The 60,948-nt window shown below is 40.4% G+C and overlaps 1 protein-coding gene across 3 annotated transcripts; it reads left to right on the top strand.

Annotated features, from left to right (window-relative positions):
• The first annotated feature begins 6,614 nt into the window (after nucleotides 1-6,614).
• On the top strand, nucleotides 6,615-56,166 carry ASPG (asparaginase). 3 transcript variants are annotated; one of them, XM_075029720.1, is made up of 16 exons: nucleotides 6,615-6,843; nucleotides 14,134-14,263; nucleotides 17,841-17,952; nucleotides 20,733-20,858; nucleotides 22,327-22,410; nucleotides 23,484-23,610; nucleotides 30,333-30,445; nucleotides 31,911-32,096; nucleotides 35,050-35,163; nucleotides 38,207-38,326; nucleotides 39,462-39,557; nucleotides 40,465-40,628; nucleotides 47,019-47,105; nucleotides 53,590-53,689; nucleotides 54,012-54,070; nucleotides 55,742-56,166. In XM_075029720.1, the coding sequence occupies exons 2-15, from the start codon at nucleotides 14,178-14,180 to the stop codon at nucleotides 54,063-54,065; spliced, it is 1,569 nt and encodes a 522-aa protein (XP_074885821.1). In that variant the 5' UTR covers nucleotides 6,615-6,843; nucleotides 14,134-14,177; the 3' UTR covers nucleotides 54,066-54,070; nucleotides 55,742-56,166. The 3 variants fall into 3 exon arrangements, with proteins under 3 accessions (XP_074885821.1, XP_074885819.1, XP_074885820.1); XM_075029718.1 differs by lacking the exon at nucleotides 6,615-6,843 and adding an exon at nucleotides 7,408-7,595; XM_075029719.1 differs by lacking the exons at nucleotides 6,615-6,843; nucleotides 54,012-54,070; nucleotides 55,742-56,166 and adding an exon at nucleotides 7,408-7,595 and having other exon boundaries at nucleotides 47,019-47,119; nucleotides 53,590-53,674.
• Nucleotides 56,167-60,948: the final 4,782 nt, after the last annotated feature.

Raw genomic sequence — 60,948 nt, 5'->3', positions numbered from 1 at the left:
ATTACTGTCACGGGCAAAACAGACTCAGCTTAGGGAAAATTAACTCAATTTATTACAAATCAGCCAGAGTAAGGTAATGAGAAATAAAACGAAATCTCAGAACACCTTCCCACCACCCCTCCCTTCTTCCCGGGCACAACTTCACTCCCGGATTTCTCCACCAAACCCCCCCCCAGCGGCACAAGGGGGACAGGGATGGGGTTTACGGTCATCACACGTTATTTTGTGCCGCTTCACCTCCTCAGGGTGAGGGCTGATCACACTCTTCCCCCGCTCCAGCGTGGGGTCCCACCCACGGGGTCAGTCCTCCACGAACTTCTCCAACGTGGGCCATTCCCACGGGCTGCAGTTCTTCACGAACTGCTCCAGCATGGGTCCTTTCCACGGTGTGCAGTCCTTCAGGAGCACACTGCTCCAGCGCGGGTCCCCCACGGGGTCACAAGTCCTGCCAGAAAACCTGCTCCACGGGCTCCTCTCTCCGCAGATCCGCAGGTCCTGGCAGGAACCTGCTCCAGCGCGGGGTTCCCACGGGGTCACAGCCTCCTTCGGGAACCCACCTGCTCCGGTGTGGGGTCCTCCACGGGCTGCAGGTGGAGATCTGCTCCACCGTGGACCTCCCTGGACTGCAGGGGGACAGCCTGCCTCACCAGGGTCTTCACCACGGGCTGCAGGGGAATCTCCGCTCCGGCGCCTGGAGCATCTCCTCCCCCTCCTTCTTCACTGACCTTGGTGTCCGCAGGCTTGTTTCTCTTACATGTTCTCACTCCTCTCTCCCGCGGCTGTTTCTCACTCTCCCAACTTTTTTTCCTTCTTAAAAATGTTATCACAGAGGCGTTACCACTATCACTGATTGGCTCGGCCTTGGCCGGCGGCGGGTCCGTCTCAGAGCCGACTGGTATGGGCTCGCTCTCTCTCGAACACAGGGGAAGCTTCCAGCAGCTTCTTACAGAAGCCACCCCTGTAACCCCCCCCGCTACCAAAACCTTGCCACATAAAACCAATACAGAAGTTTTGAAATTCTGACCAACTCTAGTAATCCTACTCAAATTGAACTTCAGTTTTGTTACACTGAAGATATATTGTCTTCTTGCCTTCTAAGTCAGAGCTTTAAATTCTTTGAATTGGGTCTCTTTAGTCAGAGATGTGAAAGAAAATATTACATGACATATACAACTTACTATTGACAATTTTATGGTTCCTTTTGCTTTAGATCTGATCGTCTACCAGACAGGCAGAAGCATATTCACCAGAAAGTCCTAAGTTCTTTCTGGAAGGAGTCCTGCAGAACCTAAAATGATCTTTCTGGAGAATTTAATGATTCCTTTCATGTGATTTTCATTGTTGTTTTTACTCGGAGTAGCATTGCAAAGGGAGAAAATACAACAATTAAGAATGCTTTGAGATCTGTGCTAGAAAAAAACGAATGAAGTGGAATGTGTTTCTTTGTGACCATGATACATAATAAGAATTCACAGTACATTTTTCATTCTTTTCCTGCAGCAGAACCAAAATGTTTGTTTGTTTATTTAGAAAGTTTTGCAGTGGATGTGTCATGTCAATACACATAGTTAAACAGCAGCAGCTGAAGTTACTACATAGTTCATTTCTGCCTTCAGACATTGCTGGGTTTTGTTCAGTAGTCTACAGTTTATATAAAACTTGGCAAACAACCTGCTAGCTGGGCAGTTTCTTTTCAGCACTGACACAGGTGAGTGAACATTGAAAAATTACAAGATTTTGTGTCTTGATAAATGTCTTTATAAAGGTGAGGAGAAACAGCTTTATTCCATTATACTGTATTAGGGAGGAGGAAAAAAATACTTCTGCCTTCCAGAGATACCTTCTGTTTCCCTTTTTCCCCAGTCAGGTTCCTCCCAGGATTTGGGATTGAGGCCACAGTTCTATGGGCATCTCACTCAGCGTAGAAGTTGATTTAAGACCTTTCCACCCTCAGCCTTTTGATTCCATCTCTATTCTTGCCACTCTTGATTTTCCAATATAACAATCAGTGGGCCTTTGCACTAAGCTGGAACAGAAAACTAGCCCAGGTTGAAAACACTCTGCACTTCAACCTTTTTTCCCCAGGATTATTTTTTAACTCCCACTGATTTTGATTACCATTCAGTATTCGGCCATCTGGACAGCTGCACATTAAGTGGGATGTGAATGAAGAGACTAGAGTAAAGTGGGAGGTCCAAAACCTGCTTAATCAAGCACTGCTTCCAAGGGAACCATGACTTAAGGGACAAAATGTGAATAACTAAGGATAGAGACCTGAGGGGAAAGTTCAGCTATTTGTTTCACCTAATCCAATCCAGATAAATGACTAGTCTTTTTAATGAGATAGATGCTGTTGACCCTTTTTGCAAGACCCTGTTTCTGAATTATTAGGAATTCTGTGGATCCCTATCCAGTGAAAAAGGCAATTATCTTATGCTAGCACTACCCTCTTGTTTCCTGTCACTTGAGCACAAGCTAAATTTCAGATATCCTCATAATACTCTTAATTATGGTCTTGTAAATTGTTCATGCTAAAGCCCATTGAGAGCTCTGAGAGACATGACTTGGAATGTATTGGTGGAATGTACTCATTTAAATACATAAAACATCTGGGAAATACATGTTTCATGTGAACTGGTTTCTAAAGAGCTCTGTATACTGAAATTAATTGCAAATATACTGTCACAAAGCCATCTATTTGCAATTGTGTTAATCTTCACTGATTTATCACTTCTGAAAATTCAGTTTCAGTATGATCGCAGCAATACCCAGAGGGAACTGAGCCCCCAGTTTACACTTGCAGACATATTTTATGCTATGCATTGCATTAAACCACTTTTTTTTGTCTTAGAAAAAAATAATCTCAAATTGCTTTGTTTCTTAGGAGTAGCAATAGTGATGGGAGCCCAGGTGACATTTTCCTTAATCTTCCCGGGCAAAGAGAAAAGACCTGGGCTGGGGCATACATGTTCTGCAGATTAACACCCTTCTGCATGGCAGGTGTTGTTGGCAGGACTGGAGCTTCTAGAAAGCCATCTTTGGGGAACAAGGACTACCAGAGATGGGTTCCATGTGACATCTTTGTCAATGGGCTTGCAAAATTATTGAGGGAGTCTTTAAGTTAGGTCCATCAGTGGGTGGAAGCATACACTGGACAGGGCAAGAGGGGAGGTTCTCTCCCATCCAAGGAAGTTGGACAACCAAGGGCCTGCCTCAAGTGCATGTATACTAATGTATGCAGCTTGGGAAACCAACAGGAGAAACTAGACGTCTGTGTGCAGTTGAAGAGTTGTGATGATACGGGAATTAGAGACATGATGGGAGAGTTCATGTGAACGAAGTATGGCAATGCATAGATAGAGGTGCTCTTTCAGAAAGGCAAGGAAGGTGAGGGCTGAGGCTGGTTTTGTGCTCTATGTAAAGGGTGCTACAGATGAAGGTTTACAGGCCTTTGGAGAGCTTTCTTGTCAGGATCACACTGAGGGCTGCAATGGCAACATCATGATCGGTGCCTGCTCTAGGCCACCTCATCAAGGACAGGAGGTGGGTGAAGCCCCCTTCAACCAGGGAGAAGTCATCTCTTGATTGCAGGTCCTGGTTCTCATGGGGACTCGACAATCCCAACATCTGAGAGGGTGATGTGGAGGAAGGACAAGCAATCCAAGAGATTTTATGGGCATCAGGGACAATTTTTTTGGCAAAGGTGCTGGACAGGCTGAATACAGGAGATGCTCTCCTGGATCTGCTGCTCCCAAACCAGAAGGAGCTGGTCAGGGAATGACAGTCAATGGCAGCCTTGGCTGTGGTGTCTGAGATAGCAGTGCTTAGGATCCTCACGAAAAAGGTGCAGCTGTTATTACTGGGGAAGCAGGGACTGCCATGACAGAGATTTTTCTGAGACAGCAGGTGAGTCTCAAATAAACAAGCATTGATTTATGCTGCAGCTACAAAGTAATCCATCTGTTACTAACTGAAAATTAAGCATTAATCAAACATTAGTCAAGCCTTATTAGGTATATGATCCCATGAGTCTGATGCTGAGTTGTTGGCTACAATCGCTGCTATCTTCAGTTCTTGGTCTTCTTGCAACTAAGGAAAGCAAACAGGTATTACAAAATATTTCCTTTCAATCAAGCAGTTCTGTGGTATATCTGGGTGCAAGGCAAACAGGATGTGTTTCACAAAGAGGCCTTCATATTATAGAAGTGAGGAAAAGATGGAGTATACTAAATGCTATGACTTTAGGGGAGCAGACTTTGGCTTCTTCAGCAATCCAATAGGCAAGACATCTTGGGAGGCTGTCCTGAAGTGCAAAGGAGCCCAGGAAAGCTGGTGGATCTTTAGGGACAAATAAAAGCAGAATAATAGTCCACCCTGAAATGCAAGGTGGGACCTCAACAGGCTGGAGGAATGGGCTGACATGAACCTCATAAAATTCAGCAAAGCCGAATGCACAGTCCTGCACCTGAGATGGAGTAACTGCATAAATCAGTACAGGCTGGAGACTGAAAAATTAGGTAGCAGCTGTGCAAAAAGGGCTTGGGGGTTCTATGGACTAGTCAGGTATGAGTCAGCAAAGGCCTTTTGCAGCAATGAAAGCTAACAGTATGCTGGGCTGCATTAGCAAGACAATTACGGCCAGCAGATCAAGGGGAATGATTACTCCCCTCTGGCACTTGTGAGGCCATATCTGGAATTCTGTGCCAAGTTTTGGGCCACCCAGTATAAGAGAGAGTTTGACAACTTGGAGAGAGTGCATGAAATTTATTTTGTTGGACTAGTAAGTCATAGAAATTGGAAGTGGAAGAAATTGCTCGGACCATCCCGTAATATATTTTTACCTTGAAATTAAGTTATATTTTGTTCAAAAGTTGCAGTACAAGGTACAAATTAAGTTCACGCAACCTGGAGCCAAAAACCCTCACCACTTTCATGGAGGAAGCATGTTCTTCCTTTGGCTTACTGAGTAACTCAGGCACTTAAGCTACATGTTTTGCCTCACGGTACTTGTGTGGCAGCTCGTTTTGAGCTCATGCAGACTGTGCTTTTCAGCAGTTACTGTCCCCAGTAACTAGTTTATTGATTTTTAGCCAGTAACTCTGCTCATTTTGCTTTATAGTTGGCCAGTAATAACAACTCTCATGACAACAGACCTCAAGACTTACCCAATTTCCTTGAAACCAACTTCAACCTCCTTATACTTGATCTCACACCTGATCCTCAAACTACCATATACCTTCCAAACATGATTCTTAGAAGTAAAACCAGTATCTGAGCTACACACCAATACAGGGCTTAACACAAGTAATCTTGGTTTATGCCAGCGCTTAATCTGCCCCCCTTCCCACAATTAACCTCTTCGAGTTCCAGAGTCTGTAAGGTACACATCTCTAGCTTTTTCTGCAAAATACCTGTAACATCACCTTTTTTATCACACCTCACTACTTCCTTCACCTGCAAAATTGCCCTCTAATCCAGATGTATCAACTGTTTTTACCTAGACACTAAACCCTAAATTTATATTTAGTTTTGAAGCTTAACGCTTCTATCTTGAAGCATTTGAGTTGAAGAAAGGCTTGTATGTCTGAAAGGTTAGGAAGACCATTACAGGACGACAGGAAAATTTGAGAAATGCCTAGCACATCGTTGGTAACAAACAGGTGAAATATAAACTGGAGCTCAGATAAGCCTACAATCTAGAATAAGATGGAGATGAGTTTTCTGTTCCCTAAACTGGTAATTCACCACTCTTTCTGTTATGATAGTTACTACAAATAACAGCTCTTTTCTCACCAGTTCACCTTTGTAGGTACTAAGGACTGGAGGAACTACTGGTATTGTAAGACCAGAAGACATCACTGTTTTCCATAGCCATATAAATTTCAGCATTACTCCATCTATTTTGATGACACTAGCAATTCTACTACAGCATTACCATCACCAGGGCTATAGGCAGTAATACTGCTACCATTTCTCATGGAGCACTGAAACATGTAGATATGTATACCTTGTCACTGTTTCCTAAACCTGTTTCTTCTATGTTCTTCTCTGCACCAGCAAAGACTCTAAAGTATCCCTACTGCATGGAAAAAGTCCATTTCAGGATCATGGAATTCAGCTCCTGGCAATAACCAGCCTTTTGCAGACATGGCCAATGACAGCAGAGATGATCATCAGGATAAACCAGACAAATATTCAGAGTTTCTGAGGTTGAAGTAATAAGCTTCCCCCTCCTCTTTATTCTCATTTCTTTTTCAAAGGTCCCAGCTACATGATAGAGATGGTAGTGTCATATGCAAAACTGGGCATCTCTGCTGACCATTAGCTTGTTTTTCCCTCAGCACTTTTGGCAAGACTGTTGAGAAGAAAGAAGCCATCTTTCATAACTGCATGTTGGATCTGGCTGTATCAAGAACCACTTTGTGGTCACAGGTTTCCAGTCGATACCCGTCCTTGAGAGTGAGTGTCCTCAAAGGGACAGAAGAGCTCAAATACAGGTGTTTGTGGGCTAATGCTACCATACAGTCTACACGAGAGGACTGTATATGGCTGCTTGATTTAACTGAGATCAGTCTGGATAGGTTGTGGTTTTGCAGGCTGCTGACTGTTACTTATTCCACAGCTTTCATCTTTGCCCAAGGAGACCTTTCCGGCACAACGCTTATTCTCCGTATTACAGTTATTAGCAGGCACCGCTGTACCAAACTGTGCCCGTTTGGCCCAGGGCCCGATGCGCAGCCTGAAGGTGGAAGCTCTTTCCTCTCTCGTGAGAAAACCTGGATGAAAACCGAGGGTCCGGATTAGGAAGGTGAAATTGCGGGAACGAGTCGCCTCAGAGGCCAGGTAAGCAGAGGAAGCTCCCGCCTTCTTCCCCAAGAGCTTTCTGGAAAAAAGAGGGGACGACGCAGGTCTTCCCGCCGGGCCTGACCCCGCGCCCCGTTTACCCCCTCCTCCCCTGCGGGCCTAAACCGCGCCGCTCGCTCTTGGCTTCTCCTTCAAGTATGAAGGACCTTGACGTTTCGCCCCGGGCCATGGCGCTGCCCCGCGGCCGCAGCGGCACAAAGTACAAGGGGTGGTGCCGCAAGCTGGCGGCGGTGCCGGGGCTCGGCCCGGCGCGGCCCCTCTCCCTCACCAGCCCCCCCCGGGGCTCGGGGCCCCGCCGCCCCGCCGCCGCGGCCTCCGCCTCACGGCCGCCCGCCGCCCTCGAAGTCCCGCCGCCGCCTCCTCACGGCCCGCTCCGCGGGGCGGGCATGGCGGCTCTCCCCGCCTCCGGGGGGCAGCGCCGCGGCCCGGGCAGGCCCCACCCCGCCGCCTGCCCGGCCGGCGGGGCGGGAAGGGGCGGCTCCGCAGCCGCCCTATAAGTCCCCTTTCGCCGTAGGCGGGCGGGAGGTAGCGGTTCCTCAGGAGCGGGATGGAGGCGGCAGCGGCGGGACAGCACCCGGCGGGGCCGCGCTCTCTGGGCAGAGCCCTGGCCGGCACCCACCCCCGGGAGCGCCCCGGCTGCCCCTCAGCCTCCGCCGGGGGCTCGAAGGGCGAGGCGAGGGTGCTGGTCATCAACACGGGCGGCACCATCGGCATGGTGCAGGACGTCAAGGGTGAGGGGGCCCCGGGCGGCGGGGGCGGGGGGGAGCGGGGCGGCGGAGGCGGGCTCTCCCCTCAGGGTACGGTGCGGGCAGGGCGCTGGGCTGGGGGACGCGCCGCTGGGCGAGCGGAGGCTGAGGCAGAGGCTGCCGCTGCTTCGTTAGCGAACAGCCTCGCTTTGTGAGCGCTCTCCCTGGCGCGGTGTGCGGTTCAGCATCCCCGGCTTTCCCGTAACTGGTACGGGCAACGCCAGAAGGGTGTGTGCTGTCTTCTGATCCTCTGTTCCGAACAGCTGGTTGTTTCGGCAGCTTAGCTGGCAGGTATCCTTTTGACAAGAGAGCCTCACAGCTAGTTAGAGCAGGCTTTTGGCAGAGGACAACGTGCTTCCTGAAGTGTGAGTCCTTTTTCCCCTCCTTCGCGCGCTGAAAATGAAACCAGCTTAATCGTACCAGTCGTGCAGTCTTTTTTTTAGCCCCAAAAGAGTCACCGTCCTGGGCTACCTGGAGAGCATGTGCCTCGCATTCCCACTGGGAAGAGCGTGGGCTGTTGGGGGTGGTGGCCGTGTCAAGGATTTTCAAGTGGTGACCTGACAGACGCAGCTGATGCAAGTGTGGCAGCATACGTGCTGCCAAGTGGCATAACGAGCGAGATCAGATGCAACATCTGTGCTCGTCTGCCTCTAGGCAGACTTCTGCTGCTCTCCTACCAGGTCTTGACTACTTTCAAGAAATCATTGAAGAGTTCTGCTTTACCTCACCAAAGGAGGGTGAGACTTACCTTGACGAAAAGGCTAGGTATGCCAAACCCCCTTCTACACAGCAGAAAAATGTTTAAATCCAAAATTGAACTCAGATGTCTCAGTATACTGCCTGCATTTCACCTGAAAGTTTCTTAGGTACCTACAGGTAGATGCTATGTGTTTTCAGGTGCCCATAATGTCAGCAGGTAGAAGCCTAAACTCACCTAACACCCCCCACTACCCCCCTCCCCAGGCCCCCAATCCAGAAGCTGGCTGGAGTGGCACCTGAGCACCACTAGACCCTCACTCAGTTGGCACAGATCCAAGGGATGCCAGAAGCATCAGCCAGCTAACGTGACCAGGGAAAAGAACGGATTTCAGCCAGGTCTGACTTGCTGCAGGGATGTGCATTTACCAGCATTGGTATAAAGGGAAAGAGGGTAGCATATAGGGCTGGGGGGAGAGGGCAGCAGGCCAGTTTTGATGAACATCTATTCAGTTTCCTTCCTCATCCACTTGGGAGGCAGTGGAGCATGCCAGGGCTTCCAGAGCCTGTGTCTCTCTAGATTCAGAAGCATGAGTACTTGTGTTCCCTACTACAGAATTTCAAGTCCCTGCCTGAAACACCATCTCAGCTACTCATTTGTAGCATTAAAACACTTGGAGCTTCACCTCAGAGCTTTCTAGACTAGATTTTTTTTTCTAATACATATCCTTCCTTCTCAGAAGGTGGTGGCTGGCTGATCCTTATTATTGTAGGGAAGATGCTTTAAGGGGTTTTCTGTTTTGTTTTTTTCTGGCTGTCATGTTTGTGTTTAATGTAAGTTGTAAAAAACCCAAAAAAACCCACCCCCCCCTCGCCACACCCCCCCCCTCCAAAAAAACACAAACAAACAAAAAACCCCCAAATTTATATTTCAAATGACAGGTGGTGACTTTCCTCTCTCTGTCTGCATTGTTTATACTAAAATAATTTCCTACTTCTATTGTCTCAGCTTCTGAAATACCTCTTTAAAGCAAATAAATTAAAATCACATCTCATTCTTTTATAAATGAACTCTATAACCTTTTCTCATCTTGTATGCCTTTTTTTTACTTTTGCTTAAGAAGTGTCAATCATTAAAGCATGTGCAAACAATCTAACAGTTATGATCCAATGACGCTGACTTGCTATATCCTGGTGAGGGTTCCAACGTGCTTTTCATACAACAGCTCTAGCAGCAGAGCAGCCAGAGTACTGATTTCAGAATATTTGGCAGTCTTTAGTGTTCAGACAGAAGTTGGTGAAAAGGTATGGGAAAGGCAGCATGCTTCAAAGGAAAAAGCAATAGATGCTCTTTTCTTTTTTTCATCAATGTATAGAAAGTGCCTGTTTACAACCATACCTAGAACTAAAAGTGTTTTATTTCAAGCAAGGCAAATAGAAGTAGCTTCCCTGAGCTGCACAAAACCTTTCATAGCAGCAACTGCTCAAAGTGAAGGGATCAAGCTAGGTTTCTACCTAACTAATTTCTGTCTAGGCTTACAAGCTTTTCTGTGGCATTTCCAGTTGCTGGGAGGAGATGTTTTAATTTTTAAATTCAGATATTTTTGGTAGGCCTGATGTGTTCTGCAAGGAATGCGTTCCTGTGTAAAACTGCCCCCATGTACAAGACTGATACAATCATGTTCCCTGGGCTCATTGTGCATGTATGGAGTGATTATTTATCATCATGATATCTGATTGTAAACCTCCTGCAGAGGTTCCGCAGTTGACCTGTGCACGTGTGACAACTCCAGCATGTCTTGGACTTCTTGGACTTTCTGCATGCCTACAGTTTACCTGAGCAGGACTAATTTTCAGAGGATGGATAGTCTGTTTTTGTGTGAGTTGGGTGACAGCCAGACTCAGTTGCAGATTCTCACCGTGTTCATGTTTTTGCTGTCAAATAAGCCATTTCAGTGCATTTTTAAAATTTCTTCCTTCTACTGCCTCCTACTTGTTTCCTCCTACAACAGCCTCTTTTGGCTTATTGGTAGCTCATTTCAGAAAGAGAATCTTACTGCACTTTTCAGTGAGGTTACTGTGATACTAATCTTTGCATCAAGTTTGTGTTCGTGTACCTCCTGGCTGGTGCCTTTGGGAAGATCTTTTCCTTGGACTTGTGGGCTGGATCTTTTTCCTAGCTTTTACCTGAAATACTAAGAAAAAAACCCCACCCAACAAATACAAGTAGAACTAAGCTAAATCCCCTTAGAAAGATTACTTATCTTGGAATAGAGTCTGCCTGCATAACTTGGTTTTTTCTAGATGTACTAGACTGCCGAAAGACTGGCTGCTGTAGTCCAACCCTTTTTCTGTTTGAGACCTGTGCACCTCACTTCTGAATGCTTCAAGTGCTACAGCTGCAGAAATTAATATTTTGGAGAACACTTTCTGTTTTTCTGCCTTTGCAAAATGTAGCTGTTACTTTTGGGATCTGGCACTGTAGATGCGTGTGCCATTTGTATTGATATTCCTATAGATAAAAACTGGTTTGTTGACGTCCTTTGTATTCCTCAGCATGGAGAGTTTATTAGGATTGGGGATGATGACTTCAGCATGCTGATGTACAGTATGCTCCTTCTCCCCAGCACCTGTGGTTTCTTAGGTGCAGAGCCCCACTGACACAGCTGCATCAGACTTTTTCAGCTCCTTGTTCTCTGCTGCAGCACAGGTTATAGGATATCTTGATTGGCAAGTAGCTATAACTGTTATCTACAGCACTAGAGTGAAAAGCAGAGTCCTCAACTGTAGATGAGACAGAACCATGCTTGTTCTCCTCGGCCATAGTTGCTTGTTTGCTGTTCTGCCTTTGTCCGTCTGCTTTGTGATGCCAGGGTTGGCCAGCTAAAGAGGGGCAGGACAGAAGTTGATGAGAGCTGTTTGGACAAGTTGCACAGTCTGCCTCTTCTCTGCAGGGGTGAAGTTGCTTCAAATACTTGGTTAACAAGCTTGGCTCACAAAAGATGTTTTCCATGCATAATAAAGTAGAAGTGTTCTTAAAACCGTTGCACTTGAGTTCCCCAGTGTTTGCTTCTTGAAGCTGTAAAGCAGAAACACTGCTAAACGTAGATGCATTTAGGGGACTGCACAGGTTGTAAGTGGGTCATCTTGGATACATCTGCAGAATGTCTTAAAAAAAGGTTTAAGTTCAGTGCAAGCAATTACAGAAAAATCCTGACAGAATTGTGATTAAGAGAAGAGATGAGGAACTGCCACTTATAGAGAAGGGATTTAAGAATATTAATGTATATCAGCTCTCTGGTTCCTGGGGCAAATACAAAAATAAACAGTCTAATCCATTGTTAATATTCCAAGTAAGATGAGGATTGGACAAACAGAAAAATAATCAGAAAACACTTGAAACTGGGCTGCATTTCAGAGCCAAAAAGACTCTATGCCCAAGCGCAGCAGAAGTGGCCATTTGTGACTAAGCTAGGAACATCCTTAATAGGAAAACCAGGGATTATAGCTGAATGAACGAAACATCCAGAGCTTGAAAGCATGTTAAGTATATTTTGAAAAACAAAGTATTCCGGCAGGAGTCCAAACAAATCCACTCAAATGCTATTGCTGTCCTGTGAGAAAGTTGGCTATGAAGAGGCCTGTTACTTCATTTAAGGCAAGCCAAGAGGGAGATTAGGGAGTTCTTAAGGATTCTTCCATCAGTTTGGAAAGTAAATGGAAAAAGACAGAAATACTATTGAAAATACTGTCTCTGTTTTGGAGTATTTTAAATAAACTTTGCTGTTTGAAGGTGAAGCAAAAAAAAAAATACAGATGCTAACTTGGATGAGAATTGTGTTTACACAAACAGAAGAACTAGGAAGTAAGAGAGAATTACCTGGCCTCAAATTAGGAATAACTAGGACTAGCAGAAGTAGAATAATGAGGTTTGAAAGCTTGCTAGCCATCTGAACAGGTGGTATAAGACACATTGACTGAGATGAAACTGAACTGGACAGTGAAGCCAGTAGAATCTTGAAGTCGAGATGGCACTACCTCTGATGGAAGTTCATTGAATGAAAAACATCTCAGAAAGCCAGACTTAAGAAAAACAGGGTGGCTTCTGACTCTGGATGCCAGGACTGTTGCTGTCATTCCTGAAACGGGGTATTGGGAGATGAGTTGCAAGTTAGATTCACAAATGAACTCAGCTCTATGATGCTGAGGATTGTAACATCAAAAATTTAGGTGTCTTTCTGGCTAATAGGGAATAGCATGTAGATTCCCTCTGAAATACCTGGTTGCAACCATGACACTTGCAGATCCAGCAAACACTAAATGTACTTTGGCTAGTTTAAGCCCCAACCGTTTTAGGGCCCCTGCTCACAGGTAGGGAGAGAATGAACAGAGCTTAAGATGCATCCCCACTTTCAACTTTTTCTATTCGGCAGCTTATGCACCTTCTCTACCTTTTGTCAATTGAGATGTTCAGTCCTTAACCTGCTAATGCAAAGTACCTATTCAAGAGAGTGATTAGAGCACTTAGAGAAACCTCAGCTTCCTAGAAGAGTCTTAACTATCTCAATATAGATACAGATCTTTGTATCTGTCAGTGCTCAATACCTACTGTGGGGTTTGTTTTAGCATTCTCTTTTATTTGTTGTTGTTGGTTTTTTTCTCTGTGGAAATGCTATTGCCATTGACAGTGAGACATAATGTGCAGCTTTCCAACCTAGTCATACCAGTACCTTGCTGTTTGTGCCAATACTGCTGTAGGCCAAGAAGTTTAGGTAAAAATATCACAACTTTATTATAGTTGTGCTGGTTTTGGCTGTGATAGAGTTAATTTTCTTCATAGTAGCTAGTATGAGGCTATGTTTTGGATTTGTGCTGGAAACAGTGTTGATAATTCAGAGATGTTTTCCTTACTGCTGAGCAGTGCTTACACAGAGCCAAGGCCTTTCCTGCTCCTCACCCCACCCCACCAGTGAGGAGGCTGGGGGTGCACAAGGAGTTGGGAGGGGGACACAGCCGGGACAGCTGACCCCAACTGACCAAAGGGATATTCCAGACCATATGGCATCATGCTCAGCATATAAAGATGGGGGGAAAAGAAGGACGTGGGGGGGGATGTTCAGAGTTATGGTGTTTGTCTTCCCAAGTAACCGTGGTGGAGCCCTGCTTTCCTGGAGATGGCTGAACACCTGCCTGCCGATGGGAAGTGGGGAATGATTTCCTTGTTTTGCTTTGCTTGCGTGCGCAGCTTTTGCTTTACCTATTAAACTGTCTTTGTCTCAGCCCATGAGTTTTTTCACTTTTACCCTTCTGATTCTCTAGCCCATCCCACTGTGAGGGAGGTGAACGAGCGGCTGTGTGGTGCTTAGTTGCCGGCTGGGGTTAAACCATGACAACAGTACAAAATAATGCTCAGTGTTTTGTAAGTCTTCTGCCACTAGGTAGAGAATAGCTATGGCAAATGTAAAAGAGAATGGTAGCTTTTTGCTACAGTTGCAAAAATTGTCTTCCTGCCCCTACTGCTGATCGGTATTTGCACACAAGCAACAATTAAAAATAGGTAAAACACAAATATTTCATAGAGAGGAGATTTGTAACATTATTTCTCTTAAATAAAAGAATGATTTATTTCAAGTCAAGAAAAGAACAACTGCATGGAGACTTATTGGTTGTATTCAGTTTTCGTGTTCTTAAACTGGCAATAGACTGTTTAAATTTACTTTGGAAGGATGGGCAAACAGCTGTGTAACTTTACTTGCATCCTTATTGTGCCCCTTGCTTCCTTCCATCTCTGCTCCTTTATTTACTTCTTTTATTCTTTATCTTTAAGGACTTGCTCCTGAGGCCAATAAATTAGTAAGCAGCTTGAAAACTATGCCGATGCTGCATGATGAGGCATATGCCCAGGAAACAAAACTGAACAACTTCCATGAATTTCCAGAGAACACATTGGTGCTCCCGTAAGTACACTTTCTTTGGGGAGAGGAAGGGTTAGGAAGTATCTTGTTAATTTTCAGATAATTACATCTCCAAACATCTAATGTGAAGAATCCATTATGAGATTAGCAGAAATACTTATATTGACTTAAAAGGAAAAAGCCTACCATGTCCGGCATGGTAGAAAATGTCTGTTTTGATATATTTGCAATGAAGCGTCTTACAACTGCTTGAGAAATAACTTTTGAATTGGGCAACAAGTAACCATTTTGGGCAGCTTAGTCCTGCATTTTTTTCTTGTTTTGGATATTAATTTGCTACTGTGCAAACATACAAATATTCTATAGAAACTGAGAAAACTGTATATACAGATTTGTGTGAATTATCTTCAACATATGTCTGAAAAAGTAGCATCTAATTAATGCATCTGTGCATAGGCCTCATGCTTTAATTCTGCAGGCCTTCTGTTTTTACAAAAAACCTAAAAGCTGATTGTCTTTCCCAAATTTATGCAACATTATGATAATAAGCGATGGGCTTATAATTAATCTGCATTGCTTCTTAACTGTTGGGCAATAATTAATAAGCTTATAGGTTTTATTTAGAGGGCAATATGCTAATTTGAGATATTCCCCAGCTGTGATGAATGACAGTACCCTGTAAACATATTAACTTTGCACAAAGGATGATTTTACGCAGTCATTCAAAAATAAATGGGACTATAGCTGTTTTGCCATAAGAGTAAAAATGGATATTCTTTAATCTTTAAGGAGAAAATCAGGACATACAAAGGAAATGTAAGGTTTATTAATTTCCTTCTATTTTGTGTTGAGATCTCCATGTAAAGCTTTTAAAAGGAACCCCTTAAAAGGCAGATGGCAGGCAAAGGGGTAAAGGGAAGAGAAATGAACTCCTGGTTGAGCAGTATTGATGTGAACATACAGTTTGTGTTAAACACGATGGTTATACTAAGAAAAATGGAGCTCTGTTACGATACTGTGCTTGTAACTGAATAACTTTTAAATACTTTAAGGGATTTGAAATATAACAAAACTACACTAATATACCCATTTAAGTCCTAAATATACTTCTCCTGGCACATCTTTTCTGTAAAGAATAAAAAAGCTTAAAATAATCACTTACATCAAAAACTGAAGTTTAAAAAACAGTCTTGTCTTGTTTTTCTGGCACTGCTGAGTGCCGTTTCTGGAGGTTAGTCATGGCAATTTGCCATTTTCTCTTTTGTGCTAGCTGAGTGATATTTTAACTAGGCAGTTGAGAAACATTGTGAGTTTCTGAGGGGAGAAAATAGGAGTAATTTGTGAACTTTGTATATCTGTGTGATAACCTTGATGCAAGAGGAACGGTACAATCTCTTTTTAGCGAGAGGCATCAAAAGTTGTAGACGAGGCTGGTCTCTGGTGTCACTATGTCATGGTTTATTTAAACAGCGCATCCTCAGGGGAGCTTTCTTTTCACAGATTTTCAACTGACTTCCAAAGTTACTCTTAGCATGTGTAAGTGTGACACCCAACAAGGTAATTTTTCATATGAAGTCTAACTTCTTAGGTACAGTACGTCAGTTGGTTATGAATGAAAACTACACATTTTTTAAATGCGCTCTCTGCTGTACGCAACTGTCTTACAGGCCTCATAAGGAGAGTGGGTCTTCAGATTTTATTAGCTGATGAATTGATGATCAACTCTTGTTTTTGCATATTTTTATATTGTTGAAAATATACACAAGAATTGTGAGTGGGAACAAAACACTATAGTAAATGCCGAGGGAAGGTAATCAACTTTTCTGTGCTCTAAGCACCTTACTTCAGGAAGTTTTACGCAGCCATGCAGTAACCTGGTCTTTTCTATAGCCTATGACTGTCTTCCAGTGTAAATGTTGAAGTATATATCACAGTTACAACTGGCAGGGAACTTCCCATTATCCTCAGGCAATGGAAAAGCATTGAGAATGCTCTGAAGATGATCCTGTTGAACATGTTCCAGATGGCTCTGCCTGGAAGAGCGAATAGGAAGGGCAGAGCTGGCCTGCTAGCAGTTCTTTGTTAGCTGCTTGTTGGCCACTGCATTGCTAAATAGGAACATATTCCAACTGACGTAAGAATGGGTGAAAACGGTGGTTATTCTATCCTCTTCCAAGCTTCAGAAAGGTAGCAGAAAATATTAGGGTAGTAAGTAGGGTTCTTTTATTACTGCACATCTTAACTGCAAAGTTGAATTTATATATGTGGTTGACTTTATTCTGAAAGGTTAGAAAGTTAATGTGGAGAAATAAGCATGCTTTGTGGGGTAAAACAGATGCTCTGTATGCAGTCCATTTGGCTGGCAAATCAGAGGTCTTTGAAGAGTCAGATTTCTTGAGATAGGCAGGTGGAGAAAGGGAGACCCATGGTCCTGGGAAGCAGGGAGAGCAGACAGCATGCTTAGAGCTAGGACAATCCCACTGTTATTCCATAGCCATCATTGCCTTTAAGTCCCCTCCAAATTTGGGATTGTGTACCTTTTGTAAGGTGTTTGAGTGTCTAGACACTTAATCTTTGGTCTCCATCTGCTGGACTACACACTGCATGATGATTGAAAGTGTTACATTCCTCAGCCCCACAGGTACTTCATCCTATTGATCGACTGTTCATTTTTGGTTTGGGTTGGGTTTTTTTCCCTTGCATAGATGCTTTGTCTTGTTTTCATTGTATTTAGAACAGGTTTTTTCCGAGCTGTCAAGGTTGCACTTGTTCAGTGGCCAATAATTGATTGCCAGTGAGTTGTTTATAGCCCTGAGGCCTCTGTTTTGAACCTATGCCAGTATTTTAAGATCTTTGCTATTATCACATGCTTAAACTCCACATCATAACCAGAGACAGCTGGTACCATAGAGCGAACTTTCACAACAAGGTGACAACAGGCCTAATAGGCTGGGACTGGGATTTTACAAAGTTAGCCTATTACTGGCAAAGGCAACAGTTTACTTGAACACCTTAACTAACCAAGAGTTTTTTCTGAAATATGAGGTTAGAGAAACTGAGAAGAGTAGATCTTCTAAAGGCCGCAAAAATTAATCCCAGCCATAAGACTCTTAAGAGAAGAGACCCTTTATGTCAGGAAAGAGTATCTATTTATAGGGTATCTGTATTTATCAAAGGATCAAAAAATTGTTGCAACTCTTCTGTTGACCTCCTGTAAACCTTGGGAGTTTTAGAGAGTCCTCTCAATAGCTTATGAAGCACTTTTAAACCTTAAGGCTTCATATTGACTTTTGTTAGAACTCGGTTCCAAACTTACAGTAAGTCTGGGTTCTTCTTTTCTGTCTTTAGTTTTATCAACCCCTCTCCCCCTCCCAAATTTTATTTTTTATTAAATTAAATTTAGGAATTTGTGCTTTAAACCACATCAAGTCATGAACTTCTAAACTTGGAACTTAATGTTCCAAATTTAAGACCATTTTTTTGCCATAGACTTGGGGGATAGGGAGGAAAAGGGTGAAAACTACTGATTTAGAGAAAAAATTAGAAGTGATGAGCTGATGTTAGCTCTAAGTTGTTGGTTTGTTGTTTTTTGGTGTTTTTTAATCCTCTTTCTTCATAGTGTCTCTAAGCAAAACAAAAGAATTTTTTACACAATCCTGGAGCTCTCACCGCTGCTTGATTCTTCCAACATGACGCCGGAGGACTGGGCCAAAATTGCAAAGAAACTTGAGGTACTATGGTGTAGGATAAGAATTCATTTGTTGCTTAAACAAAACCAGCAGTATGTCTAGTATACTTAGCAAGATAAAACAGTTCAGTAGGGCTATATGTGTATATTTTTTTATTTAAAATGTAAATGTTATGTTCCTTGCTTAGTTACTTGCAAAGTAATAAGTACTGTGCTTGCAAGGCTTGCCCTTTTTTTTGTTTTGAAAATGTTGCAAACTCATTAAAGTTACAAGTTCTTCCAATGATAAGCCATGTCATAACTCCATACAAGAAAGTGGGAAAATTGCAGCTATGATTAAATAGGGTGTGTAATATGTAGATTGATATATTCTAAAACCTTGACTTAAATTCACTGTCCAAAAATGTTGAATAAAATCCTCAGGTGTAGGTGACTTAACTGAAGGTTGCTTGGTTACACATAATTTGAATGTTCAAATAGCTTAATAATTGGCTATTGACATAGAAAATAGTTTCATGTCTTTATGCCTTGCTTACTCTGGACACAGATGGACTTGACTAGCTTTGGCTTTGCAGCCAGTAGGAAAAATGCGATCATGGTTAGGTTTCCCACACTAGAAAATGTTTAAAGCCCTAGATATTTCTGCATGTATAGATAAATTCATTACATCCTTCTCTAGATTAAAAAAAAATCAGCATTTCTCTGCTCCTGTCCCCATATCTGAACTTAGCTGTGTGCTTTTAAGAAAGTAGAAATGCAAAACACTTCAAATACTTCACACCAGGAATTCATACATAGCTGTTAGAAATAAATAACCCCGTGGGCCTAGTAAGATGTTGCTCTTCCACTCCTGCTCGCTCTGCGATAGTGGTCTTTATAGTGTAAATTTCCTTCTTTGACCAAGCTGTATGAATGCATGAAAATGGTATAATAATGCAGGTATTGATGCTGAAGATTCAGGTAACAGTCTTTCACCTTTAGGTCCTCTAATCCCGAAACCACCAAACTAGGGATGATGCTCCTCCTATCAAATGCATCTTGCCAGGGTGCAGAAGAGATGGAGCTGGTGTATAAGTGGAGAGCCTCTAGGATGGACTGGGGTGCAGCTGGGAAAAGCCCAGGGCCAAGAGTAGAAAGCAGCAAATTCCATGCTGAACAGGAGAGAATTTACCTTTCTTCCTTAATGACATATTAGTTTTATTACCAAAAAAAGTGTTTCTTTCCTGTACACTGAATGCAGCTTCTCTGTATGTATGAATATCCAGTTCATGTGATCCAAGTGAAAAGTGCTGAGAAGGGGAGAAAAAAACCCCAAACTTCACCTGTCTGGCTTATGCATAGACACTGCCACTTGGTGTTCTTCTTGGACAGACACTTGGCACAGCTGTAACATGCTGATGACTTTCCAGACTGAAACATTCTAGATGTTTCTGTGGGATATCTCCTTTATTGCCAGCCTGATCTTTTACATTACGAAGCTTAAACCAAGCTGTGTTCTTTAGCATCTAATAAGGTTCATAAGGCTGAAAATACTCATGAGCGTACTGATGGACTTAGAGGACAAGTGGCTATTTCTGTGATCTTTAGCTCTTCTTGAAGCTTACTTATTATTGCATTGGTGAATAACTCCAACATGCTTTTTGCATCAAAAGCTTTTTGCTTTTGGCCTACAGAAAGATCTTGCAACACTGGCTGTTGTTCTGCTGGCTAACTTGTTAAGAGATAAGCAGAAATCCCCTGAAACTTCTAGTAGGTAGCAACATGTAGACACAAGTATCAGTGAAGAAATAGCAAAAGGACAAGTAGAAATCTGCAGGTGAGTTTGGAGGTGACCTTATTATCAGGAGATGCCAAGCATGTGTGCCTACTGTAGCATTTTAATTAAATTTAATTAAATCGTATAATTCTATGGCAAAGCCCCTTTTTTCCCCACACTGGCACTTCATGTATCTGCATAGACTTCTATGTAATCCTTTCCATGTTACCAAATTACATCAGAGACATCAGTATCTCTCACTACAGTGTTTACTATGTGCCTCACTCTTAAAACAGAGGAACCAATTCCTTTTTCCTCCAAAAGCCAGCGGATTACTTTATTTCAACAAGAGGAACTGTGCAATTCATGGCTTTGCATTTAAAAAAACCCTCCTATGTGGCATTGTATGTAGATTAAAGTTGTTATAAAATTCCTTTTTGCATCTGTACGTGACTGACAGTCTAAGGGACTTCTCAAAAACCTTCAAGTGTATGTACATTAACGAGTAAGAAGCCTCTTCATCTCTTTCTGCTGCAGAAGTCACATACTGCTGCAGAAAGGATGACTTTTCAACAGAAGAGGGCACTCTTACACTGGCAATTTGCCTGTCTGCCACCCGGGTTAAATGGACTGTTTTTTCTATATGTTATGATAGCCTTGGTTTGCCTAATCTGTTCCTGTAAATGGTGTAATCCCTAAAGTAAAAGCAGCAACAAGAAATCAGACTATACGACTAATTTGCATATGTTAACATTCCTGTTTAAAGCCATTGCTAAGCTTTTCTTAATTAGCAGTCATCTGGTTTAAAAATGCTGCATTAATATGTATACATAGAAGAATCTCTTTGACTGTTCCATAATTAGAATTATTGGCTCTAGTGCTTAGTGTCCTATTAACCCTTAATTGTGTTTAAACTGAACACAGGATAACTTTAGGAGGAATTATGTGTGTAGTACCCTTTAAAGTATTATGTTGTTGCTTGCATCAGTGAAAGTAATGCAATATGTATCTCACTTGCTGATGCCAGTGCATTGCTCTAAATGTGAAAACCGTCTCTCCATCTCCAGGAGCATTATGAAAAGTATGATGGTTTTGTGATCCTTCACGGCACTGATACCATGGCCTATACAGCTTCAGCCTTATCTTTCATGTGTGAGAATCTGGGTAAAACTGTTGTTCTGACAGGATCTCAGGTAATGGACTTAATTAGAAGTGGAAGTTGGAAGCCTCATTTTTGGTTTTTATATGCAAAACTAGGTAGTATCCTGATTATTACTGTATAGTTTAGTAGTGCAGGGCAGGCCTCTGGCCAGGGTGAATGATCACAGCGCTGATAGAAATTAGTGAGAATTGGCAAGCTCACCAGCTGAGGATCTGCCCCATAATTTTATCATTAATGACTTTACAACTCTGTACCAAATCAGACCAGTAGTTCATTATGGCTGGAGCCAGATGCTTCAGAGAAAGATACAAGAGCCTGTCATTGGCCATTGTGTATTAATCGGTTTATGAGAGAAGCATCTTTCCAGCCTCAGGTGGCTGCTGGTTGTTAGCTGTCTTTTTTTTTTCTTTCTTTTAAAGCCCTGAAGCTTATTACTTTTTACTTCATCAGTTGTTATCCTGTCTGATGTTAATTGTTGCATTCTTTATAATTTTTTAAATGATCTCTAAGCATTAGATGCATTTTTGATCATTTTGGTTCCACAAAGCATCTAACATGGTCTGTTTCCTTTCCTCTAAAGACTACATTTATTAATTTTCAGTCTCTTAGCTGGAGATCAGCCCTTTGCATGTTGTCTGAGGGGGAGGGGTTGTCTTACTAGAATAGCTTGCTTGAGCGTAAAATACAGCTCTAATCACAAAGGAGAGATGAAACATTGCACTGTAAAATTTCCCTCCCCCATCTCATAACTTCCCTTTCACATGTGGTCTATTTGAAGTCAAAATACAAAAGTCTAGGAAGGAGTAGGCTCCCACTTACTGTCTTGACATGGGGCAGTCTAGTTGTGATACATCACATTCTAGGTTTTACTGTCTTTTTGTGTCTATTGCTTGGAGATCTGCCTGACATATGATCTAGCAATGGAGCATGTGATTTTTTTTCATTGCTGAAAGGAACTCTGCCTCCCTATTAATAAAGAGGCAATTTGAAAAGGCATGGAAGTCATCGCTCAGCAGACCAAATTTCTGGTTTTAATCTTGTCCTTTTCTGTTGGTAATAACGTGCTGGCTCAGTTTTTCTATACTATGAGGAAAGATGGTGCAAGAGAGCTGTTGTGAAGCCCATAGTGGCAGTTCTGTATAATCTGGGGCTGTTGCTTTTTCTCTGTACAATTACTTCTCCCATGCTCAGTCACTTTAACTATGCCTGCTTTCTATTTTTTATATTTTTCCTGAATCTGTCTTTCAGTCTGCTTAATCACACTAGAATTATCTCTATATTGGCTTTTAAGCACTTAAATTATAAAAGTCTGTTAAGCACAGAGGGAAATCCTGCCACCTGCTGCAGTCTAAAATAGTTGGATGAAGAAGGAAACTTTGTCATAAATCATTGTTACATAAATTATTCATGTATTTGTATTGCATAAGTTGGACTCTTTTTTTTCCGCTGTGTAGGCTTTACATAAGGGACAGGGTGTAATTTCATTCTCTGCTCTTTAGGTGCCCATATACGAGTTGCAGAATGATGGCCGAGCCAACCTTCTGGGGGCACTGCTCTTTGCTGGGCAGTTCGTGATTCCTGAGGTCTGTTTGCCTGTGAAGACTGTCTCAGAAGCTGCTTTTCTCCCTCTAGCCAGGACACATACTTACATACTCAAAATATCCGGTAGGCAGTAAGGAATTGCACTTAAGCAGAAAGATAAGTGGATTCTGCTGAGGTAACAGGCACTTGCACGGCAAAGCATGTGCCATTTTCTCTGGAGTCGTGTCCCATTTTGCTTGTATACAATCTATAAAGACTATCAAGTCTGAAATGTAGCTTGCAGCAGACTTGAAATCAGAGGTTCCCTTGCGACTATGTGGGATCTGAAACACTTGTCAGTTTTTTAACTGAAAGTTACTCTGAAGTTCTAAAGTTGCTCTAGAACTGGTAGGAGTGTCTTCTAGCTCTAGTTCCTGAAGACTGAAGTGTCGAGGATGATATACCTAATGGACATGGAAGTACCTCCATGGTCTCAGCACCCTGCCTTTAAAGGTGTTGGTGCTGTGCAGCCCAAAAATCAGGGAGAAAACTGGTCAAGTTACACCTCATTTCACTTCTGTCATGCTCCCAAAGCCGGTTCTTGTAAGACAACAGCAATAGCTGACTGTCCAAGATCTTCATAACTGATAACAACTTTGAGGTATCTCTTTTTTTCTTCAAATTCCAATTGACAAATTTTAAAGGACTTGAAGTAACCTAATTATTTATGTGTGGTAACTCTTTTGAAAGTTATCCTCATTTTCAGCAGGCCTTTTGTTAAGGTTTTGGACTCTGAATTTAGATAAAACTGATTAACTTATTAAAAAGTCCACACTGTTTCTTTCCTCTATCTCTGAAGTGGACTCAGGCAAATTTGCTGTCTCCTAGACTATGCCTCATGAGAAGATTACGAAACTAGTTAGCTCTTAACTTGTTTTGTTCTTAAATTCTTAAACCAATGTGTGACAGATGTGCCAACTCTTTTTGAAAGAGTAAGAGTTGTAAACATGTACTAGCCTCTGAGTTGCTTTAAAGATTTAGAAAACACTTTATAAAGGACGGACTACAGTATTTATCTACTGAATCTTTTAATTACTGGCTTATTCACAGACCTGTTTCTTTACTTGTCTTGCAGGTGTGCCTGTATTTTTATAATAAACTGTACAGGGGAAATAGGGTGACTAAGGTGGATGCTGGGAGTTTCAATGCCTTTTCCTCACCTAACCTGCCTCCACTTGCAAATGCTGAGGTTGATATTACAAGTAAGCAACATCATCTTTTAAGCCTTGTAATTTATGCCACATGCAATAGAACTCTAACTGAAAAGAATCTGTGCCTATGTAGTTGAAATGCTGTTTTTAAACTCAAATATCTTTCAAAGCCCTGTAGCTTGATTCCATTTTATCTGCTCTGAAACTGTTTAAATATTAGTAAGACTGAGAATTTGTGACTCAACTGCATTTATCTATTGAACATAGATGTGAGCTAGACTGACTTTGACTAAAGATCCAGACTAAGCAGAGGGAATGTTGCCCCTGTGTCATGAAAATGCTTGCTCTGAAGATAAAAACGAGGGAGTGAGGACTGAAAGAACAAAGAGTTTAATCTCATTAATGACCATGCTGGGCTCCGAAATCAGGCAAAAGAGTCATGGCAGAGTACTTGCAGCTTCAACGGATTCTCTGTTTGATGCCTGTCATTGTGTAAGATGTTTTACTGGATATTTAGGACCTGTCTAAACTGCAAGCACACTGAAAACAGCAGACCTAGAGTATGTGCTGTGTGAAGTTTTTTCTCCCCAAACTTACTCAGGCTCCCTATAATTTCTGTCTGTCTGTTTTTTAAGGAGTGGAAAAACTACATGAAGGTTTCAGGACCCATTTGCAAAGTCATTAACACATTGATGTCTCTTCTTGGATAAATGGTAGCCTTTCTTTGGAGAGGGAGGAGAAGGACATGTTTGGAATCTAGCCAAATGAGGAGTTGCCAAAAAACATACTGAAGGACAGTTTTAAAAAATAAAGCATGTTATGTGAGCTGCTTTTGGGTTGGCTAGGTGTATTAAAAAGCAGTAGGACCTGGTCACAATCTCCATTATTACAAAAAACTAGGAATAGGAGGAGGTTCCCGAATTCTTTTGCTAGGTGCTGTTAGTGGCAGTAGGAGATCTAGCCCTGTGCCATGCATCGTGCCATTCTGAATGGTTTCTACTGCTAGAGAGAGAGACATTCTGCAATTTGGAAAAATAAACTTATCCCTTTCACCAAATGAGTGGTAGTTAGTTAACAAAGTTTCAGGATCAAAGCAGTGTTTGTAGCAGCCAGATACAAACTGAGGAAGCCTGTGAAATACTGTAGTGGTCCGTAAGACATCTCTCGGGTAGAGTCTGCCACTGTTGTATTACTGTGCCGTGTCAAATAAGGTGTATCTGAAATCAACAGAAATGCTGTCAGTTGATTGTTGCAGTAAATTGGGGAGAATCTTCTTTCTTGGGTTTTTATGAACTGCATCAAATAGGGTATAAATAAATTCCATTTACTGACTGATCAATAATGAAATCAAGCTGCAAATTGCATGCTATTTCTCTCTTGGATTTGAATGAACTGTTTTGTGATTCTTTGTCTATAGTAGAAAAATGATAAAGTTATTAAGTACTTCCCTTGGCCCATATTGGGTCCCATTATCTTTTCAGTAGAATGCCCCATTGAGATCAGTGGGGATTTCTGATTTAAAAAACAATGGTGTGATAGGCTCTATTTTTATTTGTTTCAGTTGATTACCCAGTTAGGGTAGCATCATTTATCCAAGATGACGGTGTCAGTATTGAAGGATTGTTTCATTTTGAAAAAACATAGTTTATAGTATGGGCAATCTACTAGTGCTGCTTTATTTTGTCCAAAGTAATTGTTTGAAACATTGCTGTCTCCCTTGAGTTTGCTTGTACAATCCTCATATGAAGCTTTCATGGAGACGAGGAACCACTTGGGCTTTTAAAAACAAACCAAACAAATCTAGCATCTTTAAACTTTTTTTTTTCAAATTACTTTGTATAATATGTCTTAATCGTCCTGTAGACAGGGCTGACTCTTGCTGCTTCAGCGTTATGGAGAGCAGCCTGAGGATGCCAGGAGGAGTGACCATGTGTAGAAACTCTTCCTCAGGCTTTCCTATCCTAACAAAGCTGGGAATGGAAATTCCAGAGAAGCAGAGGGGGACACTTGACAGGATGGAGGGAGTGGGGAGTGTAATGGCATCATGGGTTGGTATGCAGGGATGAGGAGAGGACATGCTGTTTGAGGCTAGGCATACCATATAAAAGCAATGATCTACTTCAGAGCCAGAGAGGGAGAAGCTTAGTCCTCTTCCCTTCCCTAACCTAGCTGTAGCTCTCTTCTTTGTTTTTGATATCAATTTTTCACCCTGTTCCCTCTTAAGGTGAGGCTCCCAGTGGATTTCTGATCCCATCAACTGGCTGTGTTCTTGGCCACATCCTTAACTGTGTTAGCAACACTTAAGACTCCCATTACCCAGTTTTAGATGAGCAAGCGTGTCAGCTTCCTGAAGACTTTTCAGTTTAGTACAAGAAACACCTGAAAGAAGTGAAAAATTCTAGCCCACTCCTGAGATGTGTAAGAAACCCAGTGCTGATGGGAAATACTTTTGCACCAGAATCGGAAATCTCTGTATGAAATGGACAATGTAGAAATGACTAAAAATATTTCTAAAATCTTGAAGCTTATCAAATAAAAGACCTTGCCTTATTTCTCCCATATTTTGAAAACGGGAGAGACAAAGAGGACTGCTTCACTTGAAATGTGTGAAGAGTCTCAGTATATTTCATAACTGATTACTCTCCTCTGTTCTTCATTGTCCTGAAGCAAATATGAAACTTGCTTTGTTACCACGGCTGGACTTTCTTCATCACACATGCATGTAACTTCTGGGAGTGGTGCACATGTACAGGACCGTATGATGAGAAACATAACTTGTGTAGGGGGATGAACAGAGCCTGTGTGACTGTGCATGCAGATGTGGTACAGCAGCACCAGAAGGTTAAAAGGCACTTTTGGGCTTGTCTCTCCACCGTCTCATTAGGGAGAAGCTATTCGTCACTGGCCAAGTCTGTGTCTTGGTTGGCAGTTCTGGTTATTTATAGTAAAAAGCCAAAGTCGTTTATGTGTTAAGGCAAATGCCAGCTCTCTTCGCTGAAGTGCTTTTGGTCCCGTCCCGTCCCCCCTTATAAGTAGGCATGTTGATTCTTGCAATGACACCATTCAGTTTAAATATTCATTTCAAAAGGTGTGTGTCAATTGTTTTATAACAAACTGCCAAAAAAGGGGGTCTATGTTTGTTTGCCGCCTTCAGGAATTTACACCCATAGGTTGGCCTGTACTCCCCACCCCTTGGCTGCTGCCATGAATTGTAATGAATGCCAGGGCAGCTTATATAATGGTAGGGCTCGTCTGTAGCCCTGCAGAGAAGGATGAGAAGAAAGCATTGCTGTTTGTCTGGAGCTCTGCAATCACAAAAAGCTGTATTTCTTGTTTGATTTCATAACTCGGAGTTCAGTCACCACTCCTAAGGGAGGTGTCGCTCTTAGTTGCTGTTCTCCCATTATAAGTTGAAACCTGCACTGTGGCATAGGCACTGCTTAACAACAGGGGGGTTTTGCTGCTTTCTAGACTGTGTAGAGCTGCTTCTCTCCTTTTTTAAGTCAGGTTCATGTTTTTTCAGTTTTTTCTGTACTAACCCTATCACCATAGTTCTCTGTGTGTGTGTATCTGTGTGTGTGTGAGTATAAATAAGATAAGGATGTATTTTTTGAGCTGTAATTTTAAAAGCTGTAGTGTTTGGTAGGGGAGGGGGAGATTGGAAATAGAAGAGTATTATTTATGTGATGGTTTTGTTTGGAAGAATAAACAAAAGGCCTTAATATCTTGAATGCAGTCTCCTTGAATAATGCAATCTTTTCTATCCCAAGCCATTTTGGATACAGTATATAAATAGTCATTACCTCTTTATTTTATGTACATTGCTTTAAAAACTTTCTTTCTGCTGTGCAACACCAGTAGCTAGCTCACATTTGTTCCTCAGCTTTGTATCCCTATTTACATAATGCAGTACATTATATCACTCTATCAGTTAAACTCTACAAGCACAGCCCATCCAAGTCAGAACAGGTTACTGTTTTCTGTGTTGTGCCAAAACTGAATATCCCTAATTAGTCACTCTTATCCATAGGATAAAAAACTCCTATGAATACTGATATATACAGCTTTTTGTACTTCACCTGCTTGTATATGAGTTTCTTACTTAAGAACTGTTAGTGATTCCTAAGATATTTTTATTTTTTTTATTTTTTTTAATTTAACAAAAAAGGTTGCTGTGTGGAATGACTACAGGCTGCAAAACAGCTGGCTTATTCAGTACAAGGAAAATGCTTGAACTTAGCTATGCGACATAAGTATTATTCCTTTTGGGGGATGTAATCTTTGAGATGGAGGATGCAAAGGGTGTGTTCTAAACTTTTTTTTCCCCTGCATGGCACTCTGCCTCACTTAAACCAGTTCTGAATAAATCTGAGACGAAGTCAGGCTTTTATGTATATTTGTTTGGTTTTGGCTCTTGCATCACACTTGCCTTTTGTTCTGCCTTTTAGACTCATTTGTCTAATGGAAAACTAACATCTTTGGAGTCTGCAGTACCAAGCACGTTCTGTAGGCTGACGAGGTTCATGACCAAGAGAGTGTTAACTCGGGGACAATCTTTAGTTCTTTTTTTTTTTAATATAGTTTGGAATTACATCACTGTACTATGTCTGCATGCATTACATTTATCTTGACGATGATAGGTTATTTGGTAGAGCATACTCCAAGAGTACAGGTATAGACCTGGTATAGGTCTGACTTCTGAATCTATCCTCTGATCTCTCTCCTTGGTCTTCTACTTTTGGCAGTATTTTAGTGATCCATGCCAAGGCAGGTTTCCTCAGTTCATTCTTCCAAGTTCATTACAGGCATTAGGGATGCTAATAGTTGCCAAACTTAGTAGTATGCATTTGTGAAGTTTTGGCAGGGACTCCTAGCTTATGGACTATAAAGGAAAGAAAGCTCTGATACAGTTTTATTGCCATCCCTTCTTATAGAGGAGGCTGCTTTTAAAGAATTAATCTGTGTGTTAGAAGGTTGAAAGGATTGTTTTTATTGCTAAATGCTGCTGCTTCTTAAAGCACAGTGCTCATGAGTGAATGTGGTTAGCCAGGCCTATGAACCTCAAGCAGAACAAATGCATGACTTTCTGCACTCACCCATGTACCTCCTGCAGGTCTCTGACTTGCTCTGGAAAGCCCATGGAGATCTTTGAGAGCTACTTGGCTAACTACTAAATCCAACCAGGTGGTTTCAGAACGATGCTGGTCAGCTTAGCACAAAGAAGGGAACTGTAGAAACGGTGTGTATTTCTATTCTCCCATTCCCAGGGCATTAGGAATCCACGTGCTGAAGTGTGGCTGGCTGGACAAACATAATGCCAAGCCAACTGCTTGTGACCTGTTTAACAACCTATGGTATGTTTTTAGAAAGAACATACAGAGGCTCTAGTTGCTGACAGGGCACCGCGACAGAAAGGGAGAGTTCATAAAGTCTTACAGGTGACTGCTATTTTCTGTCCTGACTTAATGGATTGTTTAGTTTTTACTATTTCTGGTAATGGGGCAATAGAGTAGGCTTCAATGGAAGCTTTCAAATGTACTCTGAATTTTTTTGTAAATGGCTGTCTGCTGATTGCAAGAGATTGCAACAGTAATTGGTGTGAGTAACCCTCTGCATGGCTGAGAGCAAGTCACTATTATGCACGCAGATCTTTTATCTGTCTTGCTGCTTGGGAGTTTCTGCAAAATTTAAAAAGCTTAAATCATGATGGGGAAACTGGTAGCTTTGCAGCATGGTCAACTTTCATTGAAGCATGATGCTCTGAGCTGTTGGCTGCTGTTTGGTAAACCTCTTCCACTGCCTTGTAGGAGTCGTCAGCGCTACCAACGCTGTGCTCCTACACTGAAGTAGTAAAATTTTGAAATCAATAATGCATGACTTGGCTTCTAATAATGCAACACAAACAAACTATTAGTTAAACAGCTGGCTTCTGGCTCTAAATGTATAATCGGAGTTAATTGAATCCTTGCTATTTTATTTAATCGTTAGTAACTACCTAATAAACTCTGGAGGTGATTAGCGGCAACACTAACTGCATTTGTCATCTCTTATGTCTGGGAAGATGAAGGTCTGTTTTCCAAACATGAATCCAGGCTGGTATCAGGCCAACTACATAACAATGAAGTTCAGGTCAGTGCGTGACAAGCAAACATCTCACCTATGCTGGACCTGCACGACCCTCTGTTGGTTGAGGCTTTCTGAGCACTCTGAATGGGCAGAGTTGGCACTAACAGGGCATGTTCAACATCATGAACCCATCAGATCTAGTACCCAGATGCTTTTCATGGCTATCAGACCTCTTTTTTGAAGAGGTTGTAGTAGAGGTATACAGCTTTGTGTCTGATAGATCATCCTGTTTGCTAATGGTCATTGAACTAAAATATCAATTTTGGGAGTCTTTGCTATAAAATGCTATTAAATTGAAGCAAGCATACGTGTTAAATATCTCCCTGAAGGGCACTAACTTAGAAATATTGACAAGTAATACCGATATGTCTTGCAACCTAGACTATTTTGGAATTAAAGCTAAAATATAACACAGTTGAGCCTCACCTGGATGTGGCCTTGAAGACATATTTTGTGGCACCTAATAAATAAGGTGTGTTAGATCAGCTGCTGTGGCTGCTGTCTTGAAAGAGCCTTCCTTTCCTCTTTTCAAAAGCATTGTCTTTCATTAATCCCCTACATAAGAAACAGACGGTGTTCTAAGTATGAAGTGCTACAAGAGTACTTAATATAATGTCTTAAATTCAAAAGGCCATTTCTCTTAACAGTAAACTGGGAAACAGTGTGGAGAGCCAATACCAAAAAGAAATTTCGAGTTCACACCAATATGAACAGGAATGTTGGACTTCTGCGAATCTTCCCAGGAATCACCGCTGCTGCTGTAAGTGTCACCCCTTCATTTTGGAAGTAGGTGAAGTGATGCTCATATATTTGATTAGTTAGCTGAAGTAGGGAAGCTGCATTCTTTGTAGCAGTAGTCGGGGTTTTGGAGGGAAAGGAAAGGATCTGTCATCTTCTGAAAAATGTTTTTTTGAATATCAGAACATTCAAAGACTATTTTCATATGCCATAAACTATTGATAAAAGCTTTTCAAATATCTTTTGTCTGAAACTTAAAATTAATTTATCAGGGCTCATAAATAGGTTAAGTGTGCTTATCTAGAGAGGTGCAGGCTACAGTGACCATGGAAATGCTCTTTTGATTCATATTGAGGTATATTAATAGATGTCTTGTCAGAGAATACACAATATGGTGTGTGGAGGGGAGTGACTATTTCTACAACTCATGCTTCTTTTTTAAGGTTCATTTTATCTTACACTGATGGTTAACATGACCCTCAGAATTCATACAGAGCTGAAAATGAGAAGTGGGATTTTTTTTGCCTTTAGAAATTATTTTGCAGAACTGTGGTTTTAGGTAGATTTGTCTTTAAATTTCTGTCTAATACTACTTCCATTAAATTGACAAGTCTTTTGTGGCTGTTACGATCTTAAATTGAATACAGTAGTTTAAGCACCACTCCTCAATTGTCTTACCATTCTTTTTAGCTGAATATGAACAGATGGAAAGGCAGAGGGGTGGTATATTTGCAATAAAACTCCAACTGCATAGTTAGCCTCATGGGGGCTTACAGCGTATTGCATTTAGCATATGTGATCAGCAAGGAAACACCTAGGTTGTTTAAAATACATCTTTCTGAGAAGAGGACTTTGCTAGGCATTCTCTTACAGTGAGGCACAATAGCTACCTCATTAACAATTGACCCAGAATGTATTAGTGCCTTTTTTTTTTTCTGCCTTGAGTTAAATCAATTGGGTTTTGAGTTAAAAAACTCCAGGCTTCGTTAGAATGTTCTTTCCTGAAAGGTGAGACACTCTCTTTCATAGTTAGGCAGACATTTGTTAACAAAACTGTTTGCTAAAGTAACAAATCTGGGCAGGGGTTGGGGGTTCTAGTCTCAATTAATAATTCTACATTTATTTCATACGCGTAAATCTACCTTTTTGTTCCACCGTGGTGCAACAGTATAGCCTGTTAATGGCACTTGAACAATAGCATCCTTTTTCAGACTGAGGTCATGACTGTAGAAAATAGTTTATTTTAAAATCTATCCCTCTAGGAATTTTAAAGGAAGCTAGAGAGTGAAATTCTTGGGTTTTTAAAGCTTATTCTACAGTCCTAGTTACTGCAAATAGGGAGCACAGAAGGGCATGAGAAGACTGTAAGGTATGAGAGCCTCTAAGACTACAACAGGAATAGACCATTTTTAAAAACTGCCATACATGAAAATCTTAATGCGACTTAAACACACCTTTTGTCTCTTCCCCGTCTTGTTTTTAAACAGGTAAAAGCGTTTCTTCAGCCTCCAATTGAGGGCATCGTTCTTGAAACTTATGGAAGTGGCAATGCCCCAAACAACAGAGAAGACTTGCTGGAAGAACTGAAGAAAGCAGCCGAACGAAAAGTAGTCATTCTGAACTGTACCCAGTGCTTACGAGGGTCTGTTAAAACAGTCTATGCAACAGGGCAGGTAAGCATTGTGCAATGATTTCAGACTCTACTGCTGTCTAAAAGAAACATCCCACTGATACAACTTTATTGTATGCTGCTAGTAGTCCCAGTGTATAAAACCAGATATTGCTCATAAAATAACTGTATCTGAGAAATCTTAAGCTGGAAGCATTTAAATATGTACCTGCAAACAAGACCCTGTTACTCCTAGTCTGAATGGTTGAAAAAGTCAGCTCAAATCCCAAATTAGTGATTGCTTGCTCCTGTCATGTGCAGCACTCCAGGATACCTTGCATTAGATTGGTAGTATCTCTCCAAAGGGATTCCACTGAGCTAGAAGCTAGCTTAGGGGTCAGATGATCAAATAAAGTAGTATATGATAGGCTAGCAATTACTTAGCTACAACATAAGAACGTCAAGAAAGCCTACAAATCCAAGCAATATTCCAGATCTCAGGTTTTTATTTGATTGGAGATTGGAGAACAGTATGTAAGGAAGTGTCTGTCTTGCAGAATGGCAATCAGTTGTGTTTAAACCATGAAGGCTAGCTTAAAGCAGGCTTTGTGTAAAGACTGTTAATATTCAGAGCATTTTATAGTGAGTTTCTTAATTGTGTATTAAGACATGACATCACTGGGACTAATAAGAGCTCAAAGCCATCATATAAGAGTTTGTGTTGCATGTGGTAGTGTGAAGGAAGCTGGTTTAACTGGCCTTTATAAAAAGGCTAGCCATTAAATAGCCAAGAAGCACTGCCAGAGGGTGACTCATCCCTGTTTTAGACACCTGGTTTTGTTGGGAGCAACCACCTGTCTGGCAGAGCCAGCCTCTTCAGTAACTGTAAGACAAATCTAGATACTCCTAGTCTGGTGCTGAAACCTGCCTCTTTTAACATTGGTTTTGACACAGCTTTAGATTATATTTGCTTCAAGAACACATAGTCTGTTTTGAGGAGAAAGGAAAGGAGATGACAAGAGTTTCTATCCACCTCTTCAGTATCCAAACTCAGTATTTTGATATGGGCAGTCATTTGGGTGTTGGTAAAACTTTTGCATAACTTAATGGAGATGTTTTGAGAAGTATTAACTTCTGCAAAGATCCTGTGCTCTGTAGCAAATATAATAGGAATATATGAATTATACAGAACAGTTCACATGGAAGGTAGAAAGCACTTAAGTCAATAAAAGACACCAAATTTATATTTGAAAAACAACATGAAAATGAAGCCTAGCTTTTATTTGGTGTTCAGCTTGAAATGAATGGCTAAAAAGTATGGGGGGAAGAAAAAAACCTTTCCTATGCTCTGGTTAAAAGATTCGTAGACACCTCTAAAATGGCTTTTTGCACTCTGATCCAGACTGTTGATATGCCGAATTGAAAGATTCTGCTCAGGTCTTACTGAACCATAGAAGGCTGTGTGGAAACATGTTCACTTCTGCCTTCCACTGCTTATATAGAGCAAGTATTATATTCCTTCAGCATCTATTGATGGATGTTGTCCTGTTTTCTTGGCATCTTTTGAGGAGAATACTGACAGAGCCAAGTCCTACAAAATTACTTCATCCTTGTTCTTTCATTGCCTTCTCCTTTTCATAAGGAACTGCTCAATGGAGGAAGTATCATAGGTGAATGCTGCAAAATTGCTGCAATGTTAACTTTACTTTGATTTTTCTTTAAATAAAACCTTTCACAAGTCTTTGCATATGGCTAGGCCATTTTTCACTCATTCAAATTAGCCAGGTGGGTCAGCTGAGTCCTTGGTTTCTGTTGAAGTATTTGTTTTAATTAACTGAATATCTGGCCTCTGATCCATCTACACAGCAGAAACTTATAATTGAGGGGACTTTAGGTATAAGAAGGAAGCTGGGAAATCCCTTCCTCCTCCCCTTTCTCAAGCCCACTGAAAAAGCCATAACTGTTCTTTGGCTAGCTCTGCAGTACAGAAAGTATTTCTCACCTTCTCTGTATATGTTTTCCCATGGGACTTTTAAAAATGTTAGTCTGGGTCTCTTGGAGATGGTAAATGAGCTGATTAAGGCTCTGTATCTTGCTAAAAATATTAGTTAAGCCACAACAAGTTTCAAATCTGAAGTTTGTATACCAGGTATTTAAAAGTAAAATGCAGTGTAAAGAACTACTGCAAGATGTTTAACTGTGAGGCATCACATTATGGCAAAGATGATGATCTGTGGTTTAGAGAAGCCCAAGTGTTTGCCCAGGTACAATTTAGTGACAAGAGATCTGAAATCTCCTTTGTCTTTGCAGTCTTGGTCACTGTACACTTACAGGGCTTGCTGACCACAGCAAAGATCTTTCTGCTCTTTGCTTTGGTTCAGACAGTTTATTTTTTTTTAACTACCAGAAAGATAAGTTAAAAAGGTCATCTTTTTCAGTTGTTCTTGTCAAAACTGTGTAAATTACATATTTTGTTGTACATTCTAAATCATAAACTGCTAGCGCAGCCTGAAAGGATCTGAAAACACTCCTGCTGTGAGCAGCACACTGTAGTGCTGGAATTCATCCAAAGCAGTGCCCCATAAAAGAATGGTAAATATGTCTGTGTGAGAACAGCCTACTTGGCAATGTTCAAAATGCCACTGGGTTAAAACAGAGTAACTGCAGCTTTTCAATAAAGGGAATCTGACAACTCTGCAGATAGCTGATACAGACCTGTAACCTTTCCCTTTTAGCATAGTAAGTGACCGTGGCAAGCGTTTGGTTGAATTCTTCAATGTTATTGCATGAAAAGGAATTTAAAGTAAAAGTCGTCTTTATTCAACTGGCTCTAGTATTTGCTTGGTATTTGATAACTAAAATTACAAAAATTACAGTGGCAGTAGGAGGAGCAAGGGAGTGGAGGCACAGCTGCATACTGTATTCTGTGTAGCTACTCATCATTCATGAACATCTTCTGTACACACAGGTATTTCTGAATGCTATGCTAATTGGAGTCATTATTCCTTTTTATTCAGACTCTCGCTGATGTTGGAGTAATTCCTGGAGGTGATATGACACCAGAGGCAGCCCTAACTAAACTGTCATACACGCTCAGCAAGAGTAAGCTTAGCTGGGAGGAGAAGAGGCAGGTAAATATTTCAGTGTGACCTTGAAAGGCTTTAACTTTCTCATCGACTGTGCTAACTTCTGCTTAGCTGAATGCCTTGAGCTTCTCTCTTGCATTTAAAAGCAACTGGTTCCAAAGCCATAATGTGAACATCACGTGGTTTGGGTTTTTTTCCTTAAGGAAAATGCTGTTAGACAACTGGATGTATGTAGATTGGGAGAGAAAAGAATTCTCTGCATAAGTCAGGTGAAGACCATGACCGAGTGATAAAAATGCCATCTTTAAACAGTAGTAGTCTACATTGGACATTTCTGTACTCAAAAACTATATGTGGAAATTCATATGGGAGACAGAATCCCAACCCTACTGAAGTCAGCAAAGATCTTGTCATTGATCTTAGTGTGGAAAAGATTTCATCCAAGACTCATTCACACAAAGCTAATTCTGAAAATAAATATTGCCTACAGCCTCTTCCTTTACAGCATTACTCATGACAGTGTTAGATTTTGTTTCTCTAAGAGGAAGTACACTCTATAAATATATAAAAAATAGAGGATTATTCCAAGAACCAATTGTAACTGATTTTAAAATCATAACCCCTTTAACAATGTTCTTACTGTTCATTGGTGTTTAACCAAGGCTTTTTTCCTCAAGTTATATAGTTACATATGTTTCTTTTGTACAAGGAGTGTACAGCTCTGAATTAGATAGGGGAGCAGCAGTCTGCAGGAATGCATGTGTTTCTATGCTTGTATGCCATGAAATCATAATCCTGACACTTTGGGAGATGACATCATGATGAGTCATTCTCTAGACTTAAGCACTGCATGCACATGTGTATCTTATGATGTTTTGTTTTTATTAAAACTGAAACAAATTTGATCACTATTTCATGCTCAATATCTTCCAACCAGTAGCAGCTGTTGAGATAAACATATTTGGGTACCTTTGATCAGAAGTGGGGTAGCTGGAAGTACCACTTAGCTGACCTTAGAAACAGTTTCAGGCTCTGAGCTTTTGGCTGTTTGCTAAAGCAAGCCCTGGCTCTGAAAAATGAGAGGAGGAGGAGCTATGTGTTTCTTCAGTGAGGATGGCAGGAACATACTCTGTGCAAGAACATGCTTGACAGGCAACATAACACTGTGTGAAGAGTAGTGGTATTGCATGTGTTTGTGTATATACACTTTAGAAACCCAGGCTCTTCACTGATGCCTCTTTGGTACACTCACTGGCCCTGGAACATATATATACTAGGCTGGTTTTGATTGGTTTTTTTTTTAACGCAGACTTTCATCTTCTTGCACAGAGGATTATTTGACCTGGGACAGGAGAAACTTTCCTAGCTGGCTTCCTGCCTAGGTGTGTGAGTTAAAACTTAATTTCAGATCCAGTTTGCTGAGGTGAGATAGCCGACTTACTTAGGTGAGGACTTGGTGATAGGACATTTTAGGTAACACTGACACAAGGTACTCCTGCATCTTCATGTGCTGCCCTTTGGAACGTGCTACACAGTTTGTGTGGTGGCAGTGGGACCTCCTTTATATGGTGTGAAAAACAAAATAACTTTTGCAATTTCTTTGAGTTAAGCAGGATTGGTTTCCTCATTTGACTCATTGTACAGATCCACAAACAATTGTGTTGGCACAACTAAGGGAGCAGCTTGCTGCATTGCCTGGGCAGGAATGAGTGGTAGAGACCAGGAGAAGAAGAAAGCCTGGAAATATGTTGTCTGTGGCAATATCTTCAGCTAAACATATCACCAAACAATAGTCTCCCAAGAGACGGAAGCTCTCCTGAAGCTGGCGTGGTTATTTTAGGATTCTCTTTCAACACAAAGAAGCAAGGAATGTGCCCCCAGACACATGCAAATGGCTGCAGAGCTGGTAGGACTGACTAAGGCACGTAGGGCTTTGCACTGGGTGCATTTAGCACAGGTGCCAATTGCTAAGGTTACCTGTGCAAAGCAATGATCTCAACCTGTCAAACTCTAAAAGTGCGCCAAAGCAGTTGGTATCCTCGGAGTTGCATGCATAAGGGACTCTTCCAGCAGACGGCTACAGTGTTGTCAGCGCTTGGAGTTTTGTTTTTTTTAATAAAGGGCATGCCTAGACATAAGTAAACCTGGGGCATTCCTCCTTCCAACATCACATCTGTTTCTTGCAAACTTTCACAGTCCTGCTTTTTAAAATTCTAATTGAAATAACTACGTGCTTTATAGCTGCATCAGCAACATTTTGTGAAAGAGTGCCAGTATGTAAAATTGTCAGAATTGAGGAAACCAGTTGCTTTTTCTTAATGACTGGCTTTTCTCTCTGTTCTCGAGGTTTCCCAGAACCTGTCTTTTGGAGTATTTTCATTTCTTTATTGCCATATTCAAGCACTTTCTACGCACAAATTGGCTGACCTTTTTTTGGTTTGGTTTTTTTTTTTTTTTTCCTGGTGATATCGGATGCACCCACCCTGCAAACTGTTACGCACCTGCTTTAATATTGAATGACTAGTACTACTGTAGACCCTCGGCATTCAAAGCTGGCTCTATGGCCAAATTTTAACAAAATCAGGGCTAATGGAGCTGTTTGAAAATCCATTGAAATACATGACCGTCCACAGGCAGCACTGGGCTTTGTTTTGAGGCCTATGTATACAGTCTGTGTAGGAGTACTGAGGTTTGGGAATGCTGGCAAAAGGCAGCATTTCAGAATATTCTGGTCTTCAGCCTCACTCTGCTAATTACTCACTATCTTTGTGTTTTTAAGTAGGCTGCAGCTTATCCCACTAGGGAACTTTTGTCTGCATACTCTAAAAATTGGGGTGTTTTGTTATGTGCTTATTTTGGTTTCTTTGCTTTGGAAGAAAGTTTTATTTGCCTGTCCCTCCACCCCCCCTTTGTCTTTTTAAACTTGCAATCTTCATGAGACAGTAACTATTTCTTTAATCTTTTGTCTGCATTCAATTAGTTTCCATAATTCCTCCAAACAATTTTCTAACTTGATCCTAAGGTTTTTTATTAGACTACTACCATATTTTTCCTCTGCTAACAAAGGATTTGATTGCTTGCTTTTCAGATGCTGAGTGAAAATCTAAGAGGAGAAATGACTGTTGTACCCACAGGAGCCAAGATCTCTCTGAGAGATAGCAAGTTTATTCAAGTGATTGCCAAATCTCTAAGTATCAGCAGCAAGGAGGTATACACTTAAATATTTACAACTGACCTCATGTAAAGCTGTAAACTCAGTTAAATGAACCTAGCTTAAAGATGAACAGCAAAGCTGAAAGAAAAATGGAACATTGGAGTTTTTATATTTTTTTTTTTTTTTTAGTACTGAGTGTCCCAACTAACTAGTTGGGTTAGGGAGAAAGGACACAATGACAAGCATAACATTAAAATCTTTTTAATTAAAAACATATTAACTTTTTTCTCCCCCTCTTTGTAGCCCCATATTAAGTTTATTTTCTTGGCTGGCTGGTTGCAATAACAAGCCTCAGACGGTTGCTCTAATTCAGGGTATCAATGATATGAAAAAGTGCTTTGTATTTTTGTGGTCAAATGGATTGACAGTTTCGAGCAATCTAAATAATAATGGGTAAAACAGCTTAATTGTACATGAAATCATAGTATGCTGGTACTAAGGAAGCACTACACCAGTGTAATGTGTGGTGTTTAATATTAGTCCTTCCCAATTGGAAAATCAGAAAATACAGTATTGGTTGTAAGATGCAAGTACTTGCTTTTCTCTTGGCTAAGTTTCAGGGAAGATGGGATTTTCAGTAGCTAATGAATACTGAATGTATGGTTCTTCTTTAGTAAGCGTGAGAAATGGGAGGATATTTAGGGGGCCTATGGGACTTGTCAGTGGAGGTTTGGAAGTACAGGTTATACAAATATCTCAGGAGTCACATGAATAAAGTTGATCCAGTCTTGAGGAGTCACATGAATAAAGTTGATCCAGTCTTGAGGAGACTGGACTATATGGTCTGTTCCAACTCCTACTAGTGCTGTTTCTCTTACTGTACTGATGTGTAACTATGGCAGTATGGAGATGGTAATTAGTGCATGCACCTTAAATGGTATATATAGATATCAGGTAATTGTGGTGTTGCCAAGGAGGAATATAAATCTTCATGGATGTGAGACCCACAAAATGTAAAATAAACATGAGACTTCTTTCCTTCCAAGAACTAAATGCTACCAGCTTTAAATAACCAAATGACTAATTTGGAAACTTTACATGAAAGAAAGGGCAGTGTTTTTATGACTTGGACATCAATCACATTAGAAGCGAGGCTGATATTAAATGTTTAATTTTGTTTGTTTCTCAGGAGTTAGAAGCCGTAAGAGATGCATTAATTCCACCTTTGGCTTGTGCTGCAGCTAAACTGGGTGACATAGATGCACTAAGAGCCATAGCAGAAATGGTAATGTAAAATTAATAGTTTGTACAAAACATTAATTTTTAAATAGAGCTGTAAATGACGGGAGGAAGCTATGCTGACTGGGAAACAACTACCTAAGTCTTAGAATCAAAGTGCTTTGGCCAATACAATTGGTTTCTAGGCTACTCAGTCTTTGTCTTTCAAAACTGGTATGTTCTTTCCCCTATCTGGTTCTCAGCTGTTTACATTTTCTTTTGAACTGTGAAAGTACAGGTAGATTAAAATGCAAGTTCTTATCTGCTAACTTTGGAACACTTTAAAATGGTTTGTGCTGCTTTCTTTCGTTTAACTTTCTTTATGCATATTCATAGTATCTAGCTTTTGGATGTAAATCTGTAATGATTAAAAAAAAGAACTTGAAAATTACATTTAAGCAAAACACAGTGCAGTGCTAATTCAGGATTTTGGGCTCTCCCTATAGCTCTAGCTTGGGTTATACCTGAAAAAAGAAAAAGGCATTTCCCTGTATCATCTTCTACACCTCTTTTTTTTTTTTTCTTTTTTTTTTTTTTCCCCCTCTTTGCCTTGGTTTACCCTACTCTTGAGACTTTGGTAATGGGCCTCAAGAAAGGATAAATATATATTGAAAAAATAATCTAAGGCAAGTAAAATTAGCAGACTTGCACAAAGCAGCTGTATGGTGTACCGCAATAAAATGCGTATCTGAAGGGGCTCTAATGAGAATACGTGTAGAGGGGGGAACATGCAGAAGGTTAAATAAGTATCTTTACTGGTGCTAAAAAAACACTACAAGATAGACTTTTAAGTTTGACAAGCTTTACATTTTAGTGGCAGAGTTAAAATGGGTTGTATGCATCTACTGCTGTACCAATAACTTAATGTGCAGCCATTATCTTTCTAGCATGTGAAGGATCTGTCCTTTTTGCAGGGTGGAAACTTGAGCTGTGGAGACTATGATGGCCGAACTCCACTTCATATTGCAGCCTCTGAAGGGCACTTACCATTGGTTGAGTATTTGTTGACATCTGGTGCAACTGTTTATGCTAGAGACAGATATGGATCTACCCCACTGACGGATGCGATCAAGTTCAGGTAACAAAATAAACTCTACATACAGGGTTGTATAAATTAATAAACCTTCTATCATTTTGGATTTGAAGTCCATCCCTGTGGTTTGGTCTTGTTTTGTCTCAGCATTCGTGTGTAAATGACAGCAGTTAAAATAACACAAACACATCATTTCAAAGGATATGACTAGCCTAAATCAAAAGATTTTTTAAAATAACATTAAATGAAGGCAAACAACTTGGTATGCATGCAGAATTTTAACATAAGATAACTTATTGCTGCCTTCCTGCCTAGACTTGGTCCATAATATCAGTACTCCACTCTTTGTTATGAGGCTTCCTTATAAAACAGAGCCAAACTGATCACTTCTTTTGACTGTCAGAAGTGAGAATGCAGGACCAAGGGCTGCCTGTTTTCTTTCTGCCCTCCTCTTTGTCATCCAGAGCAGACTGTTTCAATTGGCACAAAATATACCAGTAGGCTGACATGTTTTAATCTTTCCCTTCCACCAGTGCTTTCCTGAGTGTCTTGCCGGATGACTGTTTTTTTAATTTTTCCCTTCCACCCACTCATAATTATATGGGATGGCTGCATGGCTCTGCCTGCTTGTGGATTTCCTCTTCCTGTTGTTCTGGATGTCAGCAGTTCTTGAATGGTAGTTTTGGACGTGCAATTTACTGGTCTTTTCCATGTTGTATAGTCCTAAGGAATGGCCATAGCACCGAGTATAAAAGTTATCAGTTATCAAAATTTAATTTTAAAACGCTTAGTTTATATAGCCTTGGGGATTCATAGAGCCATTGGTCTTCTAACGTGTTAGAAGCTGCTTGCCCTAATCTCTTCTTGTTTCTTTGATCCACTTTCAGCTCCTTATCTCATATTCAGTCTGTATGATGGCAGGAGAGAAGCTTTTTTCTGTAAAGGAGCTTGGAGTGATAATATTTTCATGGTCTTCATGGATGTCTGTCCCCAAATATTCCTACAGCTTTCTAATGTTGACAAGTTCACCTGGTCTGTCAGGCTGGAGTTACCTCTGTGGGAGGTCTGACAGTCCTGGTTTTGCATTTGCTGCAGGAATATCTTGAAGGCTTTTTCGGTGTCAAAGACCAGATGTAGAAAACTTAGCAAGCTCTATTAACTTGAGACTTAAGGTCCTGTGTGGCCACACTGTGCTATTGCCATATCTACTGCATGGTCCTCTATGGCTTTGTAGTTGTTGCTTTATCTCATGAATATGTAAGCCCTTCAGTGGCAAACCCTTAAAGTCTTAAAGCAAAAACAAGCCCAACAGCAAATCAAACAAATAACCTCGCGGTTGAATAGAGGTGGCTCTGCTCCAATGTGAGAAAATGCTAAAGCATTAGATACCATTAGATGTTCCTGCAAATCAGGCACCTACTTTTTTTACCGCACCCATCTACTGCCTGAGGAATTTCACATGAGCTTGTTGTTTGGATTCCTTAGCATTGCCACTCCTATATTAGACTCCTACTATGACTCTTAAGCTCTTTAAAACTGCACACCCATTTTGATATAGGGAATTGTAAAAGGAAACTGCACCATAACCATTTTCAGTTTCTCTTTGTGTTTCTACTGTTTGAATGAGAGGAAGAGTTGACTTAGAACTAATCTCATAAATGTGTATTTATGATCTCCTGTGTACTCACACTGCATTTCACGCTGATAAGCATATAAAGGAGAATGGTAAAGACCAGACAGCTGTATATGTGTGTCATTAGATACCCACTAAAAAGATTTCTGCTACAGAAATATTTAAATTCTATTTATTAAACACTTGCATGCTGAAAGTGAACAGATTATCCTGATGCAGTGTACAAAGTTGCAGAGAGGGAAGGGGGAAAACTGATGTTAATGAGCAGTCAATGCTTTAAACTGTTTAATATTGTAACTTCCTCAATTTTACTGAATATTGCATCAGCTTAATCCCATTTTCTGAGAATTAGTATTTGTTTAATTGCCATTTAACTGCAGTACAGTATCCACTCATCTTAAAAATAGCTTTCTTCCAGTCTTTCTGTCACATTTCTCAGTGGCTTGCCTTTTAACCTAGCATGCAAACCTATATAATGATGACAGATTTCTCTTTTCCATTTAATAATTTGTAAAGATGATCAGGAGTAATGTCTCTTCTTAAAAGCTTTTTAACATAGCACTGTCAGCTGGTAGACCAGCAACTTGATCTATATCAATGATAGTCTTTTAAATTTTTTTATTTTAAGTGACACTTTGTTTCTTTAGATGGTAAAATGTGGAGTCCCTTTCTAAATAAGAAATAAACTACTGTATTTCCGCTTTTTCATTTGTAGCTCTGCAATTTGTGTGTAGTCTCATTCACTTTATGCATGAAGCTGAACAGACCACTGTTAATTTGGGCCAGTTGCTTGATCAAAATTAGTAGCATTCCTTTAATTTCTTAGAGTACCCTCAAGGGATAATTAATTTTCAAAACAATAGAATAATATTTTTTAATGACAGAAACTCTCTAAGCAGGAAAATGTCTTGAATAAAAATTGTGTATATTTTATGTAGTAAAAGCACTTCCATTTACTTGTAGAGCACTGGTAAAAGGTTGAAAATGGGGAGTTGCTCATACGGTGCTGTGAGAACATCAGATTAGAGGTAGTAAAATTACCTCCCACGTAAATAAGAATTTAAATACTTGATATTTTGCAGGGTTACATTTACATTACTTCAGGAAATCTAAAGCAGAGTGAAAATCTAACTACCACTGACTTCAGAAGTACACTGAAGCCCATCCTTACAGTATTTGAGCATAAAATTCCCACTGATACCATGCAGAAAACCAAACAAGTGAAACTAAGCTGATTCTGCCATAACCATTCCAGTTGCTAGGGGAGCAAGCATTAAAAAGAATGAAGCTAGTCAAGTTTGGATATACATTACACCTGCATTTCTTTAAAGAGAGTTGGTGGAAGGTGTGCACCCTAAGGCCCCAATCCTGCAAACTCTTACATGCGTGTTAATTTCACATGTGTGATTCATCCCTTTTGAAGTTGATTCACTTTTAATAAGTGTCTGCCAAGTCAAGGCCTAAGATGATACGTACTGTATGGCACCTTGATTGCTGTGAATCCAGAACTCTCGTGAACTGGTAAAAGTCTTTATCTGGAACTCAAACTTTGCTCATAGCAGTCAATGTTGAAGACCACACTGAATCATTTCTTTTGCTATAAATCATTTAAAGTATTAGTATACATTGGGGTTTTTTCTCCAGCCTTATCAATTATGGAATCTAGCAGGGAGGAGACACTAGGAATACTTTTTGTCTATTTGTTTCTTCTTTCAGAGAGCAGATGAATGACAGTGGTAATATCAAAAGGCTAACTTAAGTAACATATGCAAAATAACATTGTTTGTATAGCCTATATCTGACCAAGAGCTACAGTTTGCTAATGGAGTGCATTAGGAAAAGGGGGAGTCATGAACAGTTCACAGGTGACAATAGCTCCTCATGGTTTTGCTTATCAGATGGAGCTAGACTGGACAAGCAGCTGTGCATCCCAGACTAACATGGTGATGTTGGCATTCCCTCTGTATCTTGAACTTTCATTGTCCAGCAGTTGCTCTGTTCTTTGGTTTTGTGCTGTCACCTTAGAACGGGAATTGCATTTAAACCGTTCCCAAGAAGTTCATGGCTCATGACATCAGCTGAACTTCAGATCAGCTAAACTGTGACCCTTGTGAGGCTTTTGTAAAGCTGCAGGAGACTGGCACTTAAAGAAACAACTTCTAAAGACAAATACCTCTCATGTGCCTAAGACATAACAGTATCAGAAAATTCACTGCCAGCCTCTTGAAATATGAATAATGCTCTTGTGGTAGGTACAAGACAGCAGAAGTGGTACACTGGATAGGGCTTAAGTTTCTGCAGAATGTAGATACTGTTTGGGTGCAAGTAGGAACAAGCTGTAGTGCAACTTAACCTCCCGCATAGTTTTTATGTTGAGTGATGGGAATGTGAGAAGGTAGTCAGTTTGCTTTCTTGGATGAATCTGCTCTTCATAGTCACAGTACTAAATTTAACACTTTTAAGTTGCATGTCACTAATTGTCCCTATTCTTCCTCTCCCTTACCCTTTCCTTAACAAGCAGTGGTATACAACACTCCCTCTTCTTCCCACCATACTGAGAAACATGATTTTGAATGATTCCCAGTCATCAGGACACTGTACTTCTATTTAGAACTGTTTTATTGTAAGCATTTATTGTAAACACTGTTCGTTTCAATGCTTAAAGTTTTATTTTATTTCAAACCACTTTTTTTTCCTCATTTAAATTTGCTGTATTAAACACATGGGTAAATGCCCCCAAATCTGTCTCTATCAAAGATTTATAGAGTCCCACTCAGAGTAGTAATGGCTGTGCGGCACAGGTGGGACACAAAGTCCTTTCTGGAGGGAATCTTGCTACCAGTGAGGAGTAAATAGTTACAATAGGGGAAAAGAAAAGCCTTGCTCTTCCCTGGAATCCAGAGATATGGACTTCATAGGGGGGAGCACATTGAGGGAAGATACCACACAACATTACATGCTTTACTGCCTTTTATCTTTTAGTGCTGTCCCATAGCATAGCTTTTAGTTTGAAAAGCGCTAGTTTCATGCTGTGATTTCGACTATAAGATGGGAAATGAGGAATACTCCAGGGCAGTCGTTGGACAGTAAGCACACGGTCCCTATGTTCAGTTCTGTACCCAATGTGAGCTTGAGTGAACAAACATGTTCTACTTTAATCTATTTTAGGTCAAATTTCTTTTCAGCTAATTACTGTTCTAATTAAGACTGAACTAAAAATTTCATACATGTAGAATTCATTTTTCACCACAGATTGAAAAATAGGAAGCCATGCCATTATTTGCTGGCTCAAGGAGATGCTTGTGGATGACTAGCCATGCTGTAAGGGACCCACCTGAGAAAATATTTTAGATAACTGAAAAAACTTGTGTCATGTGCTGTTCCAGCAATGCTTTGCCATGAAACAGAGAAAGATTTTTTTTTTTGAGGCTGTCAATTGAAACAAAGTACAATTTAAAAGAAATCTGTCTGGTAGGTTAAATAACCTATGTTTGGAAAAGCAAAATGATTCCTATAGCATCTCTACAGTTCTTTATTTAGATTATAAATTAAGATATTACATGAAACATAAGCTTATATAGGCTTAATATAGATAACTGCAAAGTAACTTCTCATTCAAGATGGAGTTTCCTAAAAAGAGGCAGAGGGATTAGATAAGCAGTTTAGTCCAGTTCTAAAATGGAAAGGCCCATGGCTACCTCCAAGAAAATGCAAGTGATTAAGCAGAAAGTGTATGTGATCTTATTTTTTTATTTTTAATTACTACAGATGAGGTTTTAGGTACTGGGTTGGGAAAGCCCATATGTTTCCTATTACAATGATATGCCTAACTCTTTATTTTGAAGTGTTATGGTATAGCAACTTACTTTAAAGAGGAACTATGCAACTATTCCTGATCTACTGGTGTCATCATGCTCTTTCTGGAGAAAAAAACCTGTGTTTGGATTTGTAAACTAGATCATTTGTTTAGCAGAGGAGCACACTGTCACCTCCTTTTTGAACCTAGTTCTAAGCCTTTCACTTGGTCACTTGTGAAAAACATATTTTGCACATTTTTCATCTGTCATGTTATTTTCTACCCGCAACAGTACCTTTAGGGACTGGCCTTTTCCATAGACTTTCTCAAGCTTCTGACTAAGGTATAGGAGTTGGCTGGTAGTGCTTAAGTATCTATGTGTTCTTTTATCTCAAAGGAAAGGACAAGGAAGACCTCCTAAAGACTCCAGGTGGAAATAAATAATAAAGGTATTGGGAGGAAGCGGTTAGGAAAAGATGTGCTTTTGTGGGACATTCATAAGAATACTTACCATAATTTTGAAGCCCTGAAAAGCTGATTAGCTTCTACATTAACCTAAAGATTCATAGCTTATCTCCAAGACATAAGTTTTATTTAAGACTGATATATATGGGCATTATATTCTGTAAAATACAGGAATGATGCTATGTAATAAATGTCCTCACTGTTTGTGTGTATTTCAATCACTGATATTTCAAGCGTTAAATTAAGCTAGCACTAAGGTAAAGAAAATAAAAATTCTTTTAAGAGAAAGGGATGCATCCCTTTCATTTTCAGAGCTGAACTTACCACTTCCATGAGCTTAGCGTGTGAATGATTTTTTGATAGGGAGGGCAGATCTGTTTACTACATCTGTCACCTTGGAGAAGATTCATTGGTTCTGTGACGGTGGCAAATATCGTATAAGAACTTTCACTGACTGTGTATATGAGTAATGCTGGATTTAGGGGAAGAAAAACCTACTGGTCAAGACACTTTCTCTGTTTTTTCTATTCCTTTCATAAAGGCACGTACAAGTGATTAATTTGTTACGAGAAACGGGAGCACACCTTTCAGGCCATGACTTGGAGAACATTGGAACAATACTCTGCAGGTAAATGTGATAAGGTGAGGTGGCTCTAAAATCGGGATGGAGGGGGATGGTTTTTCAGAAGAGACTTGTAGAATTTAGAACAGTGCATAGACGACTTCCAAGAAACAGTTGGGTCCCTGGCACATGACGTGGCTACTTCTGTGCTAGACTAATAATGAGGAAAACAGTGTAGAGATGAAATTAAGAATCAATTCTGTGTTGGAGCACCAAGAGAGCTCCAAAGTAGGGAGTATTGTGGGGATAAGCGAACTAGAAGCAAATATAGCTTATTTTTTCCAAGCACTTTCACTGAGGAAGGGTGGGGAGGAAGCTGTGAAAGGTATCATTTAATAGCATCTCTATTTGAGAATAAAGCTGCACATATTTTTACTTCTTAAAATCCACTTTTCACTTCTATGGGAATGGCTTCTACTCTAACTAGCATATAACATCATTCTTAAAAATAACTAAATGAAATAGATAGGTTTAACCCCAAAACTTTTGAATAATTGCTCACCATCTCTATATTTAATTTTAAGAGCATGTAATACTCTGCTAAAGCTGTTTTTTCATATAGTTGCTTTTAATATATAAGGTGGTTTAATTATATGGATATATATTATGAAAAGAAATAGATGCTTGATTTTATTTTTTCCAATACTGGTCCTGAATTACAAATTACTCTGAAAATTGTGATAAGGTTTCATGTATTTCCTAAAATTACTTACTGTTTTTACTTCATTTCTTCTTCTCTTCTCAAAAACAAACAAACAAAAACCCCCAAGTACCAGCCTTTATATCAGGACTTGGCAGAAAACCATGAGACTTATAGGGACCAACCAGTGCTGTATATTGTCTACAAAACAAGGTCAAGGTAAAGCTTATGTGTGTTCTGTATAGAGACTGGACTCTGTCCTTTGAGTAGTTCCGGAATCAAGAAATACTAGCTGGAGTGTTTCCATTGTCATAACACAGTCAGAGGAGACTGGGTAGTAAGTCTTTTACCATGACGTTTCCCAGGGCACTGCAAGTGATAGAACAGAACTAAACCCTTGGTTTGCGTAGTTTCCATCTGCCAAGAAGGCAAGGGGAGTGGCTTAGGGAATGACATTCCTCTGCAAATTAATTGGCCCCTTATTTAGCCCTGGTGCCACATGCAGAACCAGTCTGGCTACCTGACCTGGGAGTAGTATGTCAAAAAAAAAAGAAAAAAGAAAAAAAAAAAAGAGAACAAGGGTCCTTTAAACAAAACGTGGTTCTAATGCAGTTTGTTACAGCATTTTAAGGAATATCGTACACGCTGCATCTGTATTACATGATCTCCTGATGTTCAAAGCGGATATTTTGATAATAAACATTTAAGATATTGTGAACTTGCATTGATGGTAATAAGTTTAGTATAAAAACAATGTAGATCTTCCAAACAGAGGGCAGGAACGCATGCGCGTGCAGAGGCTGACCGAGGACTCGGCGCAGAGTGGCGTACTTGGGGTGAGAGGGGAAGAGGTTCTCCCACCTCGGTGCGGGTCAGGAGCCAGGGCTGTGGTTCTCTCCCGGCCGGCAGCTGGAGCAGCAGCCGCGGCCAGAGGCATGCCCACTGACAGATGTCCTGCGTGCCCCATGCCAGGAGCACAGCCAGCCTGAGGCAGCGGTCAGGCTTCGAGACAGCGCTGAAGTGTCTGTGAGTGGTGGCTCTTCCTTACGCTGCTCCTGCAGAGCTGAAGGGTTTTCTTTCCTCTAGCCGTTTTAGAGGGCCTGGCATAGTCTTTCGCACCAAAGCGGACTTTTTTCCACAGAGCGTTATTCAGGTGCCTACAAGTTATTAAATCAGAGGTACTGGTGTTTGTCCTCCTGCCAAAATGTCTCAGATACTTCTTCAGGAGTATCCTCAGATGACCTGACCGATACACTCGTTTTTCCAGCATGCTCGGGCTCACTTCTCAGTCCTACCTCTTACCTCCTCCTTTTAAGCCGCCTTTTTGCAGGCACTGGCACCTTCGCAGTAGTCGACGTGTTCACGTGGTCAAGCTGCTTGTAGAACAAGCTGTTGATAACATCTTCCCTCTGCCTAATTCGAACTGTTTTCCTACATATCTTCTATCTTGTAATGTGCCTTAAACTGCAATTTGTACCATTTTGAATTTGTCACCAAGGCTATATGTCAACTTCTTGGGGTTTAGAAGGACAAAGCTGCTTGCTTTCTGATAAGCTCTGGGTTCCTGCCCATAGCTAACTTAACTTTTTTCTTCCATAGAGTTCTTTCTGAATTAGAAGCTGTAATCATGTTTCCCCCCTTGCTCCTTACCTATCCTCAAACAAACTGGCTTTCATAGAACACAAAAATCACTGTTCATGGTCTTTTAATACAGTCTCCTCAGCTTCCTTGTGTTTAGACTCATGATTTTTAGAATAGAATAGAATAGTTCAGTTGGAAGATTTTGGAGATAAAATAAAAATAAATGTGCTCCTTTGGCATTGGTGATGTTTGAGAGGGAAAGGAGTACCAACCAGAACTGAGAGCTGGACGGTATCAGTGGGAACTCTTGTGTAGGAAGTGGAGATGCACATAGGTGCAGACAAGATGATCTAGTTATTAAATCTTTCATGGTTTCATTTGCTGTTTCTTTTTCTCAGTGAGAGGGGTTAGTCTGATTTTTAGAATCTCTTTATTGATGTTTTGTATCTGGTTCATGTCTTTGTTTTGAAATGAGAAAGAGATCTCAATGTTAGTAATCTGTTAAAAATGCCAGAATCTCATCTCATATTGCAGTAGTATTGTCATCTGTCTGCAAAACCAAACCATGATGAGATAAATTGGGACACTCAGACTTATTCTGAAGGCTTGTCAAGTTCTGGAGTTGGTAAACAGTTGCTTTGTGTTTGTTTTTTAAAGGAAAAAAGCCTGTATAGAGATACTCTGTTCAAGTCTGTACTTAAAATTAAATAGGGGCATAAAGTCAAACCAGCTTTCTCTTTCATATTCTTAAATTTCATAAAATGATATAATATAAAAGGTTGCAGCCTTTCAAAATTGGCAACTTTCAGAATAAGATGCCTCTTCAATTTAACATAAACTTGGGGGATAAGGCTGGGGGAGGAAAGATAAATATGCCTCTGCAGGAATTAGGACCAAGCTTCTAATGCCTGCTATCTTTCAAAGTCTGTTTTTCTCAACTGAGAGAGATGTGGAGATACTAGCTAAGAGCAGCACTCCCAAATGTGTTCAGGATAGAACAAACCGTGCCTTAAGCTGGACTTTTAACTTGCTTTTTGAGGATCTGAATTTAAAAAAAAAGGGAAGAAAAAAAATATTTTTCTCTTCTGTCACGGTGATGATACACCTAAGGGAAAAAAAAAAAAGGAACTTTTTCCTGAACACTTTATGTAGACACTGAAAAAGGAGAATTGCTGAAAAAACAGAGCTTCATGTCCCTGGGAAAGATGAAATCCTAGTACCTGAGGAAGCAGGAGGGAACCCCAAGGTGTCATTTCACTGTACTCACTACTTCCCAGATCCAGAACTGCATTTGCCCTTTTCCTTTGTCATGGTTGTAGCACTGTACCAGCTACTAGGAAGACAGTTAACTCTATCCCAGCTAAAACTAGGACATCTTTCTAAACCCTCTGAGACCTGAGCAGCTTCGCTTCTGGTACCTTGACAGTAACAGAGCACCCCTTAAACAGCAGCTCCTGTTAACTGAGTTAGCTTGATGCTAGTGTGATGGGAGGCACAAAATCAGAGACCATAATTGTATTATCGCTATTCTTGGTATCTTAGCTCTGTCATCATCGTGGCTACATTAGCCGTGCTGAAACTGTGAAATGGGTACTAATCATTTTTTCTATATGTAAGAGTATTGATAGGCAGCATACCTGGGATTATCTGCTATAAAAGGTATCAGTAAGAGTTTAGTAAAATGTGTTAAGTAGTTCTTTGTCAACAAAGCAGGTTTTGAACATCCCGATAAAAGTATATTGAAGTTCTTTTTATTCCATTTCATGATACAGAAATAATGGGCTTGCTGCTTAGACGATGCACTTGTAGCTGGAGTTGCTGGCATAAATACCTTTGAAAAAAATACAGAGCAAAGGTCCCTATAGTGTATGTTGAGAAGTCCTGTGTATATATTTGACTATATGGAGTGTGCTTACATTGCGTAAAGGAAATACGGATGTGTATGGCTTGGCTACAGTGATCTGGAATTGAAGAAAATGTATTGTGGTGTTCTTGATTATAATCAATTTAGTGAATAGTAGGTATCTTCTATTTAGAGTGGTATCTACATTTTCTTGCAAGCTACATCACTTTTTGTTCTCGGGGTCATAGTCTCTGTAGAATACATTTCTCACTTGATCAGTAAATGGCTGCTGCAAAATTGAAGATACTTCTGTGTATTTGGATTGCTCTAATGTCACCGAAGGAGACCACTTCACAGATTTGACCTCTGGCAATGTGGGTTAAATTGCTCTTTCTGAACAGGTGCTATTAGGCAGTTACTTTTCAAGTAAGTGCAGTAGTCCTTGTTTGTTGCTTACAGTGATGCTAGCTGAATTTCCCTGGGTATGTAGGTTGGTAATATTTCTAAATTTGCTGGTCTTTGCCCAAAATGGTTTCTGCTTTGCACGCAGCTGAACAGTGTTTGGAAAATACAGTGTTCTCCTGTCCAGTGTTGGAGATGCTTCTAACTCTCACTTGCTAGGCAGGCTGTTTGTTTGTTTGTCCCTTAATTCTGGGACCTTCCAGTGCCAACAGCAAGAGACTTGTCTTTGTAAATAAAGATAATTCTTGTGTTCCAGAAGTGGCTGCTAAGCAATTTCTTCTCTGCTTTACTAATGCTTACACTTTTTCTTTATTACTGTTTACTTTTTCCTGCAGTTTTGTTAAGGACTTCCCACTGAGCTTCCTGTTATACTTCCTTTGCCTTCCTCTGATTCCTTATTGCTTCTGAGGGGCCTCTTTTTGTGATGGCATTTTTCATTAATGATTTATTGATCCTTTTCTTCATGATGTCACACTGAAGCACTGTTAAACCTCATAGCACCCCACTGCCATTTCCCTGTCCCGCAAAGGCCCCAGCCGTAGGTCTTCTGCCCTGTCTCAGGGTTGGTGGGGTTGCATGGAGGAACACAGAGACAGTTTCTTTTCCTTTTCCTGCCTAGTCCTTGGGACTGCTGCAAGCAAAAGCCTCTCTGACTTTCTCCTCAGACTGCTGCAATTAGAGGCTTCCACTCCCCTGAAAAAATTTTTTTCAGGTACTTAAGAGATTTAATCAACAACAGAAGTGATTTCAGCCTACCAGAGAAGTGAATGTTGCAGTCCTGCTTTCATGTTTTTTTCCATAAACTTACCTGACTGTCTGCCCCTTGCACCTTCCAGCCTTCTCCACTCTCCACCAGGTCTGCCTGCCTTGGTTTTCATACCCGAGCCCGTCACCGTCCTCCATCCCTGCTGCCAGCAGCATGCCTTTCCCCCACAGTGAGCACTGTTTAAGGCAGCAAACTCTGAACTTAATAAGTTTGGGGAGGGTTCCCCCTCTCTTATAATGAGATTCAACCTCACTTGATGATTATCGGTGTGGTTCTGCTGAAACAATCTGTGAGCGCACGGCAAGCTCGGGTCTGAAGCCTGACAGATGTTGGTATCTTGAGAAAACTGAAGGTAGTTGTTCAGCCGGTTCACAGGCTTGGTACAGACGATCATGCTTTTGCATATGTACAGGCTGCTAGCCCTTCTTTTACCAAAATAAAAGTGAAAAATGAACATTAAGTATTATGGACGAGACTATCAGCAGATGTGCAAAGAAACAGTCTGGTGTACGTTCCTCTGAAAACTTTAACTTGCTTATTTGTATATGATTCATTTTGATCTTGCTATTGCTTGTTATACATGGCAGATAGAGGTCATCTTTAAAAAGCTTTTTTTTTTTTTTGCTTGCTGCCCTTTTATATCTTACACATTATCTTGTAAAACTCAAAAAAATGTAGCTGTTACTGTCCAAATGATATCATGTAAATATGCTGTCATAACTTCTGATAGCAAACATAGTTATGCAAACTTGTGAAGGGGGTTTCCTAATGGTTTTAAATAGGGCACGCTGATTGCTAGAACATCTGCTTGTGCTCTCACTTACTCAGCTGCATCTTGATTTAGCTATTGCCCTCCCCCCAACTCATTTCATGAGATAAATATTATGTTGTGAAATATGAAACTGCATGACTTTTTTTCCCCTTTGGTCACAGTCACACCCACTATGTGAAACTAACCTGTTGTAAGTACTTATAGCACAGCCCTATTAATTTAAGGAACTGATTCATCAAGCTGTGTTGCTTGCTCAGCTATTCAAAGTTGTTGTAATAGTGTTCCTTTACTTACCTCTCTAACCTGGCAGCCATGTTGAGCCTGTTCTGGTTCAGCATTTGGCTGCTGAGCTAATTGACAGGACCGAGGAGCACACTGAAATGGACTGAAAGATTTAGAACCAATATTAATTATTTTTTTTTCCAGCCTTACAGCTAAAGGTGACATGGATGGGCTGTATGCCTGGTACCTAGCTGGTGCAGACCTGAAGCAAACTGGTTATGATGGCAGGAATCCCCTAGAAGTAGTAAGTGTGTATACGGCTGTACTCTGTATGGTATACTAGCTGTGTGAGTAATAACACACGCTGTCGGATAATATTAGTTTGGGAAAAGTAAATGCTGCTTTGGGGACTATAAACCAGATTAGAGTTTGTTACAAACTCAAGTCTGGTGCTGTTCTGAAGTAATAAATTGTTGGAGCCAGAATTTTCTCATCTATGTCAGAGGAATTAAAATTTAAATTGGATTTTAATTATTTTGTGGTAACATACTCTTACTTCCCACAAGTAAGTATTTGCATGTCCTGGTGCACAGGATGGCAGGATTTATTCATGTTTCTACTTACAGGCGGAGGCTACAGGGCTTAAGGACGTTCTTGACTTCTTTAGACAAAAGCAGTAAAGAAGGTAAAATCTCATTTTCAAGTGCTAGATTTCTGAAATGTATGGATCACCATACACATGTATGAAGTGAGATTTTGTATTTAAGCCCTAGTTCATCCTGGGGCATCTGGGTTCAGCTGCTGTCCCTGCCTTAGTTTCTGATAAGACTGAGCACTTTAATCCTTCTTCGTAGAGCAGGGCTGATGTTTATTCCTCTTTCTGCCTGACCCTGGAAGTGCTTTTTTATGGTGCGTTCCACAGTGTGGTTCTGAACTTGGTTGGGAATGTAAAAGCTACTAAAAACCACTGAGGGCAACAATGTCTTGTTCCGTTGGCCTGTTGCAATAAATTGCTCCTCTCTCTTGCTTGCATTAGAGAGGAAATGCCTTTTATCGGGCACTTTGCCAGGCCTGGTTTTCAGGGTGCTGTGCCCACAGCACCGGAGCGTACCCTTCTCCAGTAGAGCTGTGAGGCAATCGCAGCCATTCGGCCGCATAGCCTCCCACTCGGGAGGTGCTGCTGCCGTACCTACAGCGTTTCCACCTGTGCTCTCCCTCTAGCTTTTAATGGAACACCTTACACCAGCCCATCTTCTAGTGAAGCATAGTCAACCACCACAGCAAACGTGGGGCATATTCTTAACAGACAGGAGTTAGTTTTACTACACACAAAGGCTGCAGAAGGCTCCTTTTCTGCAGAGAGCTCTGCCAAGGGCTTCGTCTCCCTCCGGGCACGGCACAGGGCAGTGCCGTGGCCTCCCTCTTACTCGGACCTTAGATGTAGCTGCCTGGTTCTCTCTGACACGGACTCCCAGCATGAATCTCTTCTGTGCTGCTAACGTACAAGGTGTGTTTCCCTAGCTGTGTGCATGTGAGGCGGGTGTGAGCCTCGTGTTCAAAGCATCAGATCTGACAAGTCTCTCTACAAGAAACTTGTTTGGGCGTTTGACCTTCTCCGGTGCTGTGCTGTAACTGGAGACATTTAAAACACTTCCCATTAATTTCTCAGAACTCCTTTCTGATGCAATACATTGTTGATTTAGGTATCTCTTCTCCAATATATTGGCAAGTCTAATCCCAATTTAAATATTGGGAGGAGATGATCTCCTTTAATAAAATTAACACAAAATTTAGTTAAAGGTTTTGCTGCATCCACGGCTACCTTGTCTCTTGTGTGTCCCATTTGATCAATGAGAGTGAATTCATGTGTATGTAAGTGGGGAACTGCAAGTGGAACAATAGCATTTTTTCATCACTGTGTACTGGTCTAAATGAACATAGGACAGAATCAGGCATTTTTTGCTTTCCTGTACAAGTTTGGGGGTTTTCTTTGGTTTTAGCTGATACAGAAGGATTAGATAAAGTCACAGCCTTTAGCATTTAAATGGGAGTTTTCCAGTGTCCAAGATGAAGATGCTAAAAATACCTTCATAATATGGGTTATGTTGCAAAGGGATTTCCATTTTCAGTGAAATATGTCTGCAAAAGTCACTTTTCTTTTGTAAGTGGGGAGTGAATGTGTTAAATCTTCAACTCCTACATGGATCATCTCTTAATTCCTTTGGACTGAGCCACCAGTAGTGTAGGCAGTTTGAAGGAAGTCTTCAGTACTGCATAAGAACTTGCTTGACAGGCTACAAGGCAACAAGATTTTGGATACTGCCTAGTTCTAAACATCCATTTTCTCTTTCTCCAGAGGCTGTAGAAGATGGTCACTCCTCTTCAGAAATACCAGCTTTGAACATTAATGGTGTTAAGCCGTTATGGAAGAAAAAGAGGAAAGGAACAATGGTAGCTGCACTTGGAGCATACAGGAAAGCTAGAGCTTAGAAATATTCTTTATTTTGGATCACATTAAATTCTTACTGATTTTCTGAAAATTATTTGCTGGTTTATCTTCTAATCACTTTTTTGAAAAGATTTTTTTTTTAAATAAGTGAGGTTGGAATGTATTGACTTTACTGTACAAGTTCTGTTTTTAAAGAGGCCTTTTGAATCTTCTTACGTTAAATCAATGAGGACAGTATTGCAGGCATAGCAAACGGAAATGCTGTGGTGAATTCATACCAAGAAAAAACAGTGGATTGTGCATTTCTGGGTTTCAACTAATAAAATCTCTGAGGAACAATGTTGGTTTCACTTTGTCTGTTTTTTGCAATGGCTTTTATCACTTCAGTTGCAATTACAGCAATTGTGAGTGTCAGTGCAAACAATTGAATCAGTCATGGGCATCTGCCTGCAGTTGTGTACTAATCTTCACCAATGTGTCACTATAAAACCTCACTTAAAATGAGTAGGAGGCAGATGCCATAAAGCATGTTTGTGGGACTGTCTAAGTGAATTGATTGTTTTGTTTCTAATAGCATCTTTCCCACATCCTGACCGGAATATAATCAAGATTGCTACATGCTGGACACATAATTCTTTGGACTGTAAATGTGATCTCAGTATTAACAGACCCCAAGTTTAAAGTCCCAACACTTTCAGACTAAAGAAAAGAGCAGTATGTATCTTTACAGCTGTGTTTGCCCTAGAATATGTAAACGTAGAGAATACTTCAGGCAAATGCATGTACTGGAGACAGCAACTTTTAATTTCACCTACAGCTTCTGCAATAATCTATGTGGATTTTCTATCTGCTTCATCTGAAGGGAATCTTTGAAGTGCAGATAGTTTGTTGGGGTTTTTTTTTCTTTTTTCTCTTTATACTCTTCAACCTTCCCACAGCTATCCTTATCATGGAGAAAAGCTGCATGGACTACTTGCTGAGCCTGCTAGTATTAAAGATTCCCAAGGTATGTTGCGTATCAGATCCCCCGTAAAACAAGGTAACTGCATGTAGTCTGAGGAAATGCTGTATACACTCCAGTTAAAAAGCAAAACAAAAACATAAAAATGCCCGGGTTTTGGTTGTTTGTTTTTTTTTTAATGTGAAGAGTAGTGCACCTCTTCACTATGGTCACAAAAATTACAACTATGCTATCTCATTGTTAAATAATTAATGCTTCAGATTGAAAAAAATTAATACGGAATTAAGTAAATGAGATGTAACATCAAAAATCAGGCTTCAAATTCATCACCTTTTTGATGTCTTATCTGTAAATACATAAAGGTGATGTATGTAACAAAGTAATGTTTGTGAAAATTTTTATGATCAGGAGAAAAACCATGCACAGACTCTTCTTCCTATGGTATTTAGACCTACTATCTTAACTCGTGCCTAGTCAGTAGTCTAAAAGTTTATGCACTGAACTAGAAAATCCCTTGATAAGCTTCTCTGCAAGTGACTTTCTTAGGCTTGGAATGTTTCCTTTTTTTTTTTTTTTTTTTAAATGATTCTCAGATGCAATGATTTGTCCATAGCAGCATCCATTCTTTATTTCTGTACCAGGATGACTGCAACATATACAGAAGCATCAATATTTTCCTTAAACTTTTCAATAAAGGCTCACCTGATCTACAGAAAACTTTCTAAACAATAACATTCTTGTATGTCTAAACTACAACATTCATCTAAAGTACAAAACATACTTCCTTGTTCAAAAGAAAAAAGAATGGTGTTCTGGTGTGAATTACTGAAATAATAGGTCTCAACAGTAAAACGGAAGGAGAAGGAAGAAAACAGACAACCATTTTCTTCCTGCATATGAGCCAGACAGACATGGAGGACAACATTTAGAAATGTGATCCCGTAAGAAGACTTCTAGTTAGAAGCTCATAAAACTAAAATGAAATGGTTTGGGTCATGTTTACGGTGAGAAAAAAGCAGTGTTAACTTCTTTCTGACAAACCTTTACGGAAATATATATCCTATTAATATGTTATCTTGCATAAGATGGTGTTCCTGCAACTTTCTAGAAAATTTGCAATTTGCCTTATAAATAGACATGTTTTAATGTCTATAACATTATATAAATATAAATAGACAACATTTTAATGGCAAACACATGAATGCAAGTTTAACATTTATCTGAGAGAGAACTGGATCTCTTTTATACATGTCAGAATTTCATTCAAGAACTGTTAACAGTCTACAACTGTTAAGAGAAGCCATGTATAGGGTGCTGTGATTTAAAAAGTGGCAAGAATCACCCAGTCAAGGCCAGAAACTTCAGCTCTTGATTTGGTGTTGGGGACGAACTTCAATAATGCTTTTGAGATCCTGTGTTTGTTTTGTTCGTCTATTACACCCCTTGCTCCGTGCAGTGGATTTAATAATCATAATTATACTCTCCATGATAACTCCCAGTCTTATGATGAATCTATTTGTGTGTAGTAACCCTTAAGCTTTACATAGTTACTGGACAAAGCAAAATCTTGCTATTAGTAAGGAATGAAAATGGTACCTATTTGTTTCAGTTGCTGTAGGCAGCTGAGTGTCTTTCCTTAGTTAAAGTATGCTAGGCATTCCAGGGGCAGCTTAATTTTTTTAAACATCCTAATTTTTCTCCTTCAGATCATTCCTGAAAAGGTCAAATATACTCTTCTTTTTATCCAGCAATCTTCTGCTTGGTAAAGGTTTGCAGATTAAGCAGCCGTACAGGGCCATTACTAATGCAAACACGCTCATTCTATTGCTGGGACTAGCTGTGGGTCCATGTCGTAACTGTAACAGCTTTAACTCCAGTTGCCCATGATGTCCGTGTACCCTTCCATATCTAGATCCAATTATAGTTTGTTAGATCTAGCACATACTGCGAGGATCACCTGCAGATCTGTGCTTGATATTTTACACACTGTACGCACTGGAATAGCATGGTAGAAGCTGGATAAAGTTAGTTCTGCATGTTTTGGTGCAGAAAAGCTTGTGGTATTTTTTAGTATTGGTCTTTAATGCTTATTGGAACATAAAGATGACATTTCAGTTTCTGTTAGAAAACAGCAGTGCCTCCCATTCGTTTCCAACCTCAGTCTACTAATGCAAGTGTTTGGGCTGTAGCTTTCCTTGCCCTGCAAAATCACCAACATGTGAAATGCCATGCCAAGGAAAGTGCACAAGCTCCTGAGACAGCTTGCTAGCACATAAGTGTTAGAGAGGCCGCTGCGAGTCTGTGACTATCCTGCTGTGCACAATTTCAGCAGTGCCTACAGAACAGCATAAAGGCATAATTGATAATGTGAGACTCATAGCTGCTGCACAAATGTTGGATTTATTTCCAGTGTTGCATCTTTTAAGTTGCAGCGATGTTCTGGGAATGAATGCTGGTGCTGGAACCTCTGCTGCCTCTCCATGGAGGAGACGCTATGAATGCCTCCTGTAAAAGTCAAACATTACATCAATTCTACAGCTTTCTTCACTTGAAAGACAACACCCAGCTTCTACTTTGTTTCTTTTTCCTAATGATCCAGCTAATACTGCCAAGGGATAGGGACTACTTGGCCTATGTCAGCACTTCTCGTAACACTGCAGAAAGCAGAGATTTGCACAACTAACATTTCCAAGTTCCTGTCCGATTTGAGTTACAGCTTTCCTTTCCTGAATGCAACCACTTTCTTTTTTACTGATGTCTGAAAACATTAAGTTTCTGTTTGGAGATTCTCTTATAAAACTTTTGTGATGGAAGGGCATTCTTAATTATTTGAAAAATCAGCATGTGCTTGCTCTCTTATTGCATGTCGTCTTGGTAAACTGTTAACATCTGTCAAGGGTGGCTCACCCACTGACAGATTGACTGTGTCTGATCAGTACTTGCTGAATTAAATCAGCTATTCAGCAAGCCTTCAGTATCTGCTCGCTCTTCTTAAATTGCTAAGTAACTCCAGTTCCACACATCTTAACTTAGAATTACTATACTATAGCACGTCTCAGTTGTCTCATACAAGGATTTTGGTGTTCAGCAATGAGTGATAATGAAATCCCTCACCTGGAACTAAACTTCTTTATCCTCCTTGAATCGGAGCTTCTTTATTTGCAGTCTTCTGAATGGTGTGATCTACTGGGATTCTTCCAAAAAGATTGTGATCTAGTTGGAAGATTCCTCCATTTTTAAGGTGGGTTCAAGTAGTGAAATGACCAAGGAGGGAAATATATCCCTTGTACATAGAAGACAAAACGTGCCCAGTGCCACTCACAAACAAAACATTAATGGACCCGTAGCACGATCAAATTCTGCCATAGGCGTAATCCCCTTCTCCAGGTACCTGTGCTGATCCCTGCATAGGACCTACTGCAGCAGTGTAAGAAATAAAATGGTTCTAGTTTCCAGCATCACAATTTGTTAGATCACTGAGATAAATCTGAAGTAATTGTATGATGGGTGAAAACAAGAAATTATAAAGCACTGATCAAATGTGTGCAGCATATGTCATCACAAGCACTGCTGATACGTTTGTGTCTCTTCCAAGTGGACTCTATCAGCAGTATAATCATCTTCTAGACTAGTAAGACTAGTCTTTCCATCATTCCTTAACAAAGTTTTATGACACCGTGGTGCTTGATTGCATGGTTGTAACAACACTTTCATTTTAGTGACTCTTTCAGAAAAGCTGCTAAGTAGAAAGCTTATAAGATATGTAAAATACTCTACTGAACCATACAAATGAATCTGTGGGACTCAGATGTTGCCATCTCAGATAGTCCATGAGTCAGAATAAAATCTGGTACTACCAGATTTATTATTTGTGCAAAGTGTCTACCTGAAAATGACTTTAGAAACTTCATTATACATACATTTGTTTACCTGTGATCAGCTGAATGGGAAGAGGCAGATGCCTGCATCTCAGAAGTGTAGCTGAGACAAGTATCCTGTATCATAGCAACAAAATGAAATGTCTAGCCTACACCGCACAAAATAGCACTCCTTAACGCTGCTCTGTTTGGAAGAGTTGATATGAATCACATGGTCAAAGGATTTGGTCCTTGATGTCCAAATCTATGTTGACGTTTGACCAAAACTGCCGCTG

The sequence above is a fragment of the Buteo buteo genome, chromosome 6, assembly GCF_964188355.1.
Source record: "Buteo buteo chromosome 6, bButBut1.hap1.1, whole genome shotgun sequence".
Taxonomy (NCBI): Eukaryota; Metazoa; Chordata; class Aves; order Accipitriformes; family Accipitridae; genus Buteo; species Buteo buteo.
The sequence above is the reverse complement of the archived record's forward strand: the minus strand, read 5'-3'. Positions and strand labels throughout refer to the sequence as shown.

Excerpts from the sequence above, each read along its gene's own strand:
- ASPG (XM_075029718.1), top strand. The coding sequence starts at position 7,412 with ATGGAGGCGGCAGCGGCGGGACAGCACCCGGCGGGGCCGCGCTCTCTG. Across the intron at positions 23,611-30,332 it reads TGCTGAGGTTGATATTACAA|TAAACTGGGAAACAGTGTGG; the intron begins GTAAGCAACATC and ends TTCTCTTAACAG. Across the intron at positions 40,629-47,018 it reads ACGGATGCGATCAAGTTCAG|GCACGTACAAGTGATTAATT; the intron begins GTAACAAAATAA and ends CCTTTCATAAAG.